Consider the following 72,089-nt stretch of genomic DNA (forward strand, 5'->3'; position numbering starts at 1 on the left):
CACGCATTTTGAGCCATATACGAACCCTGAGGCAGCACATGCACACTGAACATTGCAGAGAATGAAGTAAGAGCTCAGTTATTACAGGGGTGTGCGTCCTCTAAACTCTGCAAGTGCATACTCCAGGAACCGAACATGAACAGGAGGGACATCTTCACTCTAGGACAATCGACAGAGTTGTCCAAAGTGCACATAGTGCACATGGAATAAGTGCCACCCATCCCAGTCAAAAGTGAACCTTTCAACGCCATACTTAAAGGAACAGGCACACACAAAAGGGAGCGTCTGAAGCTAAGGCGGAGAAGCAAAACCTGTAAATGGTGTGGCGGCACTCTTCCCCATGCAAAAGGGAAGACTTGCAGCACCTGCGGAAAGCTTAACCACTTTTCGATGGTGTGCCACTCAACAACCAGAGTGACGCGGCCCAGCATAAAGAAGTCTATCAAGGCCATCGAAGTTTCCCCTACCAAATCCACAGCCAGCGGCATCGATGATGTTCAAGAAGTTACGGCAGCGGTTGATTCCAGCAGAATCACTCATTGGAGACTGACCACATGCCAAGTAGCTTTGCACAGACCCCTCGTGTCAGCTCTTATAGACAGTGGAGCATCAATCAATCTTATGGCTGCAGACGTGTATTGCAGCCTGCCGAGCCCGCCTGCCCTTCAACTCACCAAGGTACAGATCTACGCCTTTGGGAATACTCAGCCGCTACATCTGGACAGTGCTTTTGTGTATAACATTACCCATGGCACCACTTGCCTAACATTCAAGGTGTACATGTCACTGGAAGAGTCTGGATTCCTACAGGGTTGCCAGACCAACCAAATATTGAATTTGGTCCAATTTGCATTCAGTATACATGTACATGTGTATACATACACCCTGGATGACCTAACAAGGAGTTTACAGTGCTCTTCAATGGCATAGGGTGCCTGAAAGGCCCTCCACTCCAGCTGCACAATGATGACTCAGTTGCCCCCGTAGCGCTCAGACGGATAGCCTTCCACCTCCCTCTGAAGGTAGAACATGAGTTGCAGCCCCTTGAACAATCAGGCATCACTGAGAAGGTGTCCAGACCCACTCCCTGGGTGTCCCCCATTGGGGTGGCCAAAAAGCCAAAACAGCCTGATGCCGTGCACATATGTGTGGACATGAGGCTACCCAACCAAGCCATCAAATGAAAAAGACATCTGACCCCGACCATAGATGACATCATCGGGGAGCTCTCAGGCTCAAACTGTTTCTCAAAGATGGGCCTCCGGTCCAGTTGCCACCAGATCCCGCTGCACCCGGACTCCTGGCACATCACTATGTTCTCCACCCACACCAGCCTTTGGAGATATACCCGGCTCAATTTTGGCATCTCCAGCGCCACCGAGGTATGCAAAACATCATCAAAGGAGTCCTCCACTGACTGGCTGGGGTCCTAAATGTAAGCAACAATATTTTTGTGCACACACCCATGCTTGAGAGCCATCTAACCTGCCTCCAAGTTGTCTTTATCTGGCTGAGGGAGAATGGGCTGATGCTTCATCGAGACAAATGCGTCTTCCTAAAAAATGAAATTTGTTTTTGGGTACAAGTTTTCTGATCGAGGTATTGGGGTCGATCCCACCAAAGTGAGGGACGTACAAGCTCCTGCCCCATCATCTGCATCAGATGTGAGAAGTTTTCTAGGCATGGTGACCTACTGTGGGTTGTTTATGAAAAATCTACCTGACATCAAAGGCCCACTTAGCTGACAAAAACCTTTAGCCCTTGGGGTGAAGAACAGGAAAGAGCATTCCAAAAGACTAAAGATGCTCTCTCAGCAGAAACCACCCTTGTGTAATTTGATCCTCATTGGGAATCCCAGCTGGCTGTCAATGTTAGCCCCATGGGACTGGGCCCTATGCTATCACAAAAACAAGACTGTGGTGAGTGGGCACCAGTTGCCTATGCCAGCAAGGTTCTCACACATCCCAAGCAATGATACTCCCAGATCGAGAGAGAGGCCATTGCTATTCATTGGGGGTGTCAACATTTTTACCTGTGCCTGTATGGAAAACCCTTCACAGTTCTCACTGATCACAACCCACTGCTCCCCTCTCTAAAGGGTTATCCCCCAAGCCACCCCCAAGGATTGAAAAATGGATTTTACAACTACAAGAGTTCAATTTTACAGTTGAATTTCAACCAGGCACTTACAACCCAGCCAATTTCCTGTCGATGCTCCTAGCCTTCTACCACATCTGGCATGAACTATCAGTTAGCGAGGGTGGCTGCCTCCTGAGAGGCCCTCGCCTTGTCATTCCTGGCAGTTTGAGACCTTAAACAGTTCTGTTAGCCCATGGTGCCCTCCAAGGGATAGTGAAGTCAAAACTACAGAATAAGATGTGGTTCCCTGGCCTTGATCATCAGGTGGAGGAAGTAGTGAGGGGCTGCTTTGTCTGCCAGGCCAGCAGACACCCTGACCCACCAGCGCCAGTCATCACACTGACCCGTGGCAGCAGGTTAGTGCTGATTTTGGGAGCATCCCTCATGATTCCCACATGCTGATTGTAATGGAAGATTACTCTTCGTACCTAGAAGTAGAGATTGTTTCAACCACGTCAGCTTCTGAAGTCATTTGAAAGGTAGAAAAGATTATGGTGACACATGGCCCATTCAGAGAGATGTGTACAAATAATGGGCCCCCTTTTTATGGCCATGAGTGGGATGAGCTTCTCCAAGCCAAAAGTACCAAGCGTCCTGGCATCACTCACCGGTGGCCTCAAGCTAAAGGGGAAGTCGAGCGATTTGTAAAGACTCTTTTTAAAGTCATCCGTATTGCAGTGGCAGAAGCCCAAAATGTTGAACGGGCCATCTACAGCTTCCTCCAGGAGTATTGCGTCACTCCCCATTCCACCACTGGAGTCACCCCCAGCCAGCTGTGTTTTGGGAGAGCGCTAACTGACTCTATACCACACCATCCTGTGTGGGCAGCACCACCAAATCTTCCTAATCAGTCAATGGTAAAGAGAGCACACAGAGAGCACAAAACAATGCCAATGCATCAAGGCGGCAGCGAACTAAGACAAGCACCATTAAATTAGGTGGCAAGGTGCTAGTGAAAGATCACCACCCGGGGGGCACATTCCATTTGCCTTTTGAAGCAGACCCATGGACTGTGACTGCCATCAAAGTCACTATGTTGACAGCAGAGAGGAGTGGTGACGTAGTCACCCAAAACTTATCCCAATTCAATCAAGCATTTACAAAGGAATTGGCTTGCATTTGCTTGAGTTAGAGACATTGGCGTTGTAAATGAATAACTGGACTTTTTTGCCACATAATTGCAGTGGCCCTGCAAATAGCTAAAGGGCTAGCAGGGCCACTGGAATATTATTTGAAGCAAGGTCCTTAAAACACAAACTACTCCCAGCTGTAAAACAAAAGTTCCAGCTATAGGAGAACTTAAAAAGAGGTGTAAGGGCTTATAATTTTGGGGTCCCCACTAACTTATTGTGGGGAACCAGAGATGATCTAGTCAGAAAGAGCACGTAGAACTAAAGAACTTTAAAAGGGGCAGTTCTTTTGAGACCTTTCCTCCAAGCAGGTATTAACGAAGGAAGTTCCCAAGCCAAGTGGGAAGGAGTGAAGGGTTGTCCAATAGCAAAAGATTTTATAGCAACCAAGTTGCACTTCTTAAAAAAAAAAAGAAAAAAAGTCCAGGTAAAAGCACAAAACTGCAATCTTAGCAGCAAGATTTGTACATCTATAATAATGATTAGAAGACAAAATAATTAATTTTGAGCAAGAAGAACACGTTAAGTCAAACCAATGTTATACTTGTCTTGTATCAGACAGTTTCTCATGGACAGTTGTAATACATTTGAACAGAGGCAACAGGCATGCACCATTTGGGAAAGGGAGACCAAATATGTACCCAAGTTGCCCACTTTAGCAACAGCACTAAAGCCCACTCCTTTCTAATGGCTCCAAGACACGGGCACCAAGACATGGACACTATGTTTAATTTTTAATACATTAGTTTGAGAGTCACTAGAGATGGCCGGTCGATTCCATTTTGGAGGCAGTGAAGTTGAGGCAAGAAAGTGAAGAACGCAGCATGACTGGAACCAGTGTTGGAGTGTAGTTTTATAATCAAAATTATCATGAAATGTTTATGAATTAATGGATAATAATGCCACGTAGAAAATTTTTCGCTGTGTTTTACTAAACGTGTGTTTGAAATGTGCCCACGGGGAGTGGCCACCAATGTATACGATGATTAATGAAACTGACTAATAATGAGATATTAATGTACTAATTTATGATTTTGTACTAGTATTAAAAGTTATATGTTAAGGTTTTGCTAATTAATCACCAGGCCTTAGTTAGCATGAGTCGGGGCCTAGCTGCCCGGTTTCATATTAAATGTGCTTTTCTAACGTGCAGTGTGCTGACTTGCTGAAGGACATGTAGTCGTACTTTTCCAGAAACTAGAAGATGAGTGTAACCGTAGTAAAATCTTTCTCATGAGACTCGACTAGCTCAAAGAGACATTCTTGCCGAATGCAACAGTGTAAACTTGCAACAGGTACAAGGTCGCCTGAACTGGTATAGACAATGGAACTACTGACTGAGTCTGAGAAACTATAAGTTTGTACCTGACATTCTACCCGTTGGAGGCGTCAATTACAGGAGCCAATAAACTACGTGAGAACTGTTATGGGGTGACAATCGTAATGAGACGACAAGTAAACCATTGGATGGAGATGATGGTGCGCCAAAACTTGCCCAATTGGAAATTAGGGGACTGTACAACAAGATCGATATAAAATTCTTGGACACGAGGAGAAATCAGCCATTGTGTGCCTTTTCCTATTGCCCAGCCACTTTGTTACTCTGCCCAAAGACTTTGCTGTTTGAACTTTGCAAACCATCCTCACTTACTTTGCCTTGCCCGATTCATACTTTTCCTCCTTATGAGGGAGGTATTCCCTTTTGCCCGGTCTTACTGAACTTTGCTGTGTTTCCTGGCTGATGGCGAATTAACTGAAGTCCTGAGGATGAAGACTGACTCTGTATGCTGACCCATTACGGAGGGTAACTATATGATGATGAAATTGTAATTGTCTGTTTGCCTTTCCTTTTTAGGTACCAACTTCTTCTTTTGATAGAGTCCATAGATAGATGTTTTCTAAATTTGTGTTGCTAAATTGTTTTGCATGAAGCCCAACATGCTAATGCTGATTCGAGGTTAGTTAAGGAGTTCACTAAACGGACTCAAATAGACAAAATGACTGAATCTATGCTTTGTTGAATAATGCGCTAATGATAATCTGCTAAAGTTAACCCATGTTGACGTCGTGCTATGTTCTAATTTTTACGATCTTTGCTTTGATGAAATCTTATTCGAGTTGCCATATTATGACAATGTTGATGTGTTTTCTGGTTTTGAGACTAATAAACTTGCTAGGGAATAAATATCATAAATCTTACTAAATTTTGTGTGGTTATTCATGGCTCAAAGGTCATGGTGGTTTCTGAGTCTTATTGATGCCATTGATTACTTTGATTGACTTGCTATTGTGAATATTGATGAGGTTACTGGCTTATTGATTGACATGTTGATTAGTTGTCTCATCCTAAGGTGTCTTCAATCAGGGTCAAAAGATTCATCGGCCTAAAATGAGTCCCAGAGTGAATAAATTATCTAGATTGGAACGCGTTATCACCAGCACTGTTTAGGCCGTTATCACTCAGACACAAACCTAGGGCACTGAAAGCTAGACACCAGCAGCTGCCCAGAATGAACATTTAATTTCCAGTGGTGCTACAAGAACAGCTTTTGCACAGAGACCACACTAAGCATGTGTGATGGTGTCGGAATTTTGTGTATGAACCAAGAATGATTTCAGTACTCTGAGGCTATGCAACCAGCAGGTCCTGGGTCAAAGCTCACTACACTATGCCTTATTCTGTGCTGCAGGACATTCACCAAATGGAATAAAATGAGGGCACAAGGAGTTACATTTGAACAGGGTGAAACCACATTGCACAAATAAACTTACAAACTGCACTCACTCTGAAGTAGACAAGCTACTGTTACAAAGCACTTGGCTGCATTTTAAAAGTTCATTTTTCCCTAGTCAGAATAAGTCAACGGACAGAGATGAGAAGGTTGTAAAGGCACGAATCATCATGATGAAAGCACTATCACCATCCTGTAACACCATCCTTTGAAGCGTCACTCTAACAGGAAAAAAGACAGCAATATCATTTAATATAACACCTAAACGCTGAAAGGCCTCATCGTCTTATACTGTTCATGCCCATCCGATGGAGTGCATCTCCGAGTGAAGAAAATATGTTTAACCAAGAGTCACTAACAAAGGCTGCCACACAACCCTCAGTCATGCCATCACTGCAGGAATCACACGCTTGCCTGGGTAATTCAAGTTGGAACTGACTCCAGGCACATAACAGAAAGGCAAATATTTTCTATTTAAACAAGTTTGCACTCTATGAATCTTCAAAGTGGAGTGGCAGCCACGGAGCGTGAAGGAGAGACAAAATAAACATTGTGACGTACCTGGTATTCATGCAAAAGCACTCCAATACCGCTGATAGAGTTTTCACTGTATGAAACTTCAAAGAGTCATGGCTGCCATGAGTGTGATGAAAAGTGCAAAAAGAAAAAAAAGTAGTTTGCCCATTGTAAAACATGTTGGCAATCATGTAATAATCCATGCAACAGGGTCAGTCTGCAAGGTGGTAACAAAACCACCCCAAGGCGGGACAAACGTAAAGCATTTACCAATGACATCAAGGGATTTTTGAAAGGCAAGCCCACGAATGACTGAACATGATTGATGTGAGATGGGCGTGGTTAAAAGCCCACAGTAATTATAACAGGTCAAAGTGCTTACACGCTCAACCTAAAAACTACCCACCACTCAGTCTGCCAGAGTGTCAACCGAGACCTTGTTCAGCAATGAACTGTGGGACAACGGCCCATCTGCCAATGTCTCTCCAGACCGTGCATCCAGAAACACCCACCCATTTAGTTTGGAGGCTATCACAGTGTTAGGGGATCAGCCGGGGATCTCCGCTTCAGTGCCCATCGTCAGCAAGGACATCGTCAGCTGATCAGGCCACAGTGAGTCTTTCAGCAAGAACGGGGTGGAGCAATACCACCTCAGATCCAACATGAATCCATCCAGGAGCTATGCTGAGTTTCTGACAGACTGATGAGTGGCACCTGCACTGAGAAGCCCGGCAGGAGTCCCCCTGTGCTATCCTGGCATGCTATTACTCTTCTGTTTCTTGTGACGTTATGTAGTTCTTAGTTTTGTTTGCAGGATGTTTTGTTCCAATTTTTGGGTAAGAGAGGAATGTAGTGTTGCTCCTTTGGTGATGCCATGTCCTGCTGTGACTCACATGGGGATTAGTTGTTCACCCTCTTGCTGTGAGCCACAATGGTTTGATGCAGTGTGATTGAAGGATATAAAGTGTCATGCGGGGAAACGGGCGGGGTCTGTAGAGAAATGAGCACTGTTGAGATATAATAAAGGTTTATTCTCCAGCACCCGTTGTCCATGTGCTTGTTCCAGGCTGACACCACAGGGATATCCCACTACCATGCACACACTCAGTAAAGTGAGCATGCAAATCAATAAAGGCCACAAGCAAAACCAATGAGACCACACACGTTTTGATTGAAGAAAAGTACATTTTACGTTTATGAGGCAAGGCAGTGTGCTAATTCACCAGGAAAACAAGGGCAGCCAGCAATGATAATACCTAAGCTTGATGCAGACCTCATCAGTCAACAAGCACGAGAAAACAAAGCTTATGGATTCGCCCCACATCTGGAGTCGCCAGTTGCTAAGGTTTGCAAATGCCTGTAGAAATTACAGTGTGCCGTCACTATCATCCGAAGGTGCAAGGTCTCTTGGTGGACTGTCTTGCAGAACACTTTGGGCTCTATCTTGTGGTTGCCTTCTGTATCAAAGTCCATAGGATCACCATATAACTCATCAAGTCTCAGGGGTCGGCGACAGCTAGCAATGAGGCTCCCCCACCATTACCTGTATTGCTATGTGACCTCCATTTAGCTTTTCTTAGACTTTTCGCTGACCACCCTTTGTGCTACCCCTAGTTTGAAAAGACGGACACTGCAATGTACACTGGTGCTCAATTCATAATGCTTTAAAAGACCACCAAGGTTTTAAAATGAAGCAACCAATATCAGTCTATTTTTCCTGCACAAATCCTCACTCCAACATATCATTGCCCTCCTCTGTGAAGTCTTTCGTCAGGTGCTGGCTACCTCGAAACATTTATTTTTATATCACAAGAGCCCATAAAAGCATTAAAAGACAGCATCAGAAGCTACCTGGACCAAAGGCAGAAGAGTCATGCCTTGTTACACAATTTGCTACATTGAAATACCATTTTGATTACCCTGCCAGTGGTGTAACATAAGCCCCCCTTAAGTTTCGTTGCACCACTGTACACTGTTGTTTCTTTTGTCTCAGTTCCAAGAAGTATTAGTGTGTTCTCCTCTCTGCATCACTTTGCCTAGCACCTTGGTGATCCTTTAGGCACAAGAATAGATTTTTTTATATAAGCAGCAGTGTTTTGAATTGCAGGACAGTTTGCATCCATCGCAGATTGTCTTTATTTTTTCTTACCAACCAAGAGTAGCTGTTACCTACTGGTAAAATATCCTGATAGAAGCTAGAAGCTTAGAGAGGCTATTAACATAAAGCATGTGTGCGTTAGAAAATGACCGCAGATAAGCTACTTTCCCTTATGTGTCTTGCATTTGTCAAGATGTCAGGACCAAATTGACCATTGAATGCTTAATAGGTTTCTTCGAACAAGAAACTCTAAGTTTTACATGGACGTAATTCTCAGCTGTCTCCCACACAATGGGTGCACAATTGGTCCAAGGAGGCACCCAAATTGACCCATGATCCATTAGTTCCTCACAAACCCAGGGTGGTGTCTGCTTCTAACTGCAAAGTGAAAAGGTGCATACATCTGGCTCACTTCCAAATATGCACCTGGCACTACTGGTCCCCGTTGGTTCACTTCTAGACTTTTGAATCACCAGACTGAGTAGTGAAATGTGTGTAATCTTCCCTCAGCAGTTATGTTGCATGACCTAGTTAGGGGTGAATAATCAACAGAACCTTCGGTTCGTTATTGTATTGCCTGCTCTGCGATTTGGGTAATAAAGTTGTTGGCCTCTGAATGGTTCAAAGTAACTTCTAGATCCCGGTTATGGCTTTGGACTATGGGGGTCATTACAACCCTGGCGGACGGTGTTAAAGCGGCGGTAAGACCGCAAACAGGCCGGTGGAAAAAAAAGGGAATTATGACCATGGCGGAAACCGCCAACAAAGACAGCCACTTTAACACTCCGACCGCCACGGCGGTACAGACAAGCAGCGCGGCAGTCACCGCCAACAGACAGGCGGGAGACAAAGTACCGCCCACAGTATCACAACCTACCAATCCGCCACCTTTTCCGGGGCGGATTCACCGTGGATAAAAACACGGCGGAAACAGCCATTTCAAAGGGAAAACGCTCACCTCAAACACTCCACGAGGAAGGAGGGCACCATGGAGCCGAAACTCCAAATACTCCCTGCGATAGTCTTCCTGCTCTTGTACAATCATCATCAACGCCGGCGCCGAAGACAACGGTGAGTACTGCACCTGTGACATAGGGGAGGCAAAAGTCAGGGACACACACGCAACACCCCCACCCCCACCCCCACCCCGACCCTCACCCACTACAACACACACACCAATGCATATCCAAACATCACAGTAACAACCCCCAAACCCCCCGGAAGAATGCAAAGACAAAAGAAAATGAGTGCAACCATTGTAATGTATAAAAATACAGTAAGCTAATATATACAGATATATATACACATTCAACAAAATATACATCACGATTAGTAGTGCAGGTATGCACCATTCAATGTCCGTGGACCACTGGCCCCAAAATGCATGGGCGAGGCCCACATCAGATACCTGAGCAAAACAGAGAGAACACTGCTGGGGCATCAGATCGAAATACAACAGGCACCTCAGGGGGAAGGGAAGTGGGGGGGCACCTCAGCCGGATGACAGCACCATGACAGATCCACGAGGGGGCTCCATGCCAATTGATGTATCCTGGGGAGTGCAAAGCCACAGTCTCTCAAGTCTCTATAGTGCGTGGGTTGCCCACTGCTTTATCCTGGGGAGTGCAAAGCCACAGTCTCACAAGTCCTTTCAGTCGGTGGTTTGCCCACTGCTTTATCCTGGGGAGTGCAAAGCCACAGTCTCACAAGTCTCTGTAGTGGGTGGTTTGCCCACTGCTTTATCCTGGGGAGTGCAAAGCCACAGTCTCTCAAGTGTATGACAGTCTCCACTGGTTCTGGACGGGGACAGGTGCCGAGAGTGCTTCATCCTGTTAAGGACTGAGGTAGTGGATGCTGTTCTCCACTGGTTCTGGAGGGGGACAGGTGCCCAGAGTGCTTCATCCTGTTAAGGACTGAGGTAGTGGATGCTGTTCTCCACTGGTTCTGGAGGGGGACTGGTGCCCAGAGTGCTTCATCCTGTTAAGGACTGAGGTAGTGGATGCTGTTCTCCACTGGTTCTGGAGGGGGAGAGGTGCCCAGAGTGCTTCATCCTGTTAAGGACTGAGGTAGTGGATGCTGTTCTCCACTGGTTCTGGAGGGAGACTGGTGCCCAGAGTGCATCACTCTCCCCGTGACGGTCCCAGTTCCGTCACTGCCCCTGCCGCACATGGGCTACCGGTGCTTGAGTTGGCGGTGCTTGCCCTGTTCAGCGGTGCTTGCCATGGCGGTCTTTGCCCTGTTCAGCTGTACTTGACTTTGCAGTTTCTGACCTGTTCAGCGGTGCTTGCCATGGCGGTCCTTGCCCTGTTCCGCGGTGCTTGCCTTGTTCAGCGGTGCATGCCTTTGCAGTTTCTGACCTGTTCAGCAGTGCTTGCCATGGCGGTCTTTGCCCTGTTCAGCGGTGCTTCCCCTGTTCAGCGGTGCTTGACTTTGCAGTTTCTGACCTGTGCAGCGGTGTTTGCCATGGCGGTCCCTCATTGCCCAGCAGGGCTGTGGCCGCTGGAGCCCTCCTGGGCACTGACACTGGCGGTGGTCTCCTGACCAATGACAATGGGACTGCCCTCCTGGGCACTGACTCTGGCGGTGTCGTCCTGGCCAGTGACGATCGGGCTGGCGGAGGCCTCCTGGGCAGCGGGGATGATTGTGGCCTTCTCCGCCGTGCTGCTCTTCCCAGACTTTGGTGCTTTCTTCTGCCCCTTCCCCACCTTGGGAGGAGTCACAGCTGAGTCGACACTCCCCCCGGGACCCTTGTGAGCGGCTTTGCCGGCTGGAGTCTTCCCCCTATCCCGTCGGGCACTGTCCAACTTCTGGTGCTTCACAGGGGGGGGACTGGCTGTTCTTTGGCTCCGTGTCACACTGGCTGCCCTGGTGCCCGGTGCACTCCACATACCTCTAACAGGCACCACTGGTACCGGAGATTTTTTGGCTGAGGTGCTAGTGCGGGACCTATGAATTGGAGTGGGGGGTGGTGGGAAAGAGGTCAACGTTGCTCAGGAAAAGTTTCTGACGAACACTGGGACGGGTAGCTGGAGGGGGTCTGGGAGTGGAGGAAGAGGAGGTGGTTGTAGGAGGTGTAACTTTTGATGATTTGGGTGCAGGTCAATGTTCTGGAGGCTATCGTGAGGAGGATGGATGTTGGGTGTGTGTGTGCCCACGTTTGTGTACTTTTGGAGGGGGCGTCACAAACACACCAGGAGAGGACACAGGGGACGTGTAAATGGTAGTGGGGGTGGTGAGTGCAGATGAGCGGGGTGTGGTGGTGGGTGTGCTGGTGCGAGTCCTAGTGGCTGTAGTGGTAGTGCATGCAGGTGAGAGTGTAGACGACACTGGGAGGGAGGAGGGAAATGACGAGGAGGGGGACACAATGGAGGCAGTGGATGTTGCTGTGTCTGTATGTGGGTGATGCTTGTGTGAGTGCCTGTGGGATGTGTGGTGCCTATGTTTGCCTGAGCTTCCCTTGTGTGTTGACGTGTGTGCAGGCTGGTCTGATGGTGTGCTTGGGATAGGCAGAGGTACAGGGGATTGGGTCTGGGTGGAGGAAGTTGGAGGGGGGAGGCTAGAGACAGGGACAATGGCTGCCATCAGTGCTGAGGCCAGAGATTGCAGGGTTCGATGATGGGCAGCCTGGCCAGAATGAATGCCCTCCAGGAATGCATTAGTGTGTTGCAACTCCCTTTCTACACCCTGGATGGCATTCACAATGGTAGACTGCCCAACAGTGAGTGACCTGAGGAGGTCAATGGCCTCCTCACTGAGGGCAGCAGAGGTGACAGGGGCAGGGGCTGAGGTGCCTGGGGCGAAGGTGATGCCCACCCTCCTGGGTGAGCGGGCACAGGGCGAAGGCTGAGGGGCTGCTGGGAGGGCAGTGCTGGTAGGGGGAGTGGCGGCTGTACCTGTAGAAGTGGGGGCACAGATGTTGCCGCCACCACAAGGGAGCTCTCATCGGAGGACGAGTCCATGTCGCTGGTTGCTGATCCGGTGACTGCCGTGGTGTGGCCCTCCATGGCCATGTGGGATGCAACCCCCTCGTGCTCCGGTGCCACTGTACCTCCGCCTGATGATGCTGATGCACAAAAGAACAGGGAGAGCACAAAAAGGGGGGGGGGGGGACGACAGAAGAAAGACAGGTTGAGTGCATGGCTTACCGCTACCGTTGGCGGACAATACAGACACAGCAGCTCCCTGCACTACGCCGCACTGTTGGGCTCTACAGATGCAGTTCCTGGGATATGGCCTACATGGCTATGGTGGACATCTGCACACATAGATGACACAGGGGCATGTATACCTGTACTTGGCACTCTACAGAGGTGTGGTGGAGTGGCACATGGCCTGCATTACGGAGGGGCCTAGCCTATGGAACTCGCCCTGGCCTAGGGAAACCCACAGCCCTCCTCCCCCACCCAGACCCCTCCACTGCGTGCAAAGTCAGCTGAATGTGAGTGTACTCACCCCCCTGTGTCTGCTGTGATGCCCTCAAGCGCCCATCCAACTCAGGGTAGGCCACCGCCAGGATCCGGAACATCAGGGGGGGTCATGGTGCGACGGGCACCCCTCCCATGTTGGGAGGCCATCCCCAGCTGAGCCTCCGCCGTCTTCTTGCTACAGCGGCGAATGTCCTCCCATCTTTTACGGCAGTGGGTGCTCCGTCTCTGGTGGACCCCCAGGGTCCAGACGTCCTTGGCGATGGCACGTCAAATATCCTTCTTCTGGTGGGTGCTGACCTACATGACATGTACAGGGGAAGAAGAGAAGTCATTACCAACTGCACCGTCGAAGTGAGTGGCCCACATCCCTGCCCTTGTCATGTGGCACATGCATTCACAGTCCTTCATGCTCGCAGAACTCTGCCCCCTTCCTTCTTACAACCAGCACTCTCCACCCAGGCATAGCCCATACAACTTGCACCCTATGTACTCACCTGTTGGTCTGGAGGACCGTAGAGTAGTGTGTACTGGGGAGGACCCCGTCCACGAGCTTCTCCAACTCCTGTGCAGTGAAGGCAGGGGCCCTTTCCCCAGACGCACGTGCCATTGTCTCTTCCAGACAGAGGTCACAGCAGCACTTGCAGTATAGGTTCTCTCCTGTCGAAGATCAGGTATCGAGTGATTCAGCAGATAGAAAATGGAGGTCACGTCCGCGGTGGTGACGTCCGCGGCGGTGCGTATCATCACCGCCGGCGCACTTCGTCATTGGCTCCTGGGACCCATAGGGTCCAATGTTAACCAATGCAGCATTGCGCAGCGGTCTTCGACCGCCTACCGCGACGGTGTACAATGCCAGCGCAGTTACCTCACATCCAATTGTCCCAGTTTAGAGGTCAGGCAGCTGCCATTTCAGGGGCCAACATGGCTTCATTTTCAACTGCGTCACATATACCTAGGCCTGGACTCAACACTCTTACAGACCACTTTTTGGATTATGTTTCGTGTTCTGTGCACTGTGGGTATATACCTCTGAGTTGCTTGACTCTGTGGTCGCTTTTGTCCTTCCTAGGCACCGTCAGCTGGGACATGTGAGGAGATGGCGGAATCCTCCGGTGTACCGACCGCTGGTGGACCTGTTGACAATGGAGGAGCGACATTTAATCATCACCTACAGGTTTGACCGTGCCACAATCCAGGAACTTTGTACCCAGTTGGAGCCAGACCTGATGTCAGCAATCCGCCATCCCACAGGAATCCCCCCTCAAGTGCAGGTGCTATCAGTGCTCCATTTCCTTGCAAGTGGGTCATTTCAAACAACAGTGGCCATGGCATCAGGGATGTCCCAGCCTATATTTTCCAACGTGTTGTCCAGAGTGTTGTCTGCCCTGCTGAAACACATGAGGAGCTACATCGTTTTCCCTCAGGTGGAGGATTTGGCTACTGTTAAAGGTGACTTCTATGCCCTTGGACACATCCCTAACATCATAGGTGCCATTGATGGGACCCATGTAGCTCTGGTCCCACCCCACAGGAGTGAACAGGTGTACAGGAACCGGAAGAGTTATCATTCGATGAATGTACAGATGGTATGTTTGGCAAACCAGTACATCTCCCAGGTAAATGCTATGTTCCCTGGCTCTGTACATGATGCCTACATCCTGCGGAATAGCAGCATCTCTTATGTGACGGGTCAACTCCAGAGGCACCAGGTGTGGCTATTAGGGGACTCTGGTTACCCCAACCTGTCATGGCTATTGACCACAGTGAGGAATCCCAGGACAAGGGCAGAGGAACGCTACAATGAGGCCCATGGGCGGACTAGGAGGGTGATCGAACGCACCTTCGGCCTCCTGAAGGCCAGGTTCAGGTGCCTCCATATGACAGGTGGTTCCCTATTCTACTCACCAAGGAAGGTGTGCCAGATCATCATCGCCTGCTGTATGCTTCACAATCTTGCTTTGCAATGCCAGGAGGATGGTCCAGATGACAGTGTTGTGGCAGCTGTGGAGCCTGTGGACAGTGATGAGGAGGAAGCAGAGGAAGAAGACTTTGACAACAGGGACTCAGTCATACAGCAATATTTCCAGTGACACACAGGTGAGAACACTTTCTTGACTACTACAAGTACTTTCACACTTCTACCTCTCCTGTCTGTCAATTTCAACCAGTATTTGGTAACTGAGTTGTACATTTCCATTTCGGTTTCACAGGTGTGGTTACCAATGTGTGTCATCTGCTTGCATCCTTCATGGACTTGTGATGTGTGACATAGGTATGTTGACATTACTATTGAGAACGGATTTTGTCACTGTCATAGCTAATACACATTTTCAAAATCACAGACTGCCTCCAGATTGTTTTGTGGTTCAAGGGTGTTTATTGAAGTGCTAATTATTGGAGGGGGTGGTAAAATGGTAAGGGGTGATGGTGAAGGAATGTCCATGGCAGAGTCCAGTCTATTAGTCTCACAGGTGCACTGCCCATATGGGCATAAGAAGTGGAGCTGGGGCAGTTCCAATATGGATGGGGTTACAAAGTGGGACAGTTGGATGACAATCAGGGTGGTCTCATTTCTTGGCGGGGTCTTGCCATCGTGCTCTGTCCTGTTCCTGGATCTCAGGGACCGCTTGCGGGGTGGTTCTCCGTCTGCAGGGGGTGGGGTGCTGGTGTGGTGGTCCTGTGGCGGGGCGTCCTGTTCACTAGCGCCGGCGGAGGTGGTGGGCAGTTCATCGTCCATGCTAGTGTCAGGGGCCCCTTGGAGTGCCACGGTGTCCCTCATGGTGTTCTGTATGTCCTTCAGCACCCCTACGATGGTGCCCAGGGCGGAGCTGATGGTTCTGAGTTCCTCCCTGAAGCCCAAATTCTGTTCCTCCTGCAGGCGCTGGGTCTCCTGAAACTTGGCCAGGACCGTAGCCATCGTCTCCTGGGAGTGGTGGTATGCTCCCATGATGGAGGAGAGAGCCTCGTGGAGAGTGGATTCCCTTGGCCTGTCCGCTCCCTGTCGCACGGCAGCCCTCCCAGTTCCCCTGTGTTCCTGGGCCTCCGTCCCCTGGACCGTGTGCCCACTGCCACTGTCCCCAGGTCCCTGTTGTTGTTGGGGTGGTGGGTTATCCTGGGTTCCCTGTAGTGGTGGACACACAGCTGATTGATGTGTCCTGGGTACGGAGGTATGGGCCCGCTGGGTGGGTGCTGTGCTGGTGTTTCCAGAGGGTGGAAGGTCTGTGTTGGGCTGTGCCTGTGCGAGGGGAACCGACTGTCCCGAGGCCCACGATGGTCCGGGCTGGTCATCTGGATCCAGTTGGCCAGAGCTGCTGTCATCACTGTGGGCCTCTTCTGTGGGTGGGGTAGAGATGTCTGGACCCTCCTGTCTGGTGACATTAGGTAGTCGTCCTGCAGGGGTGTAAAAGTATGATTATTGCATGTATGTGTGTCATGGTGTGCAATGGGTGGGTGAGATTGTACCCCAGTGCTAGCATTCCTGTGTGGGGGCTTGTGTGATGATGGTTGGGGGGGTGTTATGGGTATGTGCAGTGGGCATGCTTTAGTGAGGGGTGTCCATGCTTTGTTGTGTCATGCAGGGCTTGGTGTTGGGATGGGTGGTTTGTGTTATTAGTACATTAGTGAGGAGTTGGAGTGATAGGGGAGGGGGTGAGGGTGGGGGTGTGTGATAGCATGCAGGTAGGGTGGGGGATATGATAGTTAAGATTTGACTTACCAGTGTCCATTCCTCCACCTACTCCTCCGAGGCCCTCAGGATGCATAATGGTCAAGACCTGCTCCTCCCATGTTGTTAGTTGTGGGGGAGGAGGTGGGGGTCCCCCGTCAGTCCGCTGTACCGCGAAGTTGTGCCTGGAGACCACGGAATGCACCTTCCCCCGTAGGTCGTTCCACCTCTTCCTGATGTCGTCCCGATTTCTTGGGTGCTGTCCCACTGCGTTGACCCTGTCGACTATTCTTCACCATAGCTCTATCTTCCTAGCTATGGAGGTGTGCTGCACCTGTGATCCAAATAGCTGTGGCTCTACCTGTACGATTTCCTCCACCATGACCCTGAGCTCCTCCTCGGAGAACCTGGGGTGTCTTTGCCGTGCCATGGGGTGGTGTAGGTGATGTGTGGGGTGGTGTATGTGGTGATGAGTGTGGTGATGTGTAGTGGTGTGTGGTGTTTTGTGCGTGGATGTTGTGTGGGTGATGGTGTTGTGTGCCTCTTTGTGGTGGGGTTGTCTATTCTGTGCTCTCTCTCTGGCCTTCGTCAATCAGTTTTGGTCGTAGGGGTTTGTGGGTGATGTGGGTGTGTGTTTTATATTGTGTTGGGTGTGTGGGAGTGGTGTTTGTATGTGTATCAGGTGTGTGTAATTCGAATTGTCCAATGTGGCTGTGTTTTGGAGATGTGTGTGTATTTTGAGCGCAGCGGTGTGTACCGCCAATGGAATACCGTGGTTGAAAGACCGCCGCGTGGATTCGTGGGTCGTGATAGCATGGGCGTGTTTCTGTTGGCGTGACGGTGGAGGTTTTGTTTTCGCCAGTTTATCACTGATCTTTGGTGTGGCGGACTTGTGTGGGTGTCTGAATTTCGGCGGATTCCGAGATGTGGGTCATAATAGCTGTGGCGGATTTCCGCTGCCGCGGCGGTGTATTGGCGGTTTTCTGCACGGCGGTAAGCGGCTTTTACCGCCAATTTTGCAATGACCCCCAAAGTGTCATTTTAAACCCAAGGAGTATTTGCATTATTCATAAAACAGTTCCTACACTACATGTCAAAATCTGAAGTGTAGACACACCAATTTGATCACATCTACTAACAATTATGCACCCCTTGTTTGACTCATGGGTCACTTTGCTGACATACTCACCATGAACGTTCCTTTCCCTCTTTTGCTGGCTTGCTGCAAAGCTGAGGAGGTAAACAGTTATAGCTCCTCTGTAGTATTTACACCATTGATGTGTCAGCAAAATATATACTGTAGGCCATGAGCATGTGATTGGAAAGAAAAGTGAATGATGCATCACTAGGAAGCTTTAACAGTCAAAACACTACAAAATAATTAAGCACACTGCCAAGCGATATTAGGATTTGAACCTTCAGGCTTCTGAGTGACAGTACAGGACCTTGACCGTTAGGCCGGAAGTGACTCTGCTCTGCTCTACTCTGTATCCAAACTATAACATTCGTCCGAAACATCTTGGTAGTTTGACGCTTTTAAGTCATTGCATGGAGAGACCATTGCAATGACAATCTCATTGCAAGAGAGAGAGAGAGAGTGACAGGACCGCATGGGGAGCCTAAAGGCCCCAGCGGTCCTAGCCAGCTCTGCACATTCTGCAAGAGCCGTCATTGCTCCCAGAGGCAGAGAGCTGCTTTTTATAGCAGCTCCCCACTTCCGGGAGCAATGTTTTCATCTGTCTTCCCTGCACGCATATTGCCTGTCAGCTCCAACCTAGCAAAAGCAAACAGCTGTGTCCCGGGGGTGGACACCCCAGGACATAGCTGGAGCTGGCTCTGGGGGTTGTGGACCCCAGGGTCATCATTGGCTCTCTGAGGGGGCCGCCTCCTCCAAATGTGAATTTAGCCTCTTGGATGTGGCAGTCCCCAGGGCTGGGGAGATCTGAAAAGTACCCCCTTTCTTTTTTTTCATGTTTGTCCCGGGAAGGTGTGGCTGCGAGGTGGGGCACATGGCCCCTGCAATAAATGAAAAATAAGCCTAGGGGAGGTGGTGGTCCCAGGAGCACTGAAAAGCCCACGAGGGGTGACCCGTGCATCCCCTCCTTATTTTTTACTTTTCCCCATGTTTTTTCCTCCTCTTCCTTGTTTTCAGGCATCATGCTGTTTCTTTGTGATGTCCACAGGGTCCTTTTTTCATTTTGTTCCAGTTATGTAGCTAGAACTGGACACAAAGGTATTGGAGTGCTTTATTATTTTTTCTGCAGTTTTATATGGCGCAAACTCAATACAAAGCTATTACCGCACTTTACATGAGCACCGGTTACATTACACAAGAACACATTCAGTTTTGGTAGCAAGGGGAGATTGAGTGATTTGTCCAGAATCACAGAATGTTGGGCCGGCGCCGAGACTCAAAACGTCTTCCCCAGCTCCAAAATCAGCAGCTCCGGCCCTTTGGGGCAGTCTGGGAATAACTCGTCTTTTTCTATAGAGCTTGGTAAGACAAGTTTAGCACTGCAAAGCTGGTGGCATTCTTGACAAAATTGCTATAATTCATATGCATCCACTTTTACAGAGATGAAGAGGTGAAAAAGCCATATCAGGATTGTAATCTGTGACATTCTTGCTCTGTCAAGACCTCTGCAGTGGGTGCATTAACCAACTGACTTGAGTAGAGATTAACACTAGGCGGTAGCACACGCTCTTGATAATCTCCGGAGGGTCACCTACCAAGAACATAGGTTAGTTCTAGGCAAGAAGATGGCTAAAGGTGTTGTCTCCAAAATGGTGGAAAAGGAGTTGTTACTCCAGACCCAAGCATTTGATGGCCTCAAGCTTGATAGCAAAAAACGTCCAGCCCTTGGATGTAAATTGGGCCTCTTCAAATAGAGTCAATTTACTGGAGGTAGTCATTTTCCTAACCCTATAGCACAAAGAAACTAACACAAGGGTGCAACAGTGAGAGGAGCAGCGTATCACAGGGCACAAAATTGGAGCAAACTCCATCACTTCCTCCTCTTAGGGTTCACTGGTGTTATGGCTTTGATGGCAGTTCCCTCAGAGCTACTGCGACCTTGTAGATGCCACTTTGGGAAGTACTGTCTAAAACAGTGCTTAAATAGCACTGCTTCCTCTTTGAAGAGGCACCACCTCGAATACCCCCCACAGTCGCTGTCACAGGCGCAGAGCACTTCCCCATCACCATCTGGACTCCTGTGTATAATGATCCACACATTGTCTGTCACAGTCCAGTGATGTTTAACCTGCTGTCCTCACTTCCAACCCCAGGCTTTAGGTAACCACTCCACTAAGTTCCCATGCATCATTTGACGTAAACTCTTTGTATTATTTCTGATTGCCGTGGTTACCAAGTACATGAAAAATCAATGCCAAGAAAATATGTTTCTGACCCTCTCAATTGGCCCTTTTCTAACTTCTTTGTCTATTGGTGTTCCTCTCAGTGCTTCACCACAGGCTCCTGTGTCTATGGGAATAAATGTTGTTTATATGGGTACTACATGAGGACTACATCTCAAAGTCAAAAATGGACAGCAAAGGTAAAAGCTCCATGGGCAGGAGATGTTTTAAACAGGAGAACTGCTGTTTCACAAACTGTAGCCACCAGCTACTGTTTGTACTTATGTAACACAAAGTGTTATTGTCTTTTTTGTATAAGACAACAAACAGGCAGGAGCAATGTCAGGCTTGCAGGGTAACCACTGTGTAAATCAGTTACATATAAATTATTTTTATGTAATTTATCTTATGTGGGTATCAAGAAACTCTGACATGGTTCTGGAACTACCTTGAATTCCCCAAAAAACATACATTTGAATCCTTTTCATAGCCCGGAAAAATGTCAATTAACCAGCCTTGTAGAAGCCTCACTGGGCACCACTGGTCTAGGTGAAAAAACACTCTATCGTTCAAACCCAGGCTTCCTGCTGTACTTTGAGTGGTTCGGATGGCAAGGCCAAGAATTCAAATTTTTAGTATCTAACCCAACAGAGATAATTCTCACTTCAAAACCATCAGCCAGTGCACAAATACATGCACCGAAAAGGCACTGCCAAAGCCCAGAAGATCCAGGCACATGTATCTGTTCTACAGAGTCCAGCCCTGAGTCAAGGGCAGTCATAAGACTATTAAGCCAAGCCAGTGCTTTAAATGAATACAGAGTACCAGCCCTTCTGAATTTCCATTTACAACAGTGACCCAAGGTCACAGACGTCACACCTCTGGAACCTATCCTGTCGGCCCATCTACCACTGAAGCTCTATTTCACCAATATGCACACATTCGCAGCCTCCTGTTCAGTTAAGCTGCCTCTTCTGTTATCCTCTTTGTATACAGTCAATGTTTTTAAAAACTAGGCTGGTATTGCCAATGTAGAGGAATAATTCCTATAAATGTTTAACACACAGAAATATATGGCTTCCCCATTCTCTTTGCTCTTAACTCCTTTGACCCCATTGTTCTCTGTTTTAAATGTCATAAAGGTACCTTTTTTGTATCTTGTTTGGTGCTATAAACATTTAGGTATGCACAATAGAAATGGTGGCATCTCTAGGGAGTCACAGCCAGTTTGTAGGAATGAGGCAAAAACACCCCCAAGTTGGCAGCCTTGTTGTGCCCTTTCCTGCGGCAACAGGCCTGGGAAGATTGCTGTGGCACATGGCATGCATCCACTACACTTCAAACCAGAACACATAGGCGAAAGACATTGTCATTCACAACGCCAATAGCTCTAACTCTCACAAATACTAGAACTATTGCATTGCAAATGCTTGTTTAGTTCTGTATTTGTCCAAGGTGCTTGTTTTCTTTTGTTGTTCTTAGTGGTATTAGGATATCAAAAATGTCCTGTGGCCACTCATAACGTTTTTGAATTAATTTAATGTGTCTAGATCTGTGTTGGATGTTAGTTATCTTTTAAGTATTCAAAAATGAGTTTGTTCCACAGCCGATAGGTGGATATAAGTAAGGTGGTCTTAGGGGTGTTGATTTGTGGTGTTTTATTTTGGAAAGCTACCAAAAGGTGGTCTCACCATGTGACTGGAGTAATCCTTTGAAAGGTAACTAGTTCTGGATTCCCAAAAATGACATCTAAGATGTGTCCAGCTAGGTGTGTGGGTTTGTGTACAATCTGATGTAGGTTCAGTGTGACTAGATCAATTATGATAGTTTTTGGATGGGGCATATTGGGTTTGTCAAACCAGATGTTTTGATCACCAAGAATGTATAGGTTGGAGTGAAGAGTTATAAGGTTTGACACTGTGTCTAGAAATGTGTTTGGGAATGTTGCATTACTAGGTGGTGATTTGTAATGGAGGAAGAAATTACAGGAGGAAGTTGGCGTATAGCTGCATCTAATGATGAGGGCCCACAACCTTGTATGGGAACGTCATCAGCTTTGATGAGATTTATTGTTTACTTGAACATAATAGCAAGTCCACCTCCTCCTTTGCCTACAGGATTTTCTGTGATAGTGTGACGAGGAACAGCTTCATGCAACACTGGACCCATGTCATCTCCCAACCATGATTCAGTTATGAAGAACAAGTCAGGCTGTGTGTCAGTGAGTAAATCATAGATATGGTGCTTGTTTTTAGAGAGTGAATGAGCATCTATTAGTAGGCAGTTTAGAGACTGTGTTTTGGTGGTGCTGTGACCTTGTTTTCTAGAAGAGTGAGCAGTATCATTTTAACTTGTAGCAGGTGTGTCAGTGCTGGTTTAAATTGTATGAGAATGACAATAGTGTTGTTTTTTTATATCATATTCCTTGCCCAACAGGCTTAGAAGGCATGTTGTTGGGTCTTATGTGTTTTGGAAAAGAGTGTATGTGGTGTGTGAGAGGGAATGGAGAAGAGTTATGAGTGCTTGTGTTAGATTTGATAGCACCAAGAGTTAATATGCATGGTGGAGTGTAATGATTGTTTGGTTGTGCTTTTGTTGTAAAGAGAGAAGAAGGGTTTGCCGGTGACAGAACGGGGTCTGTTAGGAGATAGTAGCGGGTAGAGCTGGTGTTTTGTATGATCAAGGAGTGTGTGTCTGGATGGATTAAAATTATGTATAATGTTGCTTTGTGTTGTGTTGGTGATATGTGGATTTATTAGTGGTATAGGACAGAGTGGTGTTTTGTGTGCGAATGAAGGTGTCATTGTCTGGAGGTGGGGTGGAAGAGTGAATCGGTGTGTTTTGTGGGAGTTTACAGTGTTTTTGAGACATTGAACTGTGGACAGGGTTTGTTTGTAGTAAACATGTAGAGTGCACTTGCAGAGAGTGATTACAATTATTTTAGGGTCTTGATGAGTTAAGGTGGTGGTTGGTGAATGGCAATAAGGGCAGCATTTCTGGCCCTAGGCCCGACTCTGTATGAACAGGCCTAAATATGAAAGCGCCCTTGTCCTCTCTGCCCTTAGCCACAACACCCAGGCTGAGACACTCTGAACCCTAAGGTTAAACAGCCCTAGGTCAGGTGACCTTTGGCCAATGGGAATCCTAGCCCCAACCCTAGCCAATCAGAACCCTAGCCCTAAGCGCTAGGGCCAATGGAAGATCTAGCCCTTTCAACCAATCACAGCCCTAGCCCTGACAACCAATCAAAAGCTAAACCCTAAGCCCTTTGTCCAATAGAAACCCTAGCTAAAGGAACCAATCAGAACCCAAGACCTATTAACCAATCAGAACTCTAACCCTGATCCCTTACTTCAATGGAAACCCTAGACCTAGGAACCAATCAGACCCTCAGACCTATCAGCCTATCAGAACTCTAACCTTAAGCCCTAAGACACACTTCCCAAACACAGTTTAAACTGTAAAACAGATTAAGCAGTCTTTTAAACATACTCTGGTTAGCCACTGAGCTGTATTTTTCCTTTTACCATGTAAAAAAGTGTGGGTTTGGATTGCCTTCTTCAATCTTTAGCACAGTATAGGAGAAAACTAGGAGAGACATCTAAACAGTCACAGGCAAACAAATCCAGCAGTTTTAAGGTTTCAAGAATACACAGCATAAAAGGCTGTGTTCTTACCACATTCTTTGTCTTTTGCTCACTGGTGTTTAGGGCACAGAGAAGCTGGGTCTACAAAATGGAAGTGGTTGTCTTGGGAGTTCCCTTTACAAAGTTTAACTGCCTGTGCAGGTGTGAGAGGAGGGCTCAGGGTTGCTTGGGAGCTAGAGGGATGATCAGTAAAGCATACATTTTTGGCAGGGGGCAGGGAAGTGCACCTGAAGTCAGAATCTCCTTGAATACAGACAGGCTCAATCCACACTTTGTAGATCCTGTTCAAACCTGCAGGTAAGCCACTAAAAATATTTATATTCGCACACTTAAAGAAATCTCATTTCTAGACAAAAACAAATTCTACCTAGTGGCTTGAACACGTGTATATTCTGTCTGTGCACAGTATTTTCCATCTTATTTTTGCACTATTTGTCATTTGCACTGCACCATAATTATATTTGTGAACTGTCTAATGTCATGCATCTATAGTATGTAGACACTATAAACTTCAGACTTGGATTTTGTCTATGTTACGTTTATTTTCTTTGGATAGCAAGGATGGCATATTTTGTGCCCAAATTCTGAGAAATGCTGCCAGATGCACACCTGCCTTTCATAGGGTTACACACCAGAATAAGGTTTCAAACATTTGTGATAGACTCAGGGCAATTGGAAATATGTGGCAATGGATAACCCAAGTATTCAGCTAATTCTGACATTTTAGCACAAATTAATATGAAGCCGTAACACTAGTAAGGTACAAATGATTCTTATGAAAGAAAAATCTATATATTTACAGATTTTATTGAAAATATAACAAACTTGGTGCTGTGGTCAAATAAATATTGAACAGTATAGAATGTTTTAGGTGCAGTGTCAGAAAATGAGCAACCTCCTGTTCTGCTTTTGTGAATGTGGGGGTGTGTGCGAGTGAGAGTGAGCCTGAGTGAAGGGGTCTGGCAGGATGGTGAAAGTGTATCTACTGGGTGCAGTGTTGTGAGGGGTTTTGTAGGTGTGCATGAGGAGGTTGAATTGCTACATTTGCGTATAGGAAGCCAGTGAAGCTCGCTGAGGTGAGGTGAAATGCGGGTACAGCATGGGAGGTTGAGCATGAGTTTTGCAGTGGCACTCTGAATAGTCTGAAGAGTATGTAGAAGCTGCTTGGAGGTTCTTGTGTAGAAAACATTGCTGTAGTCAAGTCTGATTGCAATGAGTGATGAGTGCTTGTGGGATGGTTTGTGCTCTGTGGCAGCCACTTTAATATCTTTGGTAGCACTTGTAGGATGTGGAAGCAGGCAGAACTCAATGCATTGACTTGAATCATCATGTTGAGCTTGTCGTCCATGATGATCCCTTGAGTTCTGGTATGGTTGTGGGTATTGGTGATGGTCCTAGTTCTGTTGGCCACCGGGTGGTGTTTCATTGAGAGGTCCTGTTTCTGAATACCAGAACTTCAGTAATGTTGGAGTTGAGCTTCAAGCAGTTGGTTCTTATTCATTCTGCTGCCATGGTCATGCAGTTGGTGAAGTTGGCCCTGGTAGCGTTGTCTTGCCCGTCAGGGAGAGGATGAGATGGGTGTCATCAGCGTAAAAGATAATGGTGATGCCTTGGGATCAGATGATGTGGATTTAAATGTCTGTAACTAAGTTGTTACCAGATTTTCCCATTTAGCTTATAGAGAGTTGTGAGTCAGTGATGCAAACCTTAAAGTTAGAACAAGGGGCCAGATTTAGCAAACTTTCATGCAGAGCAAAGCAGCAAGCCACCCTGCTCGGCTGCGTGAAAACAGAAAGGGTGCTGGAATGTGCCATAATTAACATTATATGCACATTCCTGTCCTTTTCTTGCACTGGTGCCCTTTTGGCTGACTAGCACCAATGCAGGCCCCTTTGTGTCATAGTGCAATGGTGCCTGCAATGCAAGCAGGATTGTTTTTGTGCAGGAAGGGGCACCTACCTGCACAAAAACAATCTTCAGAGGCATTTTCCTCTTTCTATGTGTGCTGTAGAATGCAGTGTTGTGAGGTTACTTTAGCATTTACACTGACTCATTATTTTAGCTCTGGACCTGATGCCTGTGCCATTTCACCTAGTTTTATGTCATTCTTATTCCTCATATTATTTTAGCAAAGCTTCAATTTAGTGGAGATGTTTTATTATTTTTATCAGTTGCTCTTCCAGGCAGAATTTGTTATTCATTTCTTTGCACAACATTTTCATCCTGTGCTCAGCCCAACGCTGCACATGATAGTTTACTGGGTATTGCCGGTCCAAAGAATACAGTGTTTACCCTACACAGAAAAATACTTGGTGACATGTCAGGGCAGTTCTTAGACCAACATATGTTTTATTATAAAACACAACACTGCCCCACCATATCTGAGGGGACAATCCAGCCAGCCAGACATCTTATGCTGCATGTTGTTGTCACAATTTCTGCTGAAACTCTGTGTCTTCTCTTCACCCGTGTGGGAGAACTTTCAGCAGCCCAACATACCTCTTCTCTACCTGTGGCACAGGTATAGGGATTGGGCTTCCTTCCATGTACTAGACGGACAGATTAGGGCTAAGACTGCTATTGCTCTCATGTAGAACCATTGTAGTGCAGGTAGGGATTTTAGATTCACTATTGTGACAGTATGGTGGGAATTTTCCTCTGTATCACTTTTCTAGTCACCGCACTAATAGTGTTGTGTTTCATTATCCTGATAATCGCAATTCATGCCATTTTACATAGAATGCAGTTGCTTCAATAAAGTGCATCGATCCAAATGCTGTTTCTGTTTGTCTTTGCATGTATGAGGTGTGTCTAAGTGAGAGAAAGGGGTCAGATCTGTTCCAACACGACTTCCCTGAGGAGTCTCAGAGTGTCAAGCGGTAGGCTGCCACAAATCACCTTTGTTCTTGGGTACTGGTGAGGTGCTGCTAGCTAGCCAAAAGGGTTAGGCTGACAGCTGTCACACAGGTCCTCATTATGAACATGGCGGAATAGCCCGCCGCTGACCATGCTGAGGGTCGACGGAAGAACGCCAGTGGCGGTGGCAGGCATCCCGCCATCTTCTGATACATGGAGCCTCACTGCCATTGATGGTGGTGAGGTCCGCCATGCGCCATGCTGGCGGTCGGTGCAAGAAGGTGGATGCTGCTCCACCCTCACCTCCACGTCAGTCCAGACACCGCCACGCCTATAATGATGCAGTCATAGGCGTGGTGGTGTATGGAGGTGCGGCAATGCCGGTAGAGCAGCATCCAAGGAGCCTGTTCCCTCCCGGAACAGCACCACAGAACAGGTAAGTGCTGTATGAGAGGGAGGGGGGGTGTTGAGTGTGTGAGTGCATGGGGGGGTGTTTGTTAAGGGGGGATGTGTGTCTGAATGTGTGTGTGCATGTAGGAATGTGGGTGCATGTGGATGTGGGGGGTTGGGGTTTGGGGGGACCTGTATGGAGGTGGGGGGATGGTGAGGGGGGATTTGAGGAGGCCTACAGGGAGATTGGAGGGAGGAGGGATGGGGGACGGTTTTGAGGGTTCGGGGGTGGAGGTGGTTCCATGGGCTTGGGGGGTGGGTGAGGGTTGTGGCAAGGGAGGCCTGGCGTGTCACATACAGGTGACAGGAATCAGAATTCCTGTCACCTGTATGCTTTCCACCAGGTATTACCTGGCGGGCTATCCCGCCAGGGAATCCCTGGCGGAACTGGGATAATTATCCCACCACCGATCTGGCCTCCACTGCCAGGTCGAAAGTGCCTACCGTCGGCCCGGCAGTCGAATCTGGCCTGGCGGTGGGTACTAGAGAACTGGCTGCCGTTTGCGGTAATGACCGCCACCGCCGGTGTGGCAGTCATTACCGCCATGTTCATAATGAAAGCCACAGTGTGGGACCAGGCTTAGTCCTTCACACTCCGTGGTACTGCTGCCAAAATCTAGCAGTCTTCTTCCTACACCGAGAGTCCTATGACAGCAGCATGAATAGAAAGAGGAAACAATGAAGAGAAATAAAGATATTTCTCCTTGTTACACCTCCCCTGGGGAGGCAGAGCATTTTGACGCATTTCCAGGTCTACCACTAATAGTAAATCAAGAATGCACCAAAATCAATGGGTGGATGCGCGGGAACACCATGCAACGCCTCTTTGGGGCAGGGTTTGCACTGCCTTGTGTTACTCCAGATTTATCAAGTTGCTCAGTGCCTTGCAAGGTGGCCTTGCGTGGCTTGATAAATCAGAATTTAGTGTTGTGTCACCATTGCGCACCCTTGTGTGGTTCAAGGGCAATGCAACACTATGATAAATATGCCCCAAGGCGTATAGTGTTTCCAGCTGAATTAAGGGAAGCTGGAGGATGCAGATATCCACCCATGAGAATAGGTTTCATTCACACAGTAGCTCCCAAGACTATTAGGTCACTGATATTCTGGTGGGTGGCCAGAGGGTCTGCAGGTCAAGGGAGGCCATGTGCTCCAATTGCGTGGTGAGGGATTATCTGTCCACCAGGCAAGGGGGGATTTCTTTGCATTCAACTGAGCTACCAGTGAAGCAGCTTCACTGAAGGCACTGACGTTTGCCGAGCAAACTCCATATTTGTTGTTTCTGTGTGTCAAAAGTGTTTAGTTTTCAGAAAACAAACTGCCAAATTAGGCATTTGTGATCATAAAGCAAAAATTCAATGGACATGAGGCACATGGAAATTTCGACATGCACAGGTAGGACCATATGCATTTTCCCTACCCTGGACCACTAAGGCCTGCACATTGATTCCAGTAGGAAGAATTGTATTGTATTGTGATAGTATTTATATAGCACTTACTACCCCTGACGAGGCGTCGAAGCGCTTTTCGGCGAGTAGCACGCTACTCCGGAACCCAACAAGAATTAGTGATGGATTAGTATCGGGAAATATGAGTACAGTTTTAGTATTATTATGAGTTCATTTGAGCCGCGGATATGGGAGTTTGTTAGTTAGATTGACTGGAGTAATGGAGGGGTGAAGGAGGAAAGAAATCAAGAAGTGTCAATTGGGAGTATATCCCTCATTTAATCATCCCAAAGGCTTGGGATGAGTAAAGGGGGATGGAGGAGGGAAGAGTCTGTGGAAGGGTTAGGGAGATCATAGTAGCAGGGTGAGATAAATGAGGGAGAATTTAGTAGGGTTGTTTGGGAGGTCATGGTAGTAGAGTGAGGTTTGGTGAGTTAGATGTGGAAGCAGAGGGAAGAGCTTAGGCAGAGTTATTTAGGAGATGAAAGTAGTAGAATGGATTTGGGATGAGTCAGAGTGGGAATGGAGGATAGATTGATAGAGACATGACATATGATGATGGGTGGATAAGTGTGATAAGATGAGAGCAGGGATTCATAGATATCTAGTATAACAACCCACCCAGGAGCCATGCAATGACCCACGAACATGCCAAGCACAGAACAACATACACACATACATATATATATATATATATATATATATATATATATACATATATATATATATATATATATATATACACATACATACACACATACACATACATACATACATGAATACACACACATATATGTACACACAATATATAATTAGAACCATGGGTAAATATACTTAGTCAAACAGGTTTAAAGAGTGTGTGTGTATTTTATTGTTATGACATTGTAGCGATACATATTTTCTAAAGAACTATACATAACTGGAAATAGACACATAATCAGAAACAAAATATTTATCAACATAGGCATATGCAGTCCATAGTTGTTTGAATATGGTGGTTATGAAGGAAAGAGCCAACTCTTGAGCAGTTTTCTGAAGACAAGAAAGTTATCTGTGGCTCTTATAGTTGGTGGTAATGAATCCCATAGTTTGGCTGCTTGAAAGGAGAAGGATGTACCACCTATAGTCTTTTTCTTGAATGGTGGTGTTCTAAGGCGGGGTGCCAATCTTGAGTAGACGTTTCTTAGTTGGATGTATTTGGTTATTTTGTTTCTGATAAAAAGTGGTCCTGTTCCATGTATAGCTTTGTGGGTGATACAAAGCAGCTTGAAAGTGCATCTTCTGGCAACGGGTAACCAGTGTAGTGCTCTCAAGGCAGGGGAGATGTGGGCTTGAGGCTTTACATGTGATAGTAGCCTGGCGGCAGAGTTCTGAATAGGTTGTAGTTTTTTAATAATAGATAGAGATGATCCATGGTAGAGGCCATTGGCATAATCCAGTTTGGATAGTACAAGCAAGATAGTAGCTTGCACCTTGTATGGAAATCCGAGGTGGGGGAAGATGCGTCGTAGAGTCTTCAAGGTGATGAAGCTTGTTCGTGCTAATTTGTCCTCTTGGGCATTCATAGTTAACTTGGAATCCATGGTGATTCCAAGGTTTTTAACTTCCTTGGATAATTGAGGATGTGGTCCGAGATCGTCAGGCCAGATGCACAGAGGGTCATAACTTTTCCAGTCACCACATATGAGTATTTCTGTTTTGGAGGTATTTAGTTTGAGACGGCTCCAGGTCATCCACTGTACAACGGCTCTGAGGCAACTGAAGATTTCTATGTTTTTGGGGCATTCTAATTTAAATAGTATTTGTGTGTCATCTGCATAGTTGTAGCATGTGAGATGAAAATCATTGATCAGTTCTGGTAATGATATCATGTATATGTTGAAAAGCAAAGGTGAGATGATTGATCCTTGGGGGACCCCTGCTTTTGTGAGGTAGGGTTTGGACGAGAAGGGGGGCGAGTAGATGATATTAGATCTTTTTTGAAGATAGGAAGTAATCCATTTGAGAGCAGTCCTTTGTATGCCGGCTTCGTGGAGTCTTTGAATTAGGGTGTCATGGTCAACCGTATCAAAGGCAGACGAAAGGTCAAAGAAAAGTAGTGCAGCAACTCCATTGCGGTCGACTGTGTTTTTTAAGATCATCCCAGATTGCTATGAGTGCCAATTCAGTGCCTCTTCCTGGGCGGAATCCAGTTTGGAAGTCTGAAAGTATAGAATTGTCTTCAATGAATTGTGACATCTGGGTGAATGCTGCTCTTTCTATCAATTTGCCCAGGAAAGGTCCATTTGTGATTGGTCTGTAGTTGTTGGGGTCTTGCAGGTCCAGGTTTGTTTTCTTTAATAATGGTCGTATGCATGCGTTCCTGTACTTAAAGAGTTGTTGATGATTTTTCTTACAGGTGTGGCAGCAGAAGTAGATAGAAAAATATTCTTGAAGATTTGAGGTGGGCAAGGGTCAGAAGGGCAACCGGAAGGTCTGCTTGCTTTGACTAAATCCATACATTCCCCTTGGGATATTTGTTGGAAGGACTGTAGAGGCTGGGTTGGTTTATTCTTGGAGGGTATTTTAGGAAAGGGGTTGGTGCTGATGGTTTTCTTCTGTTTTTAAATAGGAGTCCAATGTGTCTGCCTTGGTTGTGTAGTGAGTTGACAATTTGTTTGCAAAATCTTGAGTAGTGGGATGACTTCCTTCCATGCATGTAGGTTTTTGAAAATTCATTGAGAATTTTATAAAAATCCTTGGTTGTAGATTTAGCATTTTGAATTCTGTCTGAGTAGTACCTTTTTTTTAGCTTTTTTGATTGATGATTTGCATATTCTGTTTAGTTTGTGTAGCTGGAGTTTGCCTTGACTGTTGTTTGTTTTGAGCCAGGTCCGCTCCAACTTTCTGATTTGTTGCTTTATCTTTTAAAGTTCTGTGTTTATCCAAGGTGTTGGTTTTCTTTTGTCGTGTTTAGTTTTTCTGAGTGGTATTAGGATATCAAAAGCTTCCTGTAGCCACTCATAACGTTTTGGCACAGAATTAATTGTATCTAGATCTGTGTTGGCTGTTAGTTGTGTTTCTAAGTCATCAAAATTGAGTTTGCTCCATGGTCGATAGGTGCATGTATGTAAGTAGTTGTGGGGTGTGTTGATTTGTGGAGTTTTATGTTGGAAAGTTATCAAAAGGTGGTCTGGCCAAGTGATTGGCGTGATGTTATGAATGGTAACTAGTTCAGGCTTAGCACAAATGACATCTAGGATGTGTCCAGCGATGTGTGTGGGATTGTGTACAATATGATGTAGGTTCAATGCGACTAGGCCAGTGGTGATAGCTGTTGGATGGGGCATAATGGGTTTGTCTAACCAGATCCCCAAGAATGCATAGGTTGGAGTATAGTGTAATAAGTTTTGAGACTGTATCTAGAAAAGCATCTGGGAATGTGGAGTTGTTCGGTGGAGGTCTGTAAAGGAGGAGAAAGTTAAAGGAGGAAGTTGGAGTAGGGTGGCACCTGGTGGGGAGGGCTTCACAACCTTGTATGGAGATGTTGTCTGTTTTACTGAGGTGCATTGCCTGTTTGAATATAATAGCTAGTCCACCTCCTCTCTTGCCTATACGGTTTTGTGTGATGGTTTGATAGCCCAGAGGAACGGCTTCGTACAACACTGGGGCCATGTCATCTCCCAACCTGGACAGTTTGTTTTGCACTGGAGTGGTGCAGATTGGAATGTGGCAGATTGATCTGGATTGAGTGGAACAGTTTAGAGAAGGGCAGATTGTTTTGTATTGGAGTGGGGCAGATTGTTTTGTATTGGAGTGGAACAGACTGTCTTCGATTGGAGTGGGGCAGATTGCTTTAGATTGGAGTGGGGCAGGTTCTTAGGAGTTGGAGTTGGGCAGATTGTTTTGGAGGGGTGCAGATGGTTTTGGATTGGAGTGAGGCAGATGGTTTTGGATTGGAGTGGGGCAGACTGGAGTGAGGCTGACTGTTTTCAACTGTAGTGGGGCAGGTTGCTTTGGATTGGAGAGGGGTAGGTTGTTTTGGATTGGAGAGGAGCAGGTTGTTTTGGATTGGTTGGAGTGCGGCTGATTTTTTGGGGATTTGAGTGAAGCACATTGCTTTGGATTGGAATGGGGTATAATTGTTTAATAAAGTGGGGCAGATTGTTTAGGAATGGAGTCGGGCAGATTGCTTTGGAATAGAGTGGGGCAGATTAGAGTGGGGCAGATTGCTTTGGATTGGAATGGGACAGATTGGAGTGGGGCAGATTGTTTGGATTTGAGTGGGTCACATTGGAGCGGATTGGGTTGGGAGGACTGTTTTGGATGTGAATGGGGCAGATTGCAGTGGGACAGATTGAGTAGGGTAGATTGTTTTGGATTGGAGTGACGCAGACTGAAGCAGTGTGGATTGTTTTAGATTGGAGTGGGGCAGATTGCTTTGGATTGGCGTGAGGCAGATTGTTTTAGGATTGGAGTGGGGCAGATTGTTTTGGATTGAAGTGGGGTAGATTGTTTTGGATTGAAGTGGGGCAGATTGTTTTGGATTGGAGTGGGGCAGATTGTTTTGGATTGGAGTGGGGTAGATCGTTTTGGACTGAGTGAGGTAGACTGGAGTGGGCAGATTGTTTTGGAAAGGGTTGGGCAGATTTTATTAGAATGGAGAGTGGCTGATGGTTTTAGATTGGAGTGAGGCAGATTGTTTTGGATAGGGGGGCAGACTGGATAGAGGCAGACTGTTTTGGAAAGCAGTGGGGCAGTGTGTTTTGGATTGAAGTGGGGCAGACTGGAGTGAGGCAGATTGTTTTGGACTGGGGTGGAGCAGATTGTTTTGGACTGGGGTGGATGGTCATCCCGCCCTGAATAGGGTAAAGCAACTCCTACTCTCACCCAGCAGCTTAGGGGAAGACCAGATGCAGAGTCAAAGGGTTAACCCAACAGAGCCATCTCTAGTGTAAGGCCAGTTCTTTCCCCAACTGGAAATTGAGCAGAGAAGCCCAGATTTTGAAGGGCAAAGAACCACCAATTTGTGGTGGCGCTCCCATTCTACCAAACTCTAAATGCCCCAAAGTGTTTAATAATAAAATTGTGGTATTAGATGCCAATACAAGAAAGTATTCAGACTAAGGGAATGCTAATACGTCTACAAGCAAATGTTTGCGAAGCATGAGATATCCTTTCTGACATCTTACCCAGACATTCTATCATGCAGAGATTTTCATTTGACAATGTGGTCTTTATGATTGCCAAAGGTTCAGGCAATAATGCTTTTTATCACCTGTTAAATCATCAAATTAAAGAACAGAATGGAATCACTTGCTCTTGATAGAGCACCTTCTGAGGTATGACAAAGATAATTGTTGATGGAATAACATTCTGGTATTCCTCCAGGGCTTTGTCACACACTCACCACCTTTCACATCACCTTTATGGAAATGAAGTAATTTAGGGGCTAAAGTGGTTATGGAATGCCGAACTCAGGCTAGTTTGATTATCCTGGATGACCTGTTTGAGAATCAGATGCTGTGAACATTTGACAATCTTTGTCAGTCAGAATACATATATGCCAAGAGGGCAATTCCTTATGTATGGAGAGCTCATCAGGCAGGTGAAATTTAAATAGAAACAGAACAGAGTTGGGCTGGTAAGAATGGTACTCCCTTTATTGCTCCTTGTTGCTGCAGTCAATAGTGGACCTTACCCCCTTTTTGACCCATTACGATCGGGACTTATGGAGTCAATTAACTGTGAAAGAGAAAACAACTTTGCCAGAATACCTCTCTAAAGTATCGAGAAACGCTCGCTTTAAGCTTATACAATTCAAAATACTACAAGGAGCCTATCTCATACTTTTTAAATTGCATAAATATTTTCCAGCATCACTGACGAATGCTAACTAAGTCATTGGTCCTTTGCTGAGGTGACTCAGGTTCTCACATTGCTCAGTTCTCGTTTCCTTCTGGGATTCAGTATGTTCACTGACCCGAGAAGTAACTGGTAGAGATTATCCCTATTTATTAGAAGTAAACATCTTAGAGCTGTACAAGTGGCCGAAAACTTCCAAAATGGATGATAAATCTTCTGTCTTGGCATAACTGCTTGCCTAGCGAGAGATAGCCATGGGGTAGAAATCGTCCAAGAGGGCACAACTGGATTCATGGTCCAGAGAATTGTGGAAATGGACGGAGGTGGAGACCCTCCATGCTCTGCAGTTCAGGGGTATTGGTGGACCTCGCTATGAGGGATGCCAGGCCTGAAGGTGAAAATGAGATACAGGCCCCCTAGCTAGGTAAAATTACACCTTGAGAACTGACTTTGCTGAGCCCATGGGCACCATCCTCAGACTGATTTCACTTACTTGATTGATCCCGTACTAACTGCTTTCAAATCCACAATGTAGCCTACCATAAATATCACACCCTACTTGTCATCCGGGCTGTCTGTACCCGCTCCCCATCCTATCCCCTCCCCACGGAAGTGTGTTTTTGGGCACACGTATATCTTATAGTATTAAAGAACTGTCCGTTCATTTATATATGTTAAATCAGGAATTTTTCTTAATATAATTGCAATGTATAGATGTGCCTGTGCTGATATTACAGTTACAGACCTAGCTGCGTATGCCCGAAGCTGACTCAACACGCTTATGGTTTACTGTTCATTGCAGTAATTGTTTAAAACATTAAAGTAAAATGTTTTAAATGTAAAGAACTAAAATGAGACCACTTTCTGTTTATCTATTAGGTGTAGTGCCCTTTACTGTAGCAAAATTTGAAAGTCAGGTGGTGCACTGTCTTAAGGGGCTATTATAGCTCCTTGAAGGCAAGGGGGCAGGCGTCGAGTGTGATGAGTCAGTAGTTAAAAAAAAGTGCATGATGTGCAGAAACACGTGCTGTACAGATGTAGGATTTATTGTACAGATATGATGCTGAAGGTTTTCACACTTATGTGTTTGAAAGTGTATTAAGGATAGATAAGAGTTACCTTAATTTGATTCTGTTTTTACTAAAAACAAAATTTGTAGCAGAGTTGAGCAGAGGGTTTTTGAGTGTAAGCTTATGAGTGACTAAGTAAATGTTGGTTTATCAGTCCCTTACAGTTTGATTTTTATGATAAATGTTCCAGGCGGCTGCATCTGCTAGTTAAGTACTAGCCATGTATTGTGATACTGCGTGCCACCGATGAATATTAGGATGCAGTCCACTCACTTGTGCCACAACACTGATGCGGCATTTTGTCAGCCATATTTTCAATCTGGGGAGGGGCAAACACAACAGTCTTTAGGGTTTCAGTGGTATGTGCCTAACTGGGTGAGTGAGATGGGCCTCGCGATAAATAATATTTTGAAAAAATGAAAAGCCAGGAAAATGTTTAAAGTCCTTATAGTAAAGAAGCGCCTATTATTACTCTTTCACAGGGTCTCCTGTGCATGTTTGCCAACTAGGATTATATGTTACAGGAGGGAGTTAACAGTAGATGAGGGGAAAACAACTTCACTACCCCCAGGAATTCTTTGTCCTGGTGCCGGGTAGCTGTTGATGAGTCCAACCCCATAAAGATGATAAAGGAATCTGCCTGCAATACTGCCAAACTTTAGGTGAGACATTTTTTTCCCAAACAAGAACTGCCAAGCATCTATTCTGATGTCTGTGATCCTCGCTGATCTCAGTAAGATCAGGCCTTATGAGCGAAAGTATGATTTGTGGAGGCTGGAGTAGGGCCTGCATGCAACTGTGAAATAGATTAAGTCAGATGTGTTCAGCTGAAGTGCAGCTTTTCATCATACACCTTCACCACCACTTTCATGATTTAAAGACTTTGTGAGACTTCTGCAAGATTATCGTTGCCAAACAAGATCTGGAGTACTCTCTTACATACTCCTAAATGTCGTTGTGAATTGGCTCTAAAACATCCCATTCCTTATGAGTAAAACAGCAAACAGACTCTAGTCTGTAGGTACTAAATGTATGTAAATAGGATCTAAATGGGCAATTCCATTCCCATTTTATATGTTTTGAGATCAATTCACTAAGCCATTTCAGAGTATGTAAAAGAGTACTCCTGTAGTACAATTTCCCATAATCATAAGTGATTTTGTGAATCAGCCCCAAAATACCTTTACATTGCCTAATGTTGAGGGACTGGAGTTACAATATTAAATCTTACATCAAATATATATTTCTACTTTTCCTAGTGTTTATAGAGTGTAGTTAGAATACTTAGAGGCCGATTTAGAATTTGATAAACAGGGTCTTTATCACGAAAGTGATACCAAACTCTCAGTCTGACCCCTTCATTTAGAGATAAACAGACCATAAGCTTTCTGTCGAAGGAGTACCCTTTGGCTCTGTCGATGGGAAGCTCCCTCTGACGGTAGGACAGAGTAGGGGCCCTCTAAGGAAGAGCATTAGATTGACCAACTTATTTAGGCTGGATGGTGTGATGTCCTTTTATTTCTGTCCATCATGGTCGGAAAAAAAACCTGGTAGACAGGGAAGGAAAAAGTGACCAATGGTCATTAGTTTATTGTTTTTCAGATACAAACAACCACTTTAGGCATTTGTTTCTGAAAAACAAAACGTTAAACGTCTGGTGGATGGCAGTAAAAATAGAAAGCAGCTGTTAACCAATCTTTTTGTACCTTGAAGGGTGCCACCTAATAGTGTTTTTTTTCAAGGAAAAATAATGGCCACTGGGCCGGCAGTCATCTTTACATTTGAGAGGCGGCATACTATTAGCATGGTGGAGGCATTGTCCTCTGCCATAATGATGGACTCTACTCCATCTGTCCTTTACAATGGCCCCGTAACCTAACCTCCCTCTAAATATATGAATTGTACCAAAGGTTTCTGGTACTCAAGTTAGAATAATTTATATTATACCCCTATAATTATGCAAACTTTCCTCATTGTTTGTGAGTGAATAGAGTAAATATGACCCTACTCCAATTATATGAAATGTTCCCAAAATTTGAGAATGGAGTTAGAATAGTAAATCTGACCGATCCCTAAATATATGCATTTTCTCCAATGTTTGTTTTATGGCACTTGAGTTAGAAAAGTAAATCTGACATCCCCTCCAAACATAAAGACTTTTCTGACTGTGGGACTGGAATTAGAATTGTAAACCTGACCTCTTCTGAAATGCTCTGTTATGTTATGTTATGTTAATTGAACTTACAGAGCGCCTACCCAAAGGCCTTGCAGCGCTGGAAGGACAACAACACAAGCCATTGGCGGGGACAATAATGCATAAAAAAAAGCCAGGTTTTGATTGCCTTTTGGAAATTAAGTTCATGGCTAATTAGTCGGATGCACAGGGGAAGGGAATTCCATAGTTTGGGCCTCAAGTATCCCATCGTAGTGCCACCCCATCTGGCTTTTTTAATTTTAGGTAGCATAGCCCAGGCTGATGTGGCGGATCTAAGGACTCTATTGGGCTTGTAAAAAGTAGCCAGGGTTTTTAACAAATGAGGACCCCTATTGTGTAGTGATCTATGAATGAAGCATAAAGTTTTAAATTTTATACGCTGCTCCACAGGAAGCCAGTGGAGAAAGGCCAAGGCCGGTTTTGCCGAGGTATGCCTTGGAATGTCTAGTAAGAGGCGTGCCACAGCATTCTGGACTACCTGTAATTTCCTAATCACAGAGTTTGGGGAACCAAGGAACAGACTATTGCCATCGTCAAGTTTTGACATGATAATTGCCTGAACAGTGAGCCTTTTCGCGAGAGGAGGGAGAATTAAAAAAAACCTTTCTTAATGGTCTTTGTGATCCAAAACAGGCGGCTGAGATTTTCTTGGTGTGATGTTCTAGGGTGAGATGGGGATCTAACCAGATTCCTAGACGTTTGAGGTACTTCTTAGGGGGAGGCAGTTCCTCCAAAAGGGAAGGAAATATAGGAATATTAACTGGATCCGAGTGGTGGCCTAAGATCTTTATTTCTGTTTTGTCCCCATTGAGTTGGAACATACTGTTTGTCATCCAATCTGATACTGCCCGTAGACATTAAGACAGAGAGGATCCTATTGACCCTCCACTTGTGGAGAATGAAGCCACTAGCTGGGTGTCATCCGCATAGAAGACCAGTGAAAGTCCAAAGGACTCCACCAGCTCCTCCAGGGGGGTCAGGTATATATTAAATAGCGTAGGGATAAGTGACGATAACTGTGGTACCCCGCAGCTCCAATTGAACCTATCGGAAAACTACGATCGGTCCAGCACCTGGAATGTCTTGTCCTCAAGAAACGAAGTGAGCCAACTGAGTGCTGAATCTTTAATTCCAATATCCCTCATCCTATGGACAAGCAGGTGGTGATCCACTGTGTCAAACACAGCACTCAAGTCAAGGAGTATCAAAGCTGTCATCTGGCCCTGATCTATCCGCTTCCTTGCCTCTTCCATAACGGCTATCAGTGCTGACTCAGTACTGTGAAGAGGCCTGAACCCGATCTGGGTGAGTTGGAGGATATTGTTACTTTCCAAGAGCATGGATAATTGGGAGTTGATGTATTTATCCAATAATTTAGCCATTACGGGAAATAATGATATGGGCCTATAGTTTTTGAGATCCATGGTGTCCAGATTGGGTTTCTTCAACAAGGGCTTAACTATGGCATGTTTCCACTGTTCAGGGACAATACCTCTGGCAAAGTGAGGAGTTCAGTAACTCCGTTAGAACCAGGCCAATAGCCGGGGCCCCAAGAGATAATAGGGAAGGGGGGGCTGGATCAAGAGGGGAACCTGACTTCAATGCAGTAGGAAGAGAGACAGTCTGGTCCTGAGAAAGAGGGGAAAAATGAGACATGATAGCTTTACCGTTCTGAGACTGTTTAGCCTAGGCCTCCAGCTTGTATGCACTTTTCCCACTATTTGAGGGACTGGAGCTAAAACAGTAAACCTCAACTCCCAATCCCGACATGAAAAACTCCTCCATTTATATGCACCTTACACAATATTTTTGGGACTGTCCTTAAAATATAAAACCTGGCCTCATCCCAATACATGCATTGTCCACAATATTTGTGTTATTTATTTAGCACGCAACTCTCCTGGGAGGGTATACTGTCGCTGATGCAGGAGCTGTATGTGGTGAGCAAGGGTCAAGGCTAGGTGGAGAGCCTGTCTTCAGTTTCTTGCAGAATTCAAGAACTGAGGGGAACACTCTGGTGTGCAGGGACAGGACATTCCAGGATTAGTAGTGAAGTAGGAGAAGGCATTTTGCTCTGTGTATCCTGTGAGCGTGTACTAGTAGGACTCTGGCTAAGTGGAGGTGTCTGGTAGGTTTATGGAAGTTTATGCAGTTGCTGAGGTACCTGGGGCGAGTGTTGAGTAAGGCTTTGTATTTGTGCATGAGGAGTTTGAAGAGTGCTTGTTTTTGGATTGAGGGCCCATGGAGCTTTTTGAGGAGTGGGGTGATGTGAGTGAGGATGGGAGATTGAGGATGAGTTTTGTATAGTCTGGAGTCTTTTGGTCTGTTGATTGTTGATTCCTGCATAGACTGTGTTGCTGTAGTCTAGCTTGCTGGTGCTGAGGACTTGGATGATGTTTCTGTGAGTGTTGGTAGGAAGCCATTTGAAGAACGTCTTGAGCATCTTGAGTGTGTGGGAGCAGAAGACAGAGACTGTGTTCATTTGGCAAGTCATGGCATATTGGTTATTGCTTACTATTCTAAGGTTCTTTGAATTGGTTTCTGGTAGGGGTATGGGTACGAGTTCTGCAGGCCACCAACTGGTGACTTTAGTCATGCAGGTTGAGAACTTGGTCTGGGTGTTTTGCGTCTTGTCAAAGAGGAATAGTAGGAGCTGGGTGTCGTCAGCTTTAAATATGTTGTTGATTCCATGGGTGCTGGTCATGCTGGTGAGTGGGGTCATGTAGGCATTGAACAAAGTGAGACTTTGTGAGGAGGTTTGTGGAATTACAGAGATTAGGTTGACAGCTTCTGAGGTCAAAGGAGCCAGGCTGACTGACTGGCTGCAGCCTGTCAGGAAGAAGCAAATCCAGCGAAGTACTGAAATTTGGATGCCGGCTTTGTGCAGTTGTTGGATAAGGATGGGATGGGAGAGGATGACGAATGCTGCAGAAAGACCTAGAAGAAAGCTGGACATACCTCTCTCCATGATGATCTGGATGTTGTCCACGGCGGCGATGAGGTTGGTCTCTGTACTGTGGTTGAGTCTGAATCCAGACTGAAGCATGTCAGTGTCAGTGAGGTAGGTGGGTGGGTGGTTGGGTGTCTGTTTATCATCTTTTTCATTACTTTGCCAGGTAGGGCAGGAGTAAGATAGGCCTGTAATTGGATAGCATATTAGGGTCTGCTGAGGTTTTATTGAGGGTGAGTCTGTGGTGTATTCCCAGCTATCCGGGTAGAAGGCTATGATGACTGAAACATTCAGGATTGGGCTGAGGGCTTCGTAGAAGCGGTCCTGTTCTTTGATGAAAACTCAGTCATGGCAGAGGCTCAAGGGTGCTCCTGAGTGTATGGACTGCAGATTTTTTGCAGTTACTTGAGTGGTGGTGGTAAGCCTGGTGGTCAAGGTGGCCCTCTGGGTGTTGGTAGAGATGAGCAAAAGGGCTGTCTGTAAGGGTGAAAGTGTCCGACCTAAGCACAAAGTTTTTGTAGATGATGGTGATTTTGTTCCTGAAGAAAAAGTACAGCTGAGGCAGAGGTTCTCGGAGGGGGTTACACTGGTAGAGCTTGCTGCCAGGAAAGGTGAATTCTTTCACTATGGCAAACATTTCTTTAGCACTGTTGGTGCAGCCTTCATTGCGATTGATGAGCGTGGAGAATTTAGTGACTCTGATTTGCTGATGGTAGCGTCTGATGGCAGATTTGTTGTCGCTATCATTCTGACTTTGTCTCCATCAGTGTTCTAGTTACTCGAAGTGGCATTTGGTGAGCCTGAGCTCTGTCGTGTACCAGCTTTCTTGTGGTTTGATGTTCATGGCTTTGTTGGGTCTGAGAGGAACCAGGTTATCTGTGTAGGCAGTGATCCAGGCAGAGAAGCTGGAGATGAATCTGGGGAGGTTGTTGTGTCGTCGCAGTGATGTAGGAGTTCGGAAGACCAGGATGCTTCTGCGGGCTTGTTCCAGTCCCATCATGAAGATTTGGTGATGGTGTCTCTGCGGTGGTGTGCGACTGGTATGCTGAGGATGTGGTCAGACCAGGTGATTAGTACAGGCTTGTCTACTGTGATGTTGCTGATGCAGGTGAAGATGGGGTACAGTAGGGGTATGGCAGCGGGTGTGGAGCCTTCCACTCACTGGGTGAGTCTGAGGTTGGATGACTGGTCATATTGGAATCAGTGATGTCCTCTAGGTGGTAGTTAAGGTTGCTGAGGAGAATGAAGGTGCTGGAGCCAAGGATCAAGGGAGTGATAAAGTCCACAAAGGTGCTACTGAAGTTGGTACATGGTCCAGGAGGGCGGTATAATGGAAGAATAAGTAGAGGGAGGGAAGAGGGAAACCAAGATTGTGCCTCACCTTCCTCGTATGCAGTGTCACAATCAAGAGAGAGTCAACCTTGAGTCATCTAGGGTGGGCCCACTGGATATAGAGGAAATAAATTTTTCTTAAAGGAACTCTCATTCACTGAAGGTTATCCAGTAACATACTTCATCATCAAATTCTTCCCAACCCTCTGAGGGTCACGGCATTGTACGATCTCTTTCCTTACAAGAGGGCACTTTTTAAGGAAAGCATGCAGGCTCTAGGGGAGGTAAATTAGTCTTTGGCCGACCGGGGACCCATGATGACTGTGTAACTACTGGGCACACTACCATCTGGAGATCCCTATGGGGCAACATGGACCACCTACTAAGAAAGGTTTTTATGGTAGTATAGCTTGTATGTGTGTGGCATTTTGTGAATTATTAAATAAACAACCAGCCATCATTTCCCAAAAGGGTATTATTAGGTACATAATGATCCTGACAAAAGTCACTAGATCGGGGTATGTGGCAGAAACTAGTTGATCACACTTAAGGGCCAAGGACTGAAAGTAACTCAAAGTAGCCCTTTTCCCCACAGTTTTTAACCTTGTCAGATGGACCCATGAATAAATACTGATTTGGACGCTGCCTAGGCATTTTTAAAGATTACGTCATATAGAACCCCCTTTTCCTTTAAAAGTGCTCCTTTGTAAGGAATGTGGTTGCAGCATGCCCGACCCTCAGAGATCCAGGAAGAACTTGATGATGAAGCATTTCACTGGATAATATTCAGTGAGTGAGAATTCCTTTAAGAAAAAGGTATTTTCCCTGTATTCAGTGGGCCCACCCTAGATGATTCAAGGCTGACTTCCCCAGGAGGGTGGAAGACAAAGGTGCTTTTCAGGGTGTAGTTGGCAGTGATGAGAAGTTTGAAGGTCAAGTATTCAATGTTTCTGGTGGTCTTTCTGAGGTGGTGGAGCATGGCATGGGTATTGATTCCGCCTCTGGGTTTGTTGGTACTGTTCTGTCTTGTGAACTTGTAACTGTGGGTATTTTGTGGCTATGATGAGGAAGTCAACCAGGTTATAGTCAGGCCAGTAAGCAGTTGTGTAGCAGATCTGAAAATGTCAGTGGTGTGTTTAGTAACGTAGCAAGTGAGTGTGGGACCGGAGTTAAATAGTAATCAGACCTTCCTAGTGGTTGTATGCAATTTTACCAATATTTGTGGGACTAGAGTCAGAAAAATCAATCTGACTTCTAGCCATGTCTATGTGAATTTCCCTCAATATTTGTGGTACTGGAGTTAGAAGAGTAAACCAGATCCCCATCCCAGTTATATACACTTTCCCTAATGTTTGTGGGGCTGGAGTAAGAATAGTAAATCTGGTCCCCTAATAAATACGAGTACTTTCCCCAATGTTTGTGGGACTAGAAATAAAGTAAGTTTTACCCGCATACAAATATGTGCAATTTACATAATGTTTGTTGTATGAGCATTAGAATAGTAATTCAGACCCCCTTCAAATGATATTTTAATAATTTGTCATGAAATTGATTTTTAAACATAGATTACATTGATAAGTATACATATATAGGGAAATATTTCAATAGATACAAATGAAGCAAAGATTGCATTTGATTGTAACATATATACGTTAAACAACTGTATACATAGTTTAACTAGAACATGTTAAACAAGTTAGGATTTAAAATAAATAAAACACATATTGTTTATTTACAATGTATAATGTTAAAATTGAGCAAAAAATAAGTATGTGTTCTATGAATAAATTAGATAATTCATAATTAATACATCAGGAAAAAAAGGGTTCTTCATAATACTTTGTACAGTGAACCAATGTAGGAAAGTACCATCTTCCTTGGGATGTTACCCTCATTTTTCACATGTATGTCAGTATGTTTTTCCCTGTCTCATTGGGATCCTGCTGGTCAGGACCCCAGTGCTCATAATTTATGGCCTAATGTGTACGCCTGTGTAGTGCCTAACTATGTCACTGAGGCTCTGCTAACCAGAACCTCAGTGCTTATGCTCTCTCTGCTTTTAAATGTGTCACTGTAGGCCAGTGACTTCATTTACCAATTTTAATTGTCATACTGGACCCCCCTTATAAGTCCTTAGTATATGGTACCTAGGTACCCAGGGCATTGGGGTTCCAGGAGATCCATATGGGCTGCAGCATTTCTTTTGCCACCCATAGGAAGCTCAGACAAACCCTTACACAGGACTGCCATTGCAGCCTGCGTGAAATAACGGACACGTTATACCACAGCCATTTTCACCACACTTAAGTAACTTATAAGTCACTTATATGTCTAACCTTCACTTGCTAAAGGTTAGATGCAAAGTTACTAAGTGTGAGGGCCCCCTTGCACTAGCAAAGGTGCTCCCACATAGTTCAGGGGCCTTTCCCTAGACTTTGTGAGTGTGGGGACGTCATTACACCTGTGCACCACATACAGGGCAACACCTATATGTAGCTTCACAATGGTAAGTCCGAATATGGCCATGTAACATGTCTAAGACAATGGAATTGTCCCCCATTCCAAATGTGGTATTGGGGAGCCAATTCCATGCATCCTGGAGTCTCCACCATGGACCCCCAGTATTGCCAAACCAGCGCTCTGAGGCTTGCACTGCAGATACAGCTGCTGCCACCTCACAGACAGGGTTCTGCCCTCCTGGGGTCTGGGCAGCCCAGTCCCAGGAAGGCAGAACAAAGCATTTCCTCTGAGAACATGATGTTACACTCTCTCCCTTTGGAAATAGGTGTTACAGGCTGGGGAGGGGTAGCCTCCCCCAGCCTCTGGGAATGCTTTGAAGGGCACAGATGGTGTCATCCTTGCATAAACCAGTCCACACCGGTTAAGGGAAGGGGAGTGACCACTCCCCTTTCAATCACCACCCCAGGGGTGGTGACCAGAGCTCCTCCAGTATGTCTATGTCCCAGACTTCAGCCATCTTGCTTTGCAAGGTGTGGGGGCACTCTGGAGGGCTCTGAGTGGCCAGTGCCAACAGGTGACATCAGACACCCCTCCTGATAGGTCCTTACCTGATAAGTTAGCCAATCCCCCTCTCAGGGCTATTTAGCGTCTCTCCTGTGGGTTCTCTTCAGATTCTGCTTGCAAGTTTCCTTCAGGAATCCTCTGCAACAACTTCAGGACTCCTCTGACCTTGGATCAACTGCAGCCTGCTCCAAGAAACGCTGTAATTGCACCAAAGTGTCTGCAGGAGACACTTTTCTTCAGCAACCTCAGCTCCAAGTCAGCAACTGCAACTGTTTCCATGGTGTGCATGCTCTGGGGACTCCCTGTCTTCATCCTGCATCAGAAGGACCGAAGAAATCTCCAGTGGAGTGACGGAGTCACTCCCCTACTTCAAGCAGGTACCTTCCAAGATGACGACCCGTAGCCTGGGATTCCTCTCACAGCAACGAGCGTGCTTCTAAGCACACAGAGGGTGGACATCATCGACATAGACTTTCCTGAGGTCCTGCTGATGCAATTTGGAGGAGGTAAGACATTGCCTTCCCCGAGACAGATGGTACCCCTGTGTACTGCGTCTTCTTCGCCTCCTGAGGCCTCTGTGCACTCTTTGCAAAAGTTCTCCGTGTTCAGCCTGGCCCAGGTCCCCAGCACTCCATCTTGTGATGCACAACTCGCTGAGTTGTTCTCCGGCGGCGTGGGACCTTCTTTTGTTGTGCTGCATTAACCACATTTTGCACCTCCTTTGAACCCAGATCCTGTGACTCCTGGGGGTGCTGGCTGGTATCCTAAGAGCTCTCCAAAGTGCTGAGAGCCCCCTCATCCTCTTCACACAGAGTTGAGGCCTCCAGGTCCCTCCTGGGTCCATCCAGCGCCATTTTGACACAAAACTTTGTTTTGTCGTAGCCAAGGCTTGTTGGCGCCTTCCAACACAAAATCTTAAAAATCTTCTTGTCTGCAACAATCTTCACGCTGTGGGACATTTTTTGCATCATGCAGGAACCCGCTGGGGTCTTCCTAGGGTGCATTTCTGCAGTCTTTGACTAACCGGGGACTCTTCTTTTGCACCCTCTTCTGGGTTGGCAGGGGCTCCTGTCCTTCCTGGAACTTCCTTTGACTTTTGGACTTAGTCCCCTTCCTTTGCAGGTCTTCAGGTCAAATAATCCAGCAGTTGTTCTTTGCAGACTTGGTTGGCTGTTGCAAAATCCCCAAAACGAGGTGTAGTGTGTCCTAAGGAAACTTACAGTAATTTACTCCTGCTTTTCTGGGATCTGGGGTGGGGTAATTTACTTACCTTTACTGTAATCTTACTCTCCCAGCGATTCTGCACACACTACACTTGCCTGGGGGGAATTTGTGATTCGCATTCCACTTTCGTAGTATATGGTTTGTGTTGCCCCTAGACCTATTTTCTCCCATTGCATTCTATAGGATTTCCTACTGTTTGCATTGTTCTATGACTATTTACTCATCTAATTTTGGTGTCTAGTGTATATATTGTGTATGATACTTACCTACAGAAGGAGTATTGTCTCTAAGATATTTTTGGTTCTGTGACACCCAAATAAATACCTTTATTTTTGGTAACACTGAGTATTGTCTTTACTTGTCGATAAGTACTGTGTAACTATAAGTGGCATTTCATGAGCTTTGCATGTCTCCTAGTTCAGCCTTAGCTGCTCTGCTATAGCTACCTCTATCAGCCTAAGCTGCTAGAACACTACTACTTCACTAATAAGGGATAACTGGACCTGGTATAAGGTGTAAGTACCCATTGTACCCACTACAAACCAGACCAGCCTCCTACAACCAAATAAAAATGATAGTCATGTTTTACAATACATTGTTATCATTTCTTGATTTAAAAATTATACATGACTTAGTTTGACTGTCAAAAATATTTAGAATTATTAATATCTTTACAATAAATAAATAATAACTTAATTTTTCCCCAAAATATTAAATATAATGAAAGTTATTTTTCTTTTCATTGTGCCACCTTTTCGGTTTTACAGTTCAGCCAACTGTAGCCTTTTTCATTGTTGACTGTTCAGCAATCCTCAAGTATGATATTTCCAGGTATCTGGTTCTCCGTTGAACGTAAGGAAACATATTTTAATATCTTTGTAATAGAACTGGGTCAGGTGGGTCCCCTTTACAGTTAATTTAAGAGTTAGAGTCATAACTGAAGAATCAATTGGTAAGGGTTGGTAGTTTGTCAGTGTGTGTTTTGGTTTTAAGTATATTTAATGTGTAAACAGTAATAAGTTAGTTTCTTGGTGTTATAATTACAGTTTATTAATGTGTAGAGAGTTAACATGTAGTTTTTAAGTAGTCTGTAGTGCAGTGGGAATGGATTATGTTTCACTTTTCAGGTTTACACTATCTTCTATAAAGACAGACTTTTTCTTACAGCTTACTTTTTTTCTAAGAAAACGGTCTGATTATTTCTTTATATTGTTTAGTTTATAAGACTGTGGGGGAGATTTATGGAAAATGGTGCTGCACCAAGTGCAGCACCACTTTTCCTCCGCCCCTTAGCGCCCCCTACCGCCACCACATGTGCACCATATTTATAATACAGCGCACCTTGGTGCAGGGTAGAGAGCAATAGCATCATTTTTCATGACGCTATTGATGTACTCTGCAGGAGTAGTGCCAAAATGTTGGCGCTACTCCTGCAGAATACATAGGGGCTCACTCGAAATAATGGAAGCCCCCTTATAACGCCTGCTCTGAGCAGGTGTTAAAAGTGCCGTAAAAAATGACGCAAGTAAATCTTATGGACTTCCTTGCGCCTTTTTTTCAACCCTCCTAATGGGGGAGAGCCGACTTTGCATACATTATGCCTGGCGCAGGCATAATGTAGCCCATAGGGTTACAGAGTGGTGTAGTGCATGCATTGCGCCACTATGTAAATACGGCACGGGGATTTCGGCCTCGTTGGGCCACACTAACATAAAAAATGATGATGCCAATGTGGCGCAAGGTGGCGCTAGGGGACTATAAATATGCTGTGTTTTTTAAACTTATTTTCTGGTTTATGAGGACTTCTTTTGATATAATACTGTACTTGTCCATTGATTTGTATATTTCTGGAAGAGAATATCATATTTCTGCATTATGTGGGAGGATTCGTTTTTTGTTGATTTGCCTTCGCTGGATAAGGGTTCTTTCTATATACTGTATGCAGCTGTGTGTGTATTTTTGTAATTTGCTCATGATTTTGGACAGCTTAATTCATATTACTTTGATTCATCATGTTGTTACTAGTGGAAAGGATTTGCTTGTTTGTAGACAAACTGTTGAACTTGCTGCATTTTAATTATTCTGTATCTAATGATTTTCGGATGAATTTGGTAAAGGTCATGCAATCTACAGGTTATTGTTGAATTATTTTGCTCTTTTATGATTATTTTAGCTAAATAAAGATGTATTGACTGACTGACTGACTGACAAAGTAGTCTGTAATGCAGTGGGAATGGATTATGTGTACTGGTTATGTATGTGGTATATTTGTAAGATGTAATGTGCATTTCAATTAATTAATGGTGTCTTCTGTATGAATTGATGGATTTGTTTTTTTAATTTTGAAATCTGCTCTGATGAAATTGTTTATTGTAATATTTTGAAATTGTGTGAGTCAATGTGTTTTGTTTCTATTTCTGGGAAGTTTTACATGTAGGTGTTAATTTTTAAAAGCAATTATTTAAGAATTAATTTGTATATCATATAATTTTATTTCATTGCATGATGGGGCATTTAGTTTACATTTGAATTTCATTATAAATCTACATTATTTTATACTATTTTATAGAGCACACAGTTCTTCTTTACTTCAAAAACCCAGAAAGTATGGAAATTAATTATAGGTATGAATTTGTTTACGTTAATGTTTAAAACTCCTAGTTTATTTTGTAGGCTTGTTATTATGGCTTTGGAGGGTTGGTGTTTTTTGTAGTGATGTATAGAATAGGTTAGTTTAATGTATATGCAAGTAATCCAAGCCTTGGAAGTTTTGGAATAGGCAAACTTCGTTATGTATAATTTCATGCACTGGTTTGGTTTCCTTCAGAGATTGTAGGCTGTAAATTTGCAGCAAGAGATTGCTTTTGATAGAAATCTTGGTCTGTGTGTTCCTTTCTCACAATGTCTATGATTTGGTATTGGGCATGGTGGTGCTTTCCATGTGTAATTTGGAAAGAGTTACATTACCCTTTCATTGCAATGTTTATTTTTGTCTCTTGATAGAGCGTGCTTTCAAAGACATTCCACCATGGTATTTAGAACTTGGTTTGGAGCCTATGCCCTCAGTAGTACAGGTGTTCAACCCATGTGTCTTTACAGTAGCCCTGAGAGTGGAGCTTACATTTTCTTCATTATTTTTGTAAAATCGAGAGTCCAGTAGTGCGTCATAGTGTCTAGCTAGCCCATTAAGAGATGCAAATGCTAAGCATGTCATTTTTTATACCTCAAAAGCCAGCTGGCTATTTGTAAACTACTCCATGCTTAGAGTAGATTTTGGAACATGTTTACATGGCTACTTACAACGAAAGTAACACTTTTGTATTTTTGTTTCAGGGAAAATGTTTAGAATAGTATGAATCGCTAAAGTCTGTAATTTTTTGTTAGGAACATAATTGTTCATTTTCTGATGTACTCTAGATCTAAATTTGTGATAGGTGTTAATGTGTTTTTTACACCTGATCCTACATCAGAGCTGTCCTGTATAACCCGAGTTAGGACTTGATCAGCAGTCATCCAACAAGACGCCATCTCTGCTACTGGCTAAACTGTCGCTCTCAAAACAGTAGCCTACGTAGACAGCCACAAAATTGCTGGTGGGTGTGTGTGTGTGATGCATTCAACAGTAAAGGTCACCTTACCTTCACTTCTTCCCTCAATCAGCACATTCTGTCAAGACACAAAAAAAAAAAAAGAAACACTATTACTTCACCTTGTCACATACCAATCGTCACAGTCTTTAGCGCATCTGGCGCCCAGTCCGACAATCATTACTGGTGCTCCCATGACCTTCTACTGGGATTCCCTCACTACTACCCAGCAAAAGTGCCCTTCATCTCTCCATAGCCCCCCTTGCAAATACATGTCATTTGTATTATAGTGCAGGTAATGGCTGGCTTTACTAATCCACTGAGGAATTCGCATAAAATACAGATTTGATATTTGCAGTAGACATATAAACCTTCTCCACTACTTTATGGCATCAAAACTGCCACTAGACAAAAGTCAGATCATTTTCTAGCAGTAACATAATCACAAGAGTTAGCTTGACTTTTTTATTGCTACCTAAAAGCTACACTTCAAACGCGTTGGTTGGAATATGTGCATTGCTTTGAAGACGCGAGCTGCGAGACAACTGGTGGCAAATATATATATATATATATATATATATATAAAAAATAAATATATATATATATATGTGTGTGTATATATATATGTGTGTGTGTGTGTGTGTATATATATAATGTAAAGAGATCACTTTTATATGTGGGTGTGGTTTCCTTGGGGGCTGATCGCAGCCTCTAGGGAAACCACACACTCATTGACAAGAGTGATCTCCCTATATATCTATAAATGTATATATATATATATATATATATATATATATATATATATATATATATATATATATACATATATGTATGTGTTTGTGTGTGTGTATGTGTATATATATGGGGGGTGTGAGGGTGGGGTGACACATTTTCAGAGGGTGCCAACCCTCCAAGTGTAATCCTTGGTCTCTAGTGGAGTTCCTGGCCGTGAATCGCAGCGCCACTGCGATCCACGGCGAGGAAACCATTTCAGGAAGGTCTCATTTGAAAGGGGAGAATCCCCCCTTCTAACAAGGCCTTCCCGAATGGTGGGGAGGCCCTTTCGGTCCCGTTTTCCCCACTGGAACAGAAAGCGGCCTTACCTGCTGGTTCCTGTTCAGGTGGGGAATACGAAGTATGATGTCAGCGTGCATCTCGGTGCACTGACATCACAGAGGGGAGGTTGGGGGTGAGGGGGAGACACTGGAGGTCTTGCATGTCTCCGGAGGGTATTTTCGGAGCGACACACCAGAGGATTTTTCAAACCCCTCCCTCTCCCTGGCGTCAGCCACTGATCATGACCCGCATCTATGGGGTTAAAACACTTAAAAGCATAAAATAATAACAGGAAATAAAGATGAAGACAGTGCAAAATTAAGCGATCCTAAAGAAAGGACTAAAAGGAGAGGACAGTCTACAAAGATGGGAACTAAGAACATAATATAAGTTCACTTTTCTTTGTTCCAATTCTGTTTCTTTGAGGGTGTTCAGTCTAGCACCCATGGGCATAGCTTGGTCAGTATGATTGGCGGGAGGCTGTTAGCTTCACATTTCCCGACAATCATGCAGGCACATGATGTTAAAATACATTATACGACCAGCAGGGAGCACGAAAGGAGCTTAAGAGTCAGTGGAAAGGAAGAGGAATGCGGATTTGGTAGGTGTACGTTAAAATACATTATACGACCTGCAAGGTGCATGAGAGGGGCTTAAGAGTCAGTGGAAAGGAAGAGGAATGCGGATTGGTTGGTGTACTAAATAGGAGAAAGCTCATTATTTTGTTAAATAACCAACGGAAGTCTTTCCAAACAGGGAGAGGGAGAGAGTATTTGTTTGTTTTTGTGTGTGCAAACATTCCTGGTGAAATCTGACAGACACCTCACCTTACCCGACTTAAAGCACATGCACCCAACTATTCATCACAAAATACATTTATTACGGGGGTGTAACACTACCCCAGAAGCTACACACCTGCTAACACCAAGTGTACCTGAATCAAAAAGGGAAGAAACAGGAGATGAGGATTCAGATATAGCCTACTGAAGATCTACAGGTTAAATGGACTATCTACAAAAATCCATACTGTCAACTGTTCTAAGTATCAGAAAAGGAAAATAAACAATAAATGAGCGACGTCAAAACTCACCTATAAATATATGTAATATTAATAAAACTCTCCCAAACGCTATAGGCAGCCAAAAGTGCGTCCGCACAGGTTAAGAAAAGCACCGTACCACTTCTGAGTAGATAAATCGCAGTTCTGCTCTCCATTCATGCAACACAGTGCAGCATTGCACTGTGTGAACTCTTTGTATATCTAGCTGGCAGTCTGTTGTTGATTACATGGTTATTTTCATTTATTTTCAGTTTATGGAATATTTTTAAGTTCTATATTTTTGTAATCGATTTTGTTTGAAAGATATTTTATATATTGAAATCTTTGTTGCGAATATATTATTTTGTCTGTTGTGACATACAACTGGATAAGCTTTTGTTGGAGTGTAGTTATTATAATAAAAAATTAACATGAAATGTTTGCAAACTAATGCCTAATGATGTTGCATGGAAATGTATTGCTGTGCGTTTACTAAACGCGTGTTGGAAATGTGCCCACGGAGAGTGGCCACCAATGTATACGATGATTAAATGAAACTGAATAATAATGAATTATTGATGTACTAATGTATGATTTTGTATTAGTGTTAGGAGTTATGTGTTAAAAGGTTGCTAAAAATTTATTACTAGGCCTTAGTTAGCATGAGTCGGGCTTAGCTGCCGGTCTCATATTAAATGTGTTTTTCTAACATGCAATGTGCTGACTTGCTGAAGGACATGTAGCTGTACTTTTCGAGAAACTAGAAGATGTGTGTAACGGTAGTAAATTCTTTCTCATGAGACTCGACTTGTTCAAGGAGACATTCTTGCTGAATTCAACAGTGTAAACTTGCAACAGGTACAAGGTCACCTGAACTGGTAAAGACAATGGAACTACTGACTGGGACCGCGAGAATAAAAATTTGTACCGGACATTCTACCCGTTGGAGACGTCAATTTCAGGAGCCAATAAACTACGTGAGAACTGTTCTAAAGTGACTATCCTTATGAGGTGACTACCTGATTATTGGTTGGAGATTATGATGCACCAAAGTTTGCCCAATTGGAAATTAGGAAACTGTACAACAAGATTGATATAATCCCGTGTCATAAGGAGAAATCAGCCATTCCGAGCCATTCCTAGCCACTTTTGCCATTGCCATTACGTGAGATTCTTTGCTTTGTCACTCTGTCTTAAAGACTTCTGCTGTTTGATTCTTCAAACCGTCCTTACCCTTGCCTTGCCCGTTCTATACTTTTCCTCCTTATGAGGGAAGTGCCCCGTATTGCCTGTCTTGCCAAACTTTGCTGCGTTTCCTGGCTGATGGTGAATCATCTGATGTCCTGAGGACAAAGACTTACTCTGTATGCTGATCCATTGCGGAGGGTAACTATATGATGATGAGATTGTAATTGTCTGTTTGCCTTTCCTTTCTAGGTACCAACTGCTTTCTTTTGATAGAGACCATAGATAGATGTTTTCTAAATTTGTGTTGCTAAATTGTTTTGCATGAAGCCCAACATGCCAATGCTAATTCAAGGTTAGTTAAGGGGTTCACTAAAACGAACGCAAATAGACAAACAACTGAATCTATGCTTTGTTGAATAATGCGCAAATGATACTCTGCTAAAGTTAATCCATGTTGACGTTGTGCTTTGTTCTAATGTTTATGATCTTTGCCTTGATGAAATCTTATTCGAGTTGCCATATTGTGACATTGTTGATGTGTTTTCTGGTATTGAGACTAATAAACTTGCTAGTAGAGTGTAACTAATAGGGAATAAATATCATGAATCTTACTAAATTGTGTGTGGTTATTCACGACTGAAAGGTCATGGGGTGTTTTGGGTCTCTTAATGTCATTAACTAATTTGATTGATTTGCTATTGTGAATATTGATGAGGTTACCGATCTATTGATTAACATGCTGATTAGTTATCTCGTCTTGAGGTGTCTCCAATCAGGGTCAAAAGATTCACTGGCCTAAAATGAGTCCCAGACTAAGCAAATTATCTAGGGTGGGACGCGTTATCAGTTCTGGTAGCAGAGGACAGTTTAGGCACTTTGGGGCCCTAGGACGAGGGACCATTGTTTTAGAAGTGTTTTCGAAATAATGCAAATTGGAAAGATGATGTGCCCCTAAGTCCCAAATGACTTTCCTGGAATCTCGGAGCCTGCTGAAGTGAGTTGGGTATGTTCTCAGCGTTCTAGTGATAGGTATGTGTGACGTAGAATTTGCGCTTGCTCAGCTTATGCATATCGCAGGTGAATTGTGAAGGTTTGCAAGAATTTAGGCCAGGTAATGTGTTAGTAGGAGTGGGCGTACTCTGCAGTATGAGAGTAGGGAAGTTGACGAACTTCATGTGAGTGTGGCGCTTTGTCCTCAAAAATTGTCCACGTGATTGTTGGTGATGTACGGACCCGGCGTGGTCTAAGACACTGGAGTATATTGATAAGTGTATGAGACACTTGGTTTATGTTGCAATTTGCGTGGTTTAATAGGTCAATCGGCGTGGTTGACGAGTCGAGTTTGAGTCAAGGTGTGTGAGTGGAAACCTTTGATGGAGATTTCGTAAAGTTCTAAAGTGCACTAGCACGAACCATTGACAAGTCGAGAGTGAAATTTGCAGGTCAAATTTTGCTTGCGAGTGCGGGATCTGAGAAGGAGAGAGTAGCGGCCGAGGCTTCAAGTGAAATCTCTGTAAAGTTCTGAAGCGATTGTGTTACCTTTCCTGTAGTAAACCGGCAAATTTGAGTTTGTTGTTAAGGTGCTCGCAATATATTGCACTAGTTTTGTGTGGATAGAGAGTGAGGAAGACAAGCCACAAGTCAGCCGCAGTGTGTGTGAGTGTGACATCATTGGAGGGGCTGGGATAAGTCAGCTAGTAAGAAGGGTCGCACACGGATTGGCAGCTGTCCGTGAGAGGCAGTTGGTTGAGAAGGTAGGCGAAGAGTGTTCTGGGAACTAAAGTCACTTCCTGATTAGATTCTAAACTAAATAAAAGACGCAAAATGAAGTTTTCAAAGCATTAAAGAGTGCTCTGAGGGAAGATGTGTACATTACCGCGAGTGTGGGGGAACCTACACCACCAGAGGATACTCCGGCTTATGCCGTAATGGAGGAGAAGGGAGTTGCGCCATGTCTTCGGCTAAAGCAATGGTGCAAATTGACAGAAAAAGATGGGTGTTTGGCGTTTCCAGAGAATGGAACCATTAACATCGGGGTTCTAGAGAATTTGCATAAAGCATTAAATGAGCAAAAGCAGCCTCCGAGGCCAGCTCAGTTTGAGGCGTTAGCGATTTGGGAATTAATGGCCATATGACAGAGGCAGCAGAAATTTGAGAGAAGGATGAGAAAAGCAGAAAAGACTCTAGCGGAGGCTAGATGGGATAGTGAGACTAAGATGTGGAGAAGGGAAATAATAGACGGAGTTAGGATGTTTCCGGCACTAACTCAAGAGGCCGAAACACAGGGAAGAAAGGCCACTTGTAAAACAGACAAGGGCTCTAGTAACCAAAAGGAGACTCAGAAGTCTTGGGTAGATGCAGACGATTCTGATGATGATGAGATTCTAAATCAGTTGTTACATGATCGACCACCACCATATGCCATAAATGACAATAGACCGAGTACTAGTGCAGGTCTTGTAAGTTCGACACAGAATCTGGGGATCACGAATACAGTACAGTCAAATAATGTTACCACATCAGCTCCGATACAGAATGGTGCTAGCGTATCCACTGCACCAGAGATGCAGACACAGTGACAGCCGCCACCAGTTTAGAGGCTCTACCCTGATGTCCCAATATTAGAGACGACTACGAATTTGATGGTGCCGCCTGAACCAGTATACGCGAGATCAAAATTAGGGCAGATTTAGCCTACTCCACATTTGCTGCCCCAGCCGCAGCAACAGGTGGTTCCGAATTATATTTCAGTCACAGGACCGAAGTCAGCAATGAATCAGGCTATGGGAGTCAATGCCCCACCGGGATTGGAAACTGAACAGGCGCCAGCTTCTATATCTTTGCCAATTACCGTTGGCTCGCCGGTACCGCTGTATGTGCAGGCGAACCCTAGTGTATGCGACCAAGGAGTGATGACTCAAGAGATGATAAGAGGAGGGTTTACAGGCAGTTTTCAAGGGCTGACACCGGGAGAACAGACAGCCGAGAGATCTAGATCCTTGTTGGACTTCAGTCCGATTGGGGTTCCATTAGAAACCATGAGACAAGCAGGTTTGGGTCTACTGACCCCACAGATAATGAGTGCAAACACATCGCAAACTCCGATGGTACAAGCTGGAAATATCTCGTTGCAAGGCTTGACAGCGCAACAATTGAATGAATGGTTAGACAAGCTTAACACTCCACAGACTACTCCTGCGACAGCAGAGCGATCAGAAAGAGAGGAATACCTGAATTTTGTGAGGTTGGGGGTGGAAGCAGCTGAGCTAGTAGAAGGGAGCATGGGAGTGAACAGGTTAGAATCATACACTGAAGCAGAATTAAGATATCTGTTTCCGAAAATAACCAAATAAGTGAGCGTGGTGCACCAGAGGTTAGCGAACTTGGCAGACAAAAACGGCATAGACTTAGACAATACTAAGCATCTGAAGAGGAGTTATAGGTTAGACTTAAAACCTAAAGATTTTGATCATATGAGATCTACTGGGATGAAGGCACACCTTAAAGAGATACTACAGAGTGCTAAAGTTTGGGGAGCTTTAGAGAAGTGGGAAGGCAGATGGGCAAAGAAGAGAGATTAGAGGAAAAGTGACTGCCTGGAACAGCAGTAGGCGAAAGCTACGCCAGACACGGGAACAATCAAGAAGTTACAGATGAGAGAGACAGCTGGAGGGGTTCTAGTTCATGTACCATGGTCTAGAGGTGACATTTTGTCATTCACAAAGGATTATCCCAGGTTGAGGGAAAAGCCGATAGAGTGGTACCAGCAAACAGATAGGTTTGTGAAGCCTGCGAAACGTCTTTGGGAAGACTTGAATACGTTGTTTGAGATTATAGTCCCAGCTGATTTGTGGCTTGAGTGCAAGAGGAGTGTGGATTGCCCGACAGCGGAACCGCCAAGGGACAGGGCTACAGGAGCACCGTCTCCTGAGGTGATGAAGCACTACTATAAGGTGATTGAGTTCTTGAAGCAGAAAGTGTCGCCGAAAGTTACAGACTGGCAGAAAATTGATCAAACGGCGCAAGAAGGCAGAGTTGATACATGCTTACTATGAGAGGTGGTTAAAGGCTTTCAAACACTACAGTGGCACAGAGGTCATAGAACCGAAAGACATGAATCACCTTGTGTTCAGGTTTGTTGAAGGATTAAGACCAGAGATTAGTCAGATGATTAAGAATCATTTGATCTGTTGGCAAGTGAAGCCGATTGATGAGGTGTTACAAAATGCAAAATACTGCAGTGATGAGATTGAGTTAAAGCAAAGAAAGCTGAAAGAGAAGGTAATGGTGATGCAAATTAAGGCAGCTCAAGCAGGGATGCAGGGAAATGGAGTGCAGCAGATGGTGCAGCAACCGCAAGGAAACTGAATGTTTCAGGCGCAAACGAGAGGCAGACGTCAGGGAGGTTTTGTGAACCGTGGTCCAGATTTGAATACTGTTGTGGTTCAAAATGATATGCAAGGGATGAAAAAGATGTCACCATGCCATGCATGCGGGAGCGTGGGACTGTCCGATGATGGTGCAGGATGGTGTTGTTCAACAAAGCAATGATGTCAGTGTATTTCAAAATGTGAGGGGTCCAAGAATGAGGGGTCAAAATCCGAACTTCCAGAATAACATGGTTCAGATGCAGGGTCTCCAGCCTATGCAACAAATGCAAATGCCACGTGTTCAACCCGCGCAGGTGCAGCAAGTACAACAGCAGATTCCCATGGTATCTAGACAGCAAATGCAGTTGCCTTTAGCTCCGATGGGACAGCAACAGGAGATGCTTTCTCAACAGGTCAAAGGCCAAACAATGAGTCAAAATAATGCAGTACAACAGTTCCCATTGCGTGGTGAGAATGGAATAAACGATGAATGGTCGGATGACTGCTCTGATAGTGAGGAGTGCAGGCTTGCAGCGTCCCTAGAAGTAGATCAGGGAGGACCTTATGTGCAGGGAAAGGTGATGGGTCACAAGCTTTCGTTCCTGGTTGACACAGGAGCTACACGCTCGACAGTCAGAAGTGCAGAAGTTCCGAAATTGCCGCTTTCAGGGCGTACTATAAAAGTGGTAGGAGTAGCAAATCAGCTCCTGACTAATCCGATTACAGATCCGGTTCAGGTTGAGATTGGTACCTTTCAGAGATTACATAGGTTTGTAGTCTGTGATTCAAGTCCTGTGTCCCTACTTGGGAGAGACTTGCTGTGTAAGATGAGGTGTTCGATCACCTGTTCCAATGAGGGAATTGAGGTGCAGACAAACAGTGATGATGAAGGGGACGATGGTCAGATCTCAGAGACATAGACCACAGATGAGGAGTACTCTTTGATAAGCTTTTTTCCAATGTTTACAGTGACCGATTTACCAACCGAATTACAGGGAACAGTCACAGAGCAGGTGTGGGACTTGACAGGAAAGGAGGTAGGATTGATAAAAGGAGTAGAACCAGTCAAAGTAGATGTGAAGCCAAATGCCGTGTTTCCCCAGGTACCAAGGTACCACATGGCACAAGATGTCCTTATACAGGTGACGCAGATAATTGCAGACTTTGTGAAGCAAGGGGTCCTAACAGAAGTGATGAGCAGCCCATGTAATTTGCCAATAATGGGATTGAGAAAGCCTTATGGGAAAGTTCGAATTGTCCAAGACCTTAGGAAAATTAATGAGATAGTGGTAAAATGTTGCCCAATAGTGCCAAATCCAGCCGTGATCATGTTCCAGGTTCCATGTGATGCAGAGTGGTTCACAGTCGTGGACCTGTGTCAAACGTTCTTTTCTGTGCCTCTTCATGAGGATAGCCAATTTCTTTTCAGTTTCAAATTCTTGGACAAGGTTTACAGTTGGTGTTGGATTCCTCAAGGGTTTTCAGAATCGCCCTCCATCTTCAATCAGATATTGAAGAGGGATTTAGAGTCATTGGAATTGCCTTTTAATCAGACTTTAGTGCAGTACATTGATGATTTGTTGATTGCGTCCAAAACAAAAGCTGACTGCAGGTATGATACTATTGCCTTACTGAATCATTTGGGAAAGAACGGATATAAAGTGTCTCCCAAGAAGCTACACTACTGTCAGAAAGAGGTGAAGTACTTGGGCCACCTGATTGAGAAGGGGTCAAGAAGAATACCCAAAGAAAGAGTGACGGCCATATTTCAGATGAGTCCCCCGACGTCCAAGAGAGACGTTAGGATGTTTTTGGGAATGGTGGGCTACTGCCGCCAGTGCATTCCCAACTTCTCAATTATCTCTAAGCCTTTGGTGAGGTTGACCGTCAAGGAGGTTAAGGATGGCCCGGATACCCTAACTATGTCAGAGAAAGAGATGAGGGCATTCATTGAACTGAGAGAATGTATGTGCAGGGCTCCAGCTTTAGGTATGCCTGACTACACAAAGCCTTTTGTCCTTTTTTGTCATGAACGTGATGCTTGTTCTTTGTCTGTCCTGACACAGGTCCATGGAGGTGCAAACCGCCCAGTAGCATATTTTTCAACTACTTTGGACCCAGTCGCAGCAGCCTTACCGGGTTGTCTGCGTGCAGTGGTAGCAGCTGGTCAAAGCCTTACTCAATGTGAAGGTATAGTGATGGGACATCCCTTAACAGTAATGGTCCCACACTCAGTCGAAATACTACTCACCCGAACCAAGACGCAGCACATGACAAATGCTATGCTCGTCTAACAAAATATGAAACGATTATACTGGGGTCACCTAATGTGTCACTAAAACGCTGTACTGTGTTAAACCCGGCAACTTTGCTTCCCAATGAGAATACAGATGTTGATGATGCTGAGGAGGTAGAACATGATTGTCTTGAGGTAATGGAACTGTGCACCAAACCGAGACCCGACATTAAGGATACTCAATTAGAAGAAAATGATTACATTATCTTTGTTGATAGTTCATGCCTGAGAGACTCAGTAGGAGTACTGAGAGCCGGATACTCTGTGTGTACAATCACCGGTATCCTGGAAGCATCTTGGCTCGAAAGAGTGTATTCTGCTCAAGTGGCTGAATTGGTTGCTCTTACTAGGGCATGCCGTGCCGCTGACAAATTGAAAATCACCATCTATACTGACAGCAGATACGGATTTGGAATTGTTCATGATTTTGGTCAGCCATGGTCACAGAGGGGTTTCATGACCTCTTCTGGTTCTCCAGTAAAAAATGGTGAAAGAATTAAGGAGTTGTTGCACGCGATTCAGTTACCTCTTGAAATTACCGTGGTGAAATGCAGTGCTCATGTAAAATCACAAGACTTTGTGTCAATGGGAAACGGATATGCAGATCAAGTCGCAAGGTTTTGTGCATTGAACTGTATATCATTCAAAGATCAGTGGGAATTGTTACCTGAAACTGAAAATGAGACATGCACAGGTTATGCATTGAGGGTGGTTGACACAATGGAAGAGTTAAAATTGTTGCAGGGACGCGCCAGCAGAGAAGAGAAACGTTCTTGGCTTAAAATACAATGTGTACAAAGACCTGATGATTTGTGGGTTTCAGATGAGGGGAAAATGGTTTTTGTCACAGTTTCAAGGTTTTATCATGGTCAAGCACATATTGGGAGAGACACCATGATTAGGTTGTTCAAAATCGATTGGTTCAATCCAAAATTCAGACAAGCTGCAGAAGTAATCTGTCACAGGTGCATCATCTGTCAGCAGATAAATGCGGGGAAAGGGACCGTGGTGAATTTGAGCCACATTGGGAGAGCTGGAGGTCCATTTAGCAGGATGCAGATGGATTTTATCGAGATGCCTTTTTATGGAGGTTTGAGATATGTGTTGGTGACTGTGTGTATCTTTAGTCATTGGATTGAAGCATACCCTACACGTAGGAATGACAGTCTCACAGTAGCGAAGTTGCTGCTTAGAGAATTGATACCACGTTTCGGGTTCCTGATCTCTTTAGAATCAGATAGAGGAAGTCACTTCAACAATGAGGTGGTTAAGCTCTTGTGTGCCGCACTGAACATTGAACTGAAGTTGCATTGTAGCTACCGTCCTGAAGCCTCAGGACTAGTGGAGCAGATGAATGGTACCTTGAAGTCGAGAATGGCGAAAATGTGCGCAGCTACCAATTTGAAATGGCCAGATGCATTGCCCTTAGTGCTATTGTCAATGAGAAATACACCTAACAAGAAAACAGGATTGTCTCCTCATGAAATTCTCATGGGCCGAGCTTTGAGATTGCCAACAGTGCCTGCAAATGCTCTTGTGAATATCACGGATGATATGGTATAGGACTACTGCAAGGGTCTGGCTGACGTGGTCCGCCCTTTCTCTCATCAGGTGGAGACAACCACATTGCCACCAATAAATGATCCAGGTCACAATCTGAAAGCCGGTGACTGGGTTGTTGTCAAGAAACACGTGAGGAAGTCGTGTTTGGAGCCACGTTGGAAGGGGCCGTATCAAGTGATACTGACAACTACTACTGCTGTGAAATGTGCGGGAATTCCAAACTGGATCCATGCCAGTCACACAAAGAAGGTGACGTGTCCAACAGATGAGAAACTTGAGTTGTTGAAAATAACAGCTGTAGAAAAGGAAGTCTCAGGGCCAGAGAGTAATCAAAGGGGAACTGAGACTGAAGGAGAGCCCGTTGAGGGCGGCTTGGTCACTCAACCAGCAAACAAGATCCAGACGGGTGACAGTGAGCCTATCTCAACTAAGGCACCCAGAGGGCTGACCCAAAGAGAGGTTCTCCCAGAAGCAGACGGATACGGGTTTGAAGTTGAACCCCTGACAGACCCGGAAGGCGAAGGAGGTGAAATAGAGGGAAGTCAAAATGTTCAGACTCCTCCCGAGCCACTTGCAGATCCATCAAGAAAAAACACCATAGCACAAGAGGAGGGCATTGAACAGCAACCTGAAAAGCAGAACGGAAAAAGAACATTGAGAGGAGATAAGTAGCCAGAATCGCAAACTGAAAAAGGGAAAGTGGTCATTAATGAAACAATAGAGGAAGAGGTCGATACCACAAGGAAAGAAGACCTGAGTGAAGGAGAATTGCAGGGTGACCACAAGTTGAAAAGAAAGAGAATAGCCAACAGAAGATACGCAGGTCCTGAATGGGCTTATGCAATGTCAGCTAAGTGGCAACAAGAGTTCCTGGCATTCTGTTTTGATCGAGAAGTTCCAGGTCAATATTATGGTACTTGAAGATGGCTACAAATAAAAGAGACTGTGTTAAGTTGAAATTGAGTTAAAGGGAAACCTGAGAAAAGAGACTGATAAATTATCGGATGTGACACTGTTAACCTGAATTGACATTTGAAAAGCCGATTGTGACAAGCTGCTAACTGGATTGACAAAAGATACTGGGAGTGAATGAGAAAGCTGTAAATACTTGCTGAAGAGAGACTTTTGCATAAGCTTTACGGAGAAAAAGAGTTATTAACCTTCCTCAAATTAGTTGATTACATTTATAGTACTTTACTTTCTGATTCTTTACAGATCATGCCTAGGTCAGGAGATGACGTTGAGGGGAATAAGCGTTGTAAATATTTGGGTATTGCTTTGGGTGTTATTTGTGTGATATTCATTATAGTCTTGTTTGTGGAAATGCGTTTGGTGGATGAGAGTGAAACTAACAATGCTACAGTTTCTGAGACTGCTACACTAACACCGTGGGATAAGTTTGAGCAAGATACCAAGTACTTGCATGACAAAACTATTACAAAAGGGGAGCTGCCTAATAATGTTTTCTATCACTTGTTGAGTGAGTATGTTGACACAATGGATGCGAAGGCTTGTTATGTGTGTACACAAATTCCTCTTTCAGTCCAAGATGGAGTTACATATCACAGCTTCCCATTAACATACGGGATTAGTTGTAGTCTGCTACTAACGCGCTTTTATAATCAAGAGGAAGTGCAATATTTTTATTTGAATTGCGATTTAGTGCTCTCTTATGTGCCCATCATAGAAGATTTGAATAGTGTAGCTAAATATTATGCCATAAAGTTGATTAAGGGATTCTTTGAGCCTAGAATAACAATTAGTACTTCATATGCGCACCGCAATAATTTGACATGCTTGCAGAAAAAGAGCTTTCTAGTTCACACTGAAGATAGAAGGAGAGTTTTAAAGGGGAAATTAGAAAAGGGCTTACAGCAATGATCATTTCTTAGTAATAGCAATAATGGGGTTAGGGAACAAGGGAAGTTAGCTGTAGATGCGAAACATGTAGGTAGGCTTTGCATTACGCGACCAAAGTCATATTATGACAATGTGTTTGTGGTAACGAGTGAGTGTAAGCATGTGTTTTTGTTTCAGAATAAATGGACTTTCATGCTAAATGGAATGGATCAAGCGATCCCAGAGGTCTATTATATTTGTGGACTTAGTTCTTATTATCGTCTTACAAAGGGATGGTATGGGACATGTTATTTGGGAATAGTTTTTCCAAAGATCCATCAACTAGATGATTTAAAGAAGTTTCCGAAAGTGACAGAATTACTTTGTGCTAGACAAAAGAGAGAAACTGCTGCTGGTATAATAGGAGACATTTTTGGAGCAATAATTCCTTCAGTGGGAGTTGTCTTGAACTCCATAAAGATTTGAAAGTTGTCTACTATTGTGGATAACATGCTGACAAACTTCACAGGGGCTATACTCCTGATAGATACCGAACTTGCTGCGGAGAGGACTATGACTCATCAAAATAGGCTTGCTTTAGACATTCTTTTAGCAAAAAGTGGCGGAGTCTGTAAGATGCTCAATGAGCGCCACTGTTGTGCCTTCATACCGGATAATAGTAATGAGATTAGAAGTATGCTTACTAACCTAACAAGAGATAGTGCAGATTTGAAGGCACTGAAAGAACCAGGAGTCTGGGAAAAGGTTGGAGAGGGATTTGCACGTGTAGGAAGTTGGTTTAGTAGTCTTTGGCATGGGTTCTTGGGAAAAGTAATACAGGGAATAGTAATTGTTTTGGCTTGTTTATTTGGATTATGGGTACTGAGCTAAATTTGCGAAAGAAGTAAAGAAAAATGGGCAAAACATAAAGTGAGGAGGGAGGAAAAGAAAAGGTAGAAAATGTTCAGAGCAAGATATGAAAAGGCGAAACAGAAAGAAGAAATCGAAATGAAGGAATTGAAAAGGTAAAAGATTGTTAAAGAATGGATTTGTGTGATGACAAGTGTCATCAGAGGAGTGATTGTTGGAGTGTAGTTATTATAATCAAAAATTAACATGAAATGTTTGCAAATTAATGCCTAATGATGTTGCATGGAAATGTATTGCTGTAGTTTTACTAAACGCGTGTTTGAAATGTGCCCACGGAGAGTGGCCACCAATGTATACGAAGATTAAATGAAACTGAATAATAATGAATTATTGATGTACTAATGTATGATTTTGTATTAGTGTTAGGAGTTATATGTTAAAAGTTTGCTAAAAATTAATTACTAGGCCTTAGTTAGCATGAGTCGGGGCTTAGCTACCGGTCTCATATTAAATGTGTTTTTCTAACATGCAATGTGCTGACTTTCTGAAGGACATGTAGCCGTACTTTTCCAGAAACTAGAAGATGTGTGTAACCGTAGTAAATTCTTTCTCATGAGACTCAACTTGCTCAAGGAGATATTCTTGCCGAATGCAACAGTGTAAACTTGCAACAGGTACAAAGTCGCCTGAACTGGTAAAGACAATGGAACTACTGACTGGGACCGCGAGAATGTAAATTTGTACTGGACATTCTACCCGTTGGAGACGTCAATTACAAGAGCCAATAAACTACGTGAGAACTGTTCTAAAGTGACTATCCTAATGAGGTGACTACCTGATTATTGGTTGGAGATAATGATGCACCAAAGTTTGCCCAATTGGAAATTAGGAACCTGTACAACAAGATTGATATAATCCCGTGTCATAAGGAGAAATCAGCCCTTCCGAGCCATTCCTGGCCACTTTTGCCATTGCCATTATGTGCCATTCTTTGCTTTGTCACTCTGTCTTAAAGACTTCTGCTGTTTGATTATTCAAACCGTCCTTACCCTTGCCTTGCCTGTTCTATACTTTTCCTCCTTATGAGGGAAGTGTCCTGTATTGCCTATCTTGCCGAACTGTGCTGCGTTTTCTGGCTGATGGCGAACCATCTGATGTCCTGAGGACGAAGACTAACTCTGTATGCTGACCCATTGCAGAGGGTAACTATATGATGATGAGATTGTAATTGTCTGTTTGCCTTTCCTTTCTAGGTACCAACTGCTTTCTTTTGATGGAGATGATAGATAGATGTTTTCTAAATTTGTGTTGCTAAATTGTTTTGCATGAAGCCCAACATGCCAATGCTAATTCGAGGTTAGTTAAGGGGTTCACTAAAACGAACGCAAATAGACAAACGACTGAATCTATGCTTAGTTAAATAATGCGCAAATGATACTCTGCTAAAGTTAATCCATGTTGACGTGGTGCTTTGTTCTAATGTTTATGATCTTTGCCTTGATGAAATCTTATTCGAGTTGCCATATTGTGACATTGTTGATGTGTTTTCTGGTATTGAGACTAATAAACTTGCTAGTAGAGTGTAACTAATAGGGAATAAATATCATGAATCTTACTAAATTGTGTGTGGTTATTCATGACTGAAAGGTCATGGGGTGTTTTGGGTCTCTTAATGTCATTAACTAATTTGATTGATTTGCTATTGTAAATATTGATGAGGTTACCGATCTATTGATTGACATGCTGATTAGTTATCTCGTCTTAAGGTGTCTCCAATCAGGGTCAAAAGATTCACTGGCCTAAAACGAGTCCTAGACTAAGCAAATTATCTAGGGCGGGATGCGTTATCAGTTCCACAGGGCTGACTGAATGTTATTGCATTACAACTTTTTCTGTCATGTGGAGACAAATCATGATCAGTTCTCAAGTTACACACCATATTTGTTTGTGCAGGAAATGAGGTAAATGCATAATAAATGGATGAATTCTGCTTGGTGGATGACTTATTCACAATCCAAGAGGGAAACACACACATGAATAGATACGTATGCAAACAGAGCTCCGCTTCAGTGGTGCTTCAATGAAAAATACATTCTGCAAGTATTTCTGCAGATGGGTATACCTCTAATGTATATTTAGGAAAATATCCTACTGTTTATTATATGAAGGATTCTCTAAATTCAGAGTCATTTTTAGATCTGTCTAAACAGCAGACTATTTGCAAGATCTATTATTATCCATTGTTTAAAATATACATCTTGCAGTCTTTGTATCCACCAACATTAATGGTTCTCTCACCACATGCTATTGGCTGTTTGGTGTATTACTCCACCTTATACAGAGTGCTTGCATTGGAAAACATGAGGTAATATTGTTGGAGTGTGACTTTTATGATCAATATTACCAATGAAAAGCTTGCAATGTAATGTCTAATGAAACCGCATAAATGTAATACTAATGCAAAAGTTTGAAATGTGCCCACGGGGAGTGGCCAGCAATGTATACGATGACTAATGGAACTGACTAATAAGGAGCTAATGATGTATTCATGTATGATTTTGTATTAGCACTAAGAGTTATGTATTAAGGGTTTGCTAAATTACTCACTAGGCCTTAGTTAGCAAGGATCTGGGCCTAGCTGTCTGGTCTCATATTAACTGTGTTTTCTAACGTGCAATGTGCTGCTTCCCTGAAGGACACAACGCTGTACTTTTCCAGAAGCTAGAGATATGTGTGTAGCTGTAGTAAATTCTTTCTCATGGGACCCGACTTGCTCAAGGAGACATTCTTGCTGGATGCAACAATGTAATTCACAACAGGTGCGAGTTGGCCTAAACTGGTAAAAGACAATGGAACTACTAACTGGAGCGACAAGTGTAACTTTTCTTACCTGACATTCTATCCGTTGAAGACGTCAATCACAGGAGCCAATAAACTGCATGAGAACTGTCTTAGGTGAAAATTCTAGTAAGGTGTACAATGGATTATTGGACAGAGATAATGATGCACCAAATATTGCCCAATGGGAAATTAGGCACTTGTCCGACAACTTTGATATAACAACGTGACACAAGGAGAAACCAGCCATTATCCTGCGATTATTATCCTGCCATAATCGAGACATTCTTTATCACCCTCAGTCTTTCTGAGAGACTTAGGCCCTCATTACAACATTGGCGGTATATGCCGCTTACCGCCGTGCAGAAGTTTCCAACACACCGCCGCGGCTGCAGAATTCCACCACAGCTATTACGACCCACAGCTCAGAACCCGCCAAAATCTAGCCACCCACACAAGTCCGCCACACCAAAGGTCAGTGATAAACTGGCGATAGCAAAACCTCCACCATCACGCCAACAGGAATACGCCCACACTATCATGACCCACGAATCCACGCGGCGGTTTTTCAACCGCGGTATTCCATTGGCGGTACACACCGCCGCGCTCAAAATACACACACATTTACAAAACACTACCACATTGGACAAATCGAAATACACACACCTGATACACATACACACACCACTCCCACACACCCAATACAATATAAAACACACACCCACATTACCCACAAATCCTTACTACCCAAAAATTTGAAGAAGGCCAGAGAGACAGCAAAGCAAAGACAACACCAGCATACTGAGGCACACAACACCATCACACATACACATCCACACACAAAACACCACACACCCCTAAACATCACCCCACACATCACAGCACACACCACCTCACACATCACCCACACCACCCCATGGCACCGCAAAGACACCCCAGGTTTTCTGAGGAGGAGCTCAGGGTCATGGTGGAGGAAATCATCCGGGTAGAGCCACAGCTATTCGGATCACAGGTGCAGCACACCACCATAGCTAGGAAGATGGAGATATGGTGCAGAATCGTGGACAGGGTCAACGCAGTGGGACAGCATCCAAGAACACGGGATGAAATCAGGAAGAGGTGGAACGACCTACGGGGAAGGTGCGTTCAGTGGTCTCAAGACACGGCGGACCCCCGCCTCCTCCCCACAACTAACAACATGGGAGGAGCAGGTCTTGGCTATACTGCATCCTGAGGGCCTCCCAGGAGTAGCTGGAGGAATGGACTCTGGTAAGTCAAAGCTTTCACTACTTCATCCCCCACCCTACCTGCATGCTATCACATACCCCCACCCTCACCCCCATCACTCCAACTCCTCACATATGTCCCACTATCACAAACCACACATCCCAACACCAAGCCCTGCATGCAACAACAAAGCATGGACACCCATCACCAATGCATGTCCACTACAGATACCCACAAAGACCCCTAAACAATTATCACACAAGGTCCTACACAGGAATGGAAGCACTGGGGTACAGGGTCACCCACCCACTGCACACCATGGCACACACAGATGCAATAATCATGCCTTTACACCCCTGCAGGACCCCCACCCAACGTCACCAGACAGGAGGTTCCAGACATGTCCACTCCACCCACAGAAGAGGACCACAGTGATGACAGCAGCTCTGTCCAACTGTATCTAGATGACCAGCCCGGCCCATCTGGACCTCGGGACAGTTGGTTCCCCTCACACAGTCACAGGCCACCACAGAGCCTCCCCCCTCAGGAAACACCAGCACAGCACCCACCCAGGTGGCCCATACCTCTGTCCCCAGGACACGTCAAGCAGCAGTGTGTCCACCACTACAGGGAACCCAGGCTAACCCACCACCCCAAGAACAGCAGGGACCTTGGGGCAGTGGTAGTGGGCACACGGTTCAGGGGACAGAGGCCCAGGAATACTGGGGAACTGGGAGGGCTTCTGTGGGACAGGGGGAGGACAGGCTCAGGGAACCCACTCTCCACAAGGCCCTCTCCAACATCATGGGAGCCTACCATCATTCCCAGGAGATGATGGCAACGGTACTGGCCAAGTTTCAGGAGACCCAGCGGCTGCAGGAGGAACAGTATTTGGGGTTCAGGGAGGAACTCAAATCCATCAATACCGCCCTGGGCAGGATTGTAGGGGTGCTGAAGGACCTTGTGAACACCAGGAGGGACACTGTGGCCCAACAAGGGGCCCCTGACACTAGCCTGGTCGATGAACTGCCCACCACCTCCGCCGGCGCTAGTGGACAGGAGGCACAGCCACAGGACCACGACACCAGCACCCCACCCCCTGCAGATGGAGAACCACCCCGCAAGCGGTCCCTGGGATCCAGGACAAAGACAGAGAACAATTCTAAGACCCCCGCCAAGAAAGGAGAGCACCCTGATTGTCATCCTTCTGTCCCACTTTGTCACCCTGTCCATCCTTAAACTGCCCTAGCTCCACTTCCTATGCCCCTTTGGACAATGCACCTGTGAGACAAATAGACTGGATTCTGCTATGGACATTCCTCCACCATCACCCCTGACCATTTTAAACCCCCCTCCACTATTTATCACTTTAATAAACACCCTTAAATCACAAAATAATCTGGAGTCAGTCTGTGCTTTCACAATTGTGTATTTTCAATAACTGAGGGAAATAGCAATGTCCATTGTATTGTCAACATACCTATGTCACACAGCTCTAGTCCATGAGGTAACATAGCAGAGGTCACACAGTGGGACCCACATCTGTGAAATCGAAATGGAAAGTGACAAATCAGGGTCCATACACTGGGTGAAAGTGACAGACAGATGAGAGGTCGAACTATTTTATCAGATGTAGGAGGCAGTGAGGTCTTCTTACCTGTGTCTCACTGGAAGTATTGATGGATCACTGTGTTTCTGTTGCCTATGTCCTCTTCTTCTGCCTCCTTTTCTTCACTGTCCACAGGCTCCACAGCTGCTGCAACACCTCCTTCAGGACCATCCTCCTGCAGAAAAGGCACCTGTTGTCGCAAAGCCAAGTTGTGCAGCATACAGCAGGCCACGATGATCTGGCACACCTTCTTTGGTGAGTAGTATAGGGAACCACCTGTCATATGGAGGCACTGGAACCTGGCCTTCAGGAGGCTGAAGGTCCTCTCTATTACCCTCCTAGTTCACCCATGTGCCTCATTGTAGCGTTCCTCTGCCCTTGTCCTGGGATTCCTCACTGGGGTCAGTAGCCATGACAGGTTGGGGTAGCCAGAGTCACCTGCAAATGTCGAGGGACAACTGTTAGACACACACTAACACTTAGGGACAACCCCAGACCCAGACAACTATTCACACTGTATAGGGTCCATGTCCTCACCTAATAGCCACACAGGGTGTCTCTAGAGTTGCCCCATCACATAAGGAATGCTGCTATTCCTTAGAATGTAAGCGTCATGCACTGAGCCAGGAAACTTGGCATTCACATCGGGGATGTACTGGTCGGTCAAACACACCATCTGCGCATTCATGGAATGGTAACTCTTCTGGTTTCTGTACATCTGTTCACTCCTGCGGGGGTACCATGGCCACATGTGTCCCTTCAATGGCACCTATGATGTTGGGGATATGTCCCAGGGCATAGAAGTCACCTTTCACTGTAGGCAAATCCTCCACCTGAGGGAACACGATGTAGCTGCGCATGTGTTTCAGCATGGCAGACAACACTCTGGACAAAACGTTAGAGAACATTGGCCGGGACATGCCTGATGCAATCGCCACTGTTGTTTGAAAGGACCCACTTGCCAGGAAATGGAGTACTGACAGGACCTGCACTAGAGGGCGAATTCCTGTGGGATGGCGGATAGCTGACATCAGGTCTGGCTTCAACTGGGCACACAGTTCCTGGATTGTGGCACGATCAAGTCTGTAGGTGACTATTACATGTTGCTCTTCCATTGTCGACAGGTCCACCAGCGGTCTGTACACCGGAGGATGCCGCCATCTCCTCACCTGCCCCAGCGGACGTGCTCTATGGATGAGAACAGCGATCAGAGGGTCAGCCAAGACTGAGGTATGAAATAAACAACTTTATTGCACACATTTGTTAATCCGCTATGTGCCTGTCTTAGAGTGTAGTGAAGGCCTAGATATGTGTGACGCATTTAAAATGAATGCCATGTGGCCCCCTGAAGTGGCGGCTGCCTGACCTGTAATGTGGGACAAGGGGATATGAGGTAACTGCGCTGGCGTTGTACACCGTCGCGGTAGGCGGTCGAAGACCGCGGCACAATCCTGCATTGGTTAACATTGGACCCTATGGGTCCCAGGAGCCAATGACGATGTACGCCGGCGGTGACGATACGCACTGCAGCGGACGTGACCGCCATTTTCTCTCTGTTCACTCACTTGATACCTGATCTTCGACAGGAGAGGACCTACACTGCAAGTGCTGCTGTGACCTCAGTCTGGAAGCGACAATGGCTCAAGTGTCTGGGGAAAGGGTCCCTGCCTTCACATCGGAGGAGTTGGACAAACTAGTGGATGGGGTCCTCCCCCAGTACACGCTAATCTACGGTCCTCCAGACAAACAGGTGAGTACACTGTGAGCATGCTGTATGGGCAATGCCTGTTTGGAGTGGTGTGGATGGGAGATGGGGGGGAATGAGGCGTGCATGAAACGACGGTGAGTGGATGTGCGTCAGGGCAAGGGTGGGAACGTGGGCCAATGACTGTGATGGTCGGGACAGTTAATGTTGTACCTTTTCCCCTGTACTATTCCTGTAGGTCAGCGCCCACCAGAAGAAGGATATCTGGCGTGCCATCGCCAAGGACGTCTGGGCCCGTGGGACCTCCACAGACGGAGCACCCACTGCCGGAAAAGATGGGTGGACATTCGCCGCTGGAGCAAGAAGACGGGGGAGGCCCAGCTGGGGATGGCCTCCCAATGTGGGAGGGGTGCCCATCGCACCATGACCCCCCTGATGTTCCGGATCCTGGCGGTGGCATATCCGGAGTTGGGTGGGTGATTGAGGGCATCATAGCAGCCACAAGGGGATGAGTACCGTCACATCCATCTGATTCAGCGCGCATTGGAGGTGTCTAGGTGGGGGAGGTGGGCTGTGGGTTCCCCTAGGCCAGGGCGAGTTTTGTAGGCAAGGTCCCTTCGTGAGGCAGGCTATGTGGCACCCCACCCCACCAGTGTTAAGAGTCATCTACCCCTAGTCAGGCTCCTGTGACTTCCATGTGTGCAGCAATCGGGCACAGGCCTTCTACCCCATGTCCCTGTGATTAATTAGGGAACTGTAAGTGCATGGCGTAGTGCAGA

The sequence above is a fragment of the Pleurodeles waltl genome, chromosome 1_2 (assembly GCF_031143425.1).
Source record: "Pleurodeles waltl isolate 20211129_DDA chromosome 1_2, aPleWal1.hap1.20221129, whole genome shotgun sequence".
NCBI classification, from domain to species: Eukaryota; Metazoa; Chordata; class Amphibia; order Caudata; family Salamandridae; genus Pleurodeles; species Pleurodeles waltl.